The following is a 68,431-nucleotide window of genomic DNA, read 5'->3' as shown; positions in this document are numbered from 1 at the left end:
GTTGAATAATCGTTAAGACATCATTTTTAGCTCTACTGGTCAGAAACCATGCCAAATAATCGTTGTATATAATGCCAATGCGCTCTACTTGGGGGCCTTAGATCAGAATATGCCAACTGGTCCTTTTATTCGTCGTCGCGAGGTAAATGGATTTAATGGAGAAATTCGGGATAAATACATGTCTGCTTATTATTGGTTGGATTATGTGAGTTCTGTGTCGGGACAATACATCCAGCACAAATTGAACTCTGGTCGTGAAAAACGCATGGGTCCCTTCCCGGTGGATGGTTTTAATGCTGATACAAACACCATCTTTCGGATGTTACTTTCATCGACATGATTGTTAGCTTACTAAAGCATACAAAGAATAAAAAATGGCATGAAAAGAGAAAAACAGTATATGAAAAAACTTATCAGACAACAAGGTTCCTAGAAGATCTAGGGTTTAAAGTCGTCGAAATATGGGAATATGAATATATTGTGTTAAAACAACAAAGCAAACAATTCCGCTCTATCATCAACGACAAGGCTCCAAAATTTTACTAAGAGCATAAAGGAGGCGTGAGTGAACGTCAAATTCTAATTGCCGTCCTTGACGAAACCTTGTTTGGCATGGTTGAAGTGGACATTCGTACCCCAGAGAGTTTGCCAGACGGAGAAAATAATGTCATGCATGTCTCCCAATGAATTTTATTTCGAGGAAATGGCCCCAATGTTTTGTACAACTACATTCCGTTTGCTGCTATAGGAACCAATATGCAACAACACGCCCGCAAGAACAATTTGAGTGAAAAACCCAAGAGACTTTTAGTAGGAGGTATGCATGCTAAAAAGATTTTAATAGCCACCCCTTTACGCAAATGGTATCTTGAGCACGGAATGGAAGTGACCCGTATCTACCAAGTTGTGGAATACATCCCATCTACATGTTTAAGAGAATTTGTGAGTGAGGTAACAAACGCACGACGACACGGAGATTGGGATCCTTGCATGGCCGTCATTGCCGAAACGTGGAAATTAGTTGGAAATTGTGGTTTTGGGGGACTCATTATGGATCAATCCAGACACAGAGAGATCACATACGTTAAAGGCACAGAAGAGGCCAGCTCTAAAGTGAACGATCCCCCTTTTATTAATCTTACAGAACTTGAGCACCATGTGTTTGAAATGGAGAAATCTCGAAGTCATATAACATGTGACCTGTCGATTCAGCTTGGATACTATATTCTTCAATATGCAAAATAACGAATGCTACAATTCTATTACGATTGTGTGGACAAATAAATTTTTTACGCCGAAGTGATTTTGTTTATTGTGAAATGGACACTGATAGCGCTTACATGGCCATAACCGGATCAAGCTTCAGTAAGATTGTTAAACCAGAAATGAAGGCTTAATACATTTGATGCATTCACAATTTTAGCTCGGATATAAACATAGAAGCAGACAATCAATTTCACTTGTTTCCCCGTGAGTGCTGCGCTAAGCACAAACCACAAAAGATACCAGGACTTTTTAAGCTAGAATTTGTTGGAAAGGAAATGGTGAGCCTTTGTTCAAAAACGTATATTGGAAAACATACAAAAAACAAGAATTAAGAGCACAGTTAAAGGTTAGAGACATCCTGCGCATAGTTAAGAAAACAAAAATCAAACGTTCAGCTTTGCGTGTATGCATGCCACTGACAACCCGCAAGGTAAAATTTAGTTGCAAGGGAATATCAAAGCGTTTTGTAGACGTGCCAGTATCCACTTTAAAAAACGTGCTTAAATTCCAGAAACCTGCAAGTGGCAAAAACAAGGGTTTCCGCGCAAGGGACAATAAAATTTTCACTTACGAATAAGAAATATGTGGATTTTCATATTTCTACTGTAAGCACGAAGCCCTACCTAATGAAATCGACACCCGAGTGTTAGAAATTGAGCTGTGTCCCGAGAAATTTGGCACATGAGTAGACTACACTCTTTACACTAAGATACATAATTTAGTGCATCTGTGTTTGATTTTGCCATGGTTACTAAAAATAGAAATTTCTGTGAAATTCCTTTAAAAGGCTACTCCTCCTACAGTTTTGGTCTGATTTCAATATAATTTTGCACACAGAAGACTATATTAAAATACATAATTTAGTGCTTCTGTTTTTGATTTCGATCAGCGTTGTTACCATGGTTACTAAAAATAGAAAATTCTGTGAAATTCCTTTAAAATGCTGCTCCTCCTACAGTTTTCATCTGATTTTTATATTTAAAAAATGGTGACGTCTCCATATCAGTGAAATATTCTGGAGAGGGAAGTTAAACTGTATACAATCAATATATTTTAAAAAAATGTTTTCAGACAAATGGAGTGTCGCATAACTATCGCACAAGCTCTTCTGGTCTCTGATAGTGATTTGAAGTCTGAAGATGTTACGCAAAATTGAAGATGAACTATTAGACTTCATAGTAAATATTCAACAGTGAGTCAAGAATACTTGTCATATATGAAAAGACCCTCTGATTTTGAAAGGTAAGAAAAGACTTCACAAGATTTACATAGGAAGTTGTTATAAACTTGGTACTTAAACAGTTAGAAGCATTGAAGTTGGACGCAGCCAAACATCTTTTTCAAAGGATGTCGGAAAAATGCTCATCGCATTGATCTTTTCGGGTGTTGCTAAATCGCGGAACAGAAAATAAATGTCAAGCAAATAATCTTGATTCGATATAAATCAGACATAAAAAGCATTATTCATGATATAAAAGTCATACATAATGAAAAATTATCGTAAAATATGATATATTCATGCGCCCCTCGAAACTTGCACATGTACATGCGATGGTCAATGAAATACATATTGTGATGGACGTACTAACTAGATTTAAGTATCAATCTGTCAAACGTTTCGTTCAAATTATTTTTTTGATAATGCTCATTTATAAACAAAAAATCTTGTTCTGAAATAGATTGAAGGAAAAAAAGACTACTAGTAAGTATACATACATGTATCAGTAAAGAAAATGGAACTAGTTTTGACATTCAGATTATGCATGCATTGGCGAATCCAGAAATCTTAAAAAGGTTATTCAGTTATATGAATAACTGTCATATGTTTACATCTATGTATATTAATTATTTAAGTTTAGAAAGTGCTTTGTGTGATTGTGGTGGTGGGTGGAAATTGTATGCTATGGGTTTGTATTTATGTAAATGGAAAAAAAGATTCAAAACAAAAAAGAAAAAGAAATCTTGAAAAGGAGTGCAGCTAAGGTCGGAGTAGGTGCCCTCAGTCACTGGTCCCCTGTAAATTCATGAATGGCATGATATGCAAATTGAGATATTTATATATAAATTCATAGCTGAAATATAAGAAAACATTTCTTGCAAAGTAATTTAATAGGATGTTCATTTTTTCCTTTAATTGCAACTTTTCAGACTTGAGCGGAAAAACAAACTAAATGTTTTACGGTCGGGGTCATACCCCCCTTCCAAAAATTCACACTTTAACTTCATTGAATGTAAAGATGATACATTAGTTTTACTACAGTACAATTAAGATTTACAACTCCATCTCTCCAAGAATTTAATTGACAAGAAGCGATTCTATTGTATAAAATTTAACAACCAGTTTTACAATCGAAGAAGTGTTTATCCGGGCTTGCAGGAAAGGGTTGATCTGATAGTAATCTTAATACTTTTCTTAATTTTTTTTATTTTTCTTACCAATTGCCATTATTCATTTAGATATCAAATATTGCCCCCCCCCCCCCCCCTCAACTGTTTACAAAATATAACCTTTTTACTATAGAAATGTTCATTGAAACCCCCAACACTTTCTGTCTGTTAATTTATTGTAGTGAGTTGGTGTAAAAAAATAGTATTGAAAGAAATTGGAGTTGGAATTTATCCTCAATTGTCTCTTTTTTTTCGCTTGTCAAGTTCGACTTTTTTCTTTGCCCCCCCCCCCCCATTCAAAAGCGATGCTACGTCACTACTATGTCAGCGGCTTTCATATTAGAGACTTAACATGACTAAATCAACTTGTATTTAATAAGGAGTGATTAAATATGTATAACATACATTGTTTCTGAGAAAATCTATGTATTTTACATGATTTAATCGAAAATAATATTTTCCGTTCCGAACCATTTTCCGTTCCGCACCATTTTCCGTCCCGCGTTTAAGCAACACCCGATCTTCTCATGGGTCACCAAGTGCATCATCCCTAGGATCACAGATAGACAAAAAAGAATTAACGAAAACTACGTGACAACTCATTTCTGTGGAAATTTTCGAAGTGTAAAACATGCTCTGAAAACAGAAATTTTGAGTGACAAATGTATATCACAGGGTGAAAAAATCACATTCTTATAGAATCAAGAAATAGGACGAAAGACCTATACATTACCGTTGCTCGCAACGTATTCTATTCTAAGATGATTTTTCCTTTTAAAAATATCTTTACACTGCTTTAAGAGATGGAATGTTGAATACACAAATCTGTGCACATGATTAAATACAAGAGCTTATGAATAATTCAACAACGACCTATCGTTTGCTATTCGACTTATTTCGAGAAGTCGTACGATAAAAATTCGTTTCATAAAGATCGGTGGAAAATATTGTGTGTTGCAGGTGTACGTCCTCGCAGCACAGTTAAGGTTTAAATAATATATTCGATCAGTGCTTATTATCTTTTAAAGACATATTACTGAAGTCAAGTACGTTTCACACATATTGTTCCAACAAAAGTAGTTCCACCATGGTAAGTAGGTACATGTACAACATTACGAGTGGGGGACAGTTTGGTTCAAAAGACCATTCGGGCTGAGACATTTCGCCCCAAGACGGTTCGCGCCGACGAATCAATTAATTACATAATTATGTATATTTCATTTAATCAAATGTGTATACCTGCTTCAAAATCTGCAGTCATCATCTCAACGGCAACACCACCAGGCTTTAAAACCAGAAGTCTCTGTCGAGACTGTAGCTCTACTGGTTTGTACTTATCAAAAACCATTGCACTATTTTATGTATCTTTGTGTAGTCTACTTGTGTGCCAACCTATTTTGAAATCAAACTAGAACTGTAGAAGGAGTAGCGTTTTTAAGGAATTTCACAGAAAATTCTATTTTTAGTAACCATGGTAATACCGTTAATCGAAATCAGAAACAGATGCACTATTCTATGTATCTTAGTGTAGTCTACTTGTGTGCCAAGTTATATTGAAATCAGACCAGAACTGTAGAAGGAGTAGCGTTTTTAAAGAATTTCACAGAAAATTCTATTTTTAGTAACCATGGCAAAACCGTTCATCAAAATTAAAAACTGATGCACTATTCTATGTATCTTTGTGTAGTCTACTTGTGTGCCAAGTTATATTGAATTCAGACCAAAACTGTAGAAGGAGTAGTGTTTTTAAGGAATTTCACAGAAAATTCTATTTTTAGTAACCATGGCAACACCGTTCAACAAAATCAAAAACCGATGCACTATTCTATGTATCTTAGTGTAGTCTACTTGTGTGCCAAGTTATATTGAAATCAGACCAAAACAGTAGAAGGAGTAGCGTTTTAAAGGAATTTCACAGAAAATTCTATTTTTAGTAACCATGGCAACAAAGTTCATCGAAATCAAAAACCGATGCACTATTCTATGTATCTTAGTGTAGTCTACTTGTGTGCCAAGTTATATTGAAATCAGACCAAAACTGTAGAAGGAGTAGTGTTTTTAAAGAATTTCACAGAAAATTCTATTTTTAGTAACCATGCCTACACCGTTCATCAAAATTAGAAACCGATGCACTATTCTATGTTTCTTTGTGTAGTCTACTTGTGTGCCAAGTTATATTGAAATCAGACCAAAATTGTAGAAGGAGTAGCGTTTTCAAGGAATTTCACAGAAAATTCTATTTTTAGTAACCATGGCAACACCATTCATCGAAATCAAAAACTGATGCACTATGTATCTTAGTGTAGTCTACTTGTGTGCCAAGTTATATTGAAATCAGACCAAAACTGTAGAAGGAGTAGCGTTTTTAAGGAATTTCACAGAAAATTCTATTTTTAGTAACCATGGCAACACCGTTCATCGAAATCAAAAACTGATGCACTATTCTATGTATCGTAGTGTAGTCTACTTGTGTGCCAAGTTATATTGAAAACAGACCAAAACTGTAGAAGGAGTAGTGTTTTTAAGGAATTTCACAGAAAATTCTATTTTTAGTAACCATGGCAACACCGTTCATCGAAATCAAAAACCGATGCACTATTCTATGTATCTTAATGTAGTCTACTTGTGTGCCAAGTAATATTGAAATCAGACTAAAAATGTAGGAGGAGTAGCGTTTTGAAAAATTGTTTACAGACAGACGGACAGACAGACGGACAGACAGACAGACAGACAGACAGACGGACGGACGCCGGACGCATTACTATCACATAAGCTCTTCTGGTCTCTGACCAGTAGAGCTAAAAATAAACCAGAAGTCTCTGTCGAGACTGAAGCTCTACTGGTTTGTACTTATAGCAATACATGTACTTATAGTACTTAAGCAGTTGGGAATTGAAACTTTTCAAAAGCAATAAATAGAATAATGATCCTTGATTAGGTCTCTTTCTTAGTGTAGTCTACTTGCATGCCACATTATATTATAATCAGACTTAAACTGTATTTGGAGTAGCATTTTGAGAGTATTTAACAGAAATTTCTATTGTAGTAACCGTGGCAACACTGTTCATTGAAGTGAAAAACTGATAAACAGAATTATGTACCTTAGTGTAGTCTACTTGTGTGCCAAATTTTATTGAAATTAGACCCAAACTGTTGGAGGTGTATCATTTTGAAAGAATTTCACAGAAATTTCTATTTTATGTAACCACAGCAACATCTTTCACCAAAATCAAAAACCGATGTACAGAATTATGTATCTTAGTGTAGTCTACTTGTGTGCCAAGTTATACTGAAATCAGACCAAAACTGTAGGAGGATTAGCATTTTGAAACAATTTCACAGAAATTTCTATTTTTAGTAACCACGGCAACATCTTTCACCAAAATCAAAAACCGATACACAGAATTATGTATCTTAGTGTAATCTACTTGTGTGCCAAGTTATATTGAAATCAGACCAAAACTGTAGGAGGAGTAGCATTTTGAAAGAATTTCATAGAAATTTCTATTTTTAGTAACCACGGCAACACCGTTCATCGAAATCAAAAACCGATACACAGAATAATGTATCTTGGTGTAGTCTACTTGTGTGCCATGTTATATTGAAATCAGACCAAAACTGTAGGAGGAGTAGCATTTTGAAACAATTTCACAGAAATTTCTATTTTTAGTAAACACGGCAAAACCATTCATTGAAATCAAAAACCGATATACAGAATTATGTATCTTGGTGTAGTTTACTTGTGTGCCAAGTTATATTGAAATCAGACCAAAACTGTAGGAGGAGTAGCATTTTTAAAGTATTCCACTGAAGTTTCTATTTTTAGTAACCACAGCAACACCGTTCATCGAAATCAAAAACCGATACACAGAATTATGTATCTTGGTGTAGTCTAATTGTGTGCCAAGTTATATTGAAATCAGACCAAAACTGTAGGAGGAGTAGCATTTTGAAAAATTGTTTACAGAAAGACAGACGGACGCATTACTATCGCATAAGCTCTTCTGGTCTCTGACCAGTAGAGCTAAAAATCTTTTCAAGAATAGCAAAGGCATGGATGATCATATTTATATCGAAGCATCCTCGGGTAGTGTAGAGTCAAAGTTGTTCAAGTTATGACCCTTGGGGGTAAGGGGGGCTTCAATGGCCGATCAAAGTTTTACAATGAAATATATTGGAAAATTCTTTAAAAATCCTCTTCTCAAGAATAGCAAAGGCATGAATGATCACTACTGGATTGGAATTTTCCTATAGAAGAGAGCCGACACACAAGCAATCCAGGAAAGCTTGAAGAACCTGGCAACCGAATTAGTGATAAATAATGACATCAACGTTTCATGGACCCATTTTAAGAACCAAATCACAGACATGATACAGAGGCATGTACCAACCAAACTGAGTAGGAACAGGCATTCCCAGCCATGGATCAACTCTTCAGTCAAGCGCCTGATCCGAGGTAAACATAAGGCTTACCATAAGGCCAGATCCACCCAAAACCCAGAGGACTGGACTCGGTATCGGCACTTGAAGGCAATAGCACAGAGGGAATTTAGAAGGGCTCATGACAGCTATATTGATGAGATCTTCTGCAGCGACCTCCAGAGCAATCCAAAAAGATTCTGGTCTTACCTCAAGGGTAAAAGACAGGACTTGCAAGGTACTGCACCTCTCAGAAAGGCTGATGGTTTGCTATACAGCGACAAGGAATCTAAAGCGGAGATACTCAACAACCAATTCCATTCTGTGTATACCAATGAGAACACCAGCAGCAGGCCAGACAAGGGTCCTAGCCCCTACCCGGACATGCATCGTATAAGAGTGTCACAAAATGGAGTCTACAAGCTTCTTAAAAACATCAAAGACAACAAAGTCATTGGCCCTGATGAGATACCAGCTAAGTTTCTACATGACCATGCTGATCAACTTGCACCAATATTAACATCCATTTTCCAATCTTCTGTAGACACAGGAAGGATTCCAGATGACTGGCGACGGGAAAGTATTGTTCCAATTTTCAAGAAAGAGGACAAACATTTAGCTTCGAACTATCGACGTGTATCTTTAACATCTATCCCTTGTAAACTGCTGGAACAGATTATACACAGCCAAGTCATGGACCATCTAGATGAGAATTCCATCCTCTCAAACAGTCTACATGGATTCCGCTCTAAGCGTTCCTGTGAAACTCAGTTGGTGTCCACCATAAACAGTATAGCCCAGGACCTTGGAGAGAAGGCCAAGTAGACATCATCCTGCTTGACTTTTCTAAAGCCTTCGATAAGGTCCCCCACCAGCGGCTAGCTCATATGTTAAACTACTACGGAGTACGAGGCACCACTCTCCAATGGATTAGAGACTTCCTATCAGATAGGACACAGCAAGTACTTCTAGACGGCCATACTTCCTCAACTGCATCAGTGGTGTCAGGAGTGCCACAAGGGACAGTACTAGGACCCCTACTGTTCCTCCTCTACATTAACGACCTACCTGAAAGGACGCTGTCAAATGCTCGCCTTTTTGCAGATGACTGTCTCCTTTACAGACCCATCACAAATAAGGAAGATGCAGTCACCTTGCAAAAAGATCTCATCTCTCTGACCAGATGGGAAGAGGAGTGGTAGATGGCATTCCACCCAGAAAAATGTGTTGTTATTCAAGTTACCAGAAAGCGGAAACCCATCACCGCTTCTTATTCTATACATGGGCACTTCCTAGATGTGGTTGATTCCAGCAAATACTTTGGAGTCACCATTAGTAAAGACCTTCGATGGGTCAACCACATCAGTAACATCACATGAAAAGCCAACAAGACACTGGCTTCATCAGGAGAAATATGAGGGGATGTCGGACATCTGCAAGATCCGCAGCATAGCAGGGATTAGTACGACCGATTCTAGAATACGCCTGTGCAGCATGGGATCCCTGGAACTCCAAGCAAGTCCATCAACTGGAGAAAGTGCAAAGACGAGCAGCACGATTTGCCACCAAAAACTACCATGATAACCACCCTGGGAGTGTTACCCAGATGCTACAAGATCTACACTGGGAACCATTACAAACAAGAAGAATGAAGATAAGACTCGTCTTGTTACACAAGATTGAGCATGCTTTGGTGGCTATCCCTGCAGATATGTACCTGACACCTAGTGACAGAAGGACCAGAGGCAGCTACACGTACCGTCTACCACACACCCGGATCGTTGCAGATCGATATTCCTTCTTTCCGACGACAATTCTAGACTGGAATAACTTACCATCTGTAGTTGCCTCATGCAGCACCAACATTAGAGTCCTTCCGGACACAGCTGGACTCATACAAAAGGAGCCAGCTGCCCACCAACACCAACTAAGTGTGCCAGTTTTTAACTTTTTATTGTACATAGTGCCCTGGTCGGGTTTTTAGCCTTGTCCGTCGCGTGTGACAGTCCGAGTTCAACGCTCTAGTAAGAGTAAACTCGTATGGGAAGAAGAAGATCATGTTTATATGTAATCCTTAGGTAGTGGAGATTTAGGTTTGCTCAATGACCCCGGGGGTAGGGTAGGTCCACAATGGCTGATCAAAGTTTTTCACAGAAATATATAGAATTTTTAAAAAAAAAATCTTCTCAAGAATAACAAAGCCATGATAAGTCATATGTAATTATGTAAATGAGAGTATCCACAGGTAGTGTAGATACAAGTTTGTTCCTATCATGACCCTTGGGGTTAGGAAGGGGCCACAACATGGAATCCAATTTTACATAGAAACATATAGAAAAAAATCTTTTAAAATATTCTTTTCAAGAATGGGAAAGCCATGATTAGTCATATTCGTATGGAAGGATTCTCAGGTAGTGTATATTCAAGTTTGTTCAAGTGATGACACTTGGGGGAAGGGCGGGGCCACAACGTAAGTTCAAAAAAGCCTCAGGTTATGACTGATTTGTTTATGCACAAATATAGAATACTGAATGTCTTGCAATATCAGGGAATGGGATATATATATTATATCTCGCTCCGTTATTTTACTTCTTCACTCGGAAATTAAATTGATAAAAAATATTATAATTATCAAATTCTTCGCTCGCTCCAATTTTTGGGGATGAGTTGTCCTAAGAACAAGAAATTTTAGTGGTATTACTTAGTGAACTTTTGTTTTTGTCTGTTTCCAAACCCCGTATCCATCAGATGGGATATCTTTATGATGACCCAATTCTTGGTTTCAATAAAAACAAAGAATTTATGTTGACACCAAAGAGCACACGAGTAGCTAATTTCCTTTGGCAGTTCAGCATTTCTCTCAGTGTTTAATTGGTAAAAATACTTTCAAACGTACATCCCTTATAAATATGGGAAGTCTTATTATTAAGAAAGTAATCCCTGGTTTGTAATTCTTCTAATTCAAAAACTTCTAGTAGATTTCTTCTGTGTGAACCTGGGGTAAAAATATCTTCAGTCTCACTATCTGATGACGACTTGACTGGCGATGATCTTACAGTGGGTGTCCTCGGCATATCTTGCACAGACAGATATAGGGACTCTTTCTTCGTTCCATGTACTGTCTGTACTGCAGAGTTGGAGGAGAGAGGAGGTCTTTGTCATAATTCAGTATTCTTAAAGGATAGATAATCAAACATTGTCATTTCCTATTGAAGCATTTTTTTTCCAGAGCGGTAATTATCCTAGATAGCAGGAAAAAGTTATTGAAATGTTGTGAAAATGTTATGAAAACATTTTTATAATTTTAATGTGTATGTTTTTTTAAACGTTATCACAACATTTTTTAGGTCACCTGAGTAACTCAGGTGACCTATTGCTATCCGTTTTCGTCCGTCGTGTGTTAACATTTGAACATTTTCAGCTTCTTCTCTGAAACCACTGAACCAATTTCAACCAAATTTGGTATACAGCATCTATGGCTGAAGGGGAACAAAAATTGTGAATTTCATGGTCCCTGCCCCCCTGGGGCCTGAGGGGTTGGGCCAAAACCACCAAAATTATTGCAATCTTTAAAAATCTTCTTCTTTACTCCTGGATATCAAGCAGTCAAACTGTTGGCATGAATGTAATGAGCATTGAGTCCTCTACCAAAATTGTGAAATTCATGGCCCCAGGGTCAGGTATTCTTGTGCTAGGGCGGGGCTATATAGATTATATAGTGAAAATGCATTATTTCTTTGAAAATCTTCTTCTCTGCTCTTGGGTATTAAGTAAACTAACTAAGTACATAGTTATTTTAAGCAAGAGTGCCTCTTCCAAAATTGTGAATTTTATGGCCCCAGGTCAGGGGTTCTGAACAATCTTCTTCTCTGTTTCTGGGTATTAAATAAACTAACTAAGCACATAGTTATGACGAGCAAGAGTGCCACTTCCAAAATTGTGAATTTTATGGCCCAAGGGTCAGGGGTTCTGGTGTTAGGGCGGGGCTCTATTGATCATATAGTGAAAATGCATTAATTCTTTGAAAATCTTCTTCTCTGCTTCTGGGTATAAAATAAACTACCTGGTAAGTAAGTACATAGTTATGATGAGAAAGAGTGCCTCTTCCAAAATTGTGAATTTTATGGTCCCAGGGTCAGGGTTTCTGGTGTTAGGGCGGGGCTCTATTGATTATATAGTGAAAATACATTAATTCTTTGAAAATCTGTTCCTTTGCTCCTGGGTTTTATGATCCAAGTATATATTTATTTATGATGAAGAAAGGTGCATCTAGCAAAATAGTTATCTTTTATGCACCCCTGGGTCAGGGGAGTGGGGGGGGGGTTACATAGTTTGAAAATAAATTAATGCTTTGAAATCTGCTCTTTAGTATTAATCAACCATTTCATGATGAAATTTGCAAAATTTTGAAATATGTGGCCCCAGGGTCAGTGGTTCCTTTGGGGTGAGGTGCACAACTGGTTTTAAAGTGGAAGTGCATTTTTCTCTTTGTTACTCTGATCTACCTCTGGGTATTAAGTAAATAGAGTAAGCATGCTAAGTTTATAATTATGATAAGCAATGGTGCCTCTTTCAAAATTGTGAATTGTAAATTTCATGGCCTCTGGGGTAAAACACAAACCAATTTTAATTATTTGAAAGTTGTTACACGATACTTAGGTGACCTATAAGGCCCGTGGGCCCCTTGTTTTAATTGTAAACAGCAATGTTTTGACTTTTTTAATAAAAAAAAAAAGTTATAAAAGCAACTCGAAAGCATTTAAATAAATACATTTTAAATTCTTTTCTGCGTTTAAAATGATATCTTTTTATGTAATGTTCTGCACACAAATGCTAAAAGTTCAATTTTATAAGTTTACAATGATTTGCCAACAGTTTCATATATTTCAGAAAATTTTCCATAGAATCATTAAACTTATTTTTGAACACTTTAACTGTTTAAAAAGGTCTTTCTAAAGTAGGCAAAGTTTGAATTGAATGACGAATGAAACGATGTCCTCTTTATTCGGATTCTAAATGGAACTCGTCTAAACTCGGGCTCTTTGGCTTCTTTCCTTTCTTTAAAAAAAAATGCTTTCTTACTAATCTTTTTTCTTCTTAATAACAGACCCGTTTACCCATATCGTTGTCTCTCGGTATTTTTTTTGTAAATTTGTCCGTAAGATTTCGCATTTGCCAGTAAGATTTCCTTTTCCATCAATTTAACATATATTAGTAGAGAACAACTGCATTTCCGAATACAAAAACATGGTTTAACAACATGGACTTTGTCATTTTATAATATCATAGGGTTTTGGCAACCTGACATCGCTTATGTTTTTGAAATCTTTCTCTTTTTAGTATTTTAGACAGACAGATCATAACGAAAACTGTTAAACTGCAAGCTAAAGTATTTCCGATTTCCGTATTTTCATAATGGTAAAACGTGAGACGTATTTTAGACCAAAAAATCCGTACAAAATACGGCGAAATCGTAAGAGTAAACAGGTTTGTAATAACTTGACATCTGTATTTAGAATGATTTTTGTTTTTAAATGCAAGGAAGTATATGTTTTTTTAATACTATATGTCAAAGTATCAGGTTCTTTGTACTGTATATCTATATAATTAAACCTCACAAACACTTTAGCATTGTTGCTTCCACCTGGAAGGTAAAGTACAATCCTTAGAACATCCTACACCTCTCTTATGATTGTTTCAAATGAGATGGTTTTCTTTGATTTATCCCAGTGAATAGAGAACGCCGGTGACAGTATAAAAGATGTTAAAACATTGTTTCTGTCAATTAACTATGTGTCAATATCACATTGCTTTAAAAAATGCACATTTTTGTATTGACCAGACACTTGTTTGATATCGTCTTGCACTTTCACTGATTCTCTTTCTGCCGCAGCTCGCATGATTTTCTCAATATTGTTGTTGGAAATATTGTTTGTTTCCAATAATGTAACTACTTGATCTACAAGCTGATCATCCATGTTTTATCATGCTGCAAATTTTTTTTCTGCATAAATGACACAAGCTCTGCATAAATACACTGATCTGTTTGAGAGGTGGCCATTTTCGACGAGAGCGTCCACTACCGCAGATTTAAATTTCTTACTGGCAATTCTATAAACTCTGAATTCTGATTCATTTTCTGCAAACTGTTGGTGTTGTTTACAGCTGCAGACAGGCATTGTAATGCTTTAATAAAATTAACAGCGAACATAGTGCATATCAAGTAACAAATCCCCCTTTCATGTTCAAACTCCCATCAAATTAATAAATGTATCATGTAATACACGTACAAATTTACAAAATGTACTTCATTCTTTTGATCGAAACCCAAGAAATCATTTGAGCAGCTAATACAATGCATATAAATCATTTTTTTCTGTCTATACTGAAAGGAAAAAGAAACGCAGGGTAGCATAATTGTCGATAAAAATTTGACCACATGACCGAAAATTGGTCAGAAGGGAAATTTAGTTATAGTGCATCAAAATCAGTATTCAGAATTACTCAACCTTAAAATTTATGACGTCACGTAGGGAAAACGCTAAAGAGCCCAAAACACGTGCAATTTGATAACGACGCGTTTGTTCACAAATCTGATTGCATTATTTGATGCATATGTGGTATGCGCATCGTTTTTCAATATTAAGAAACATTATGAATTTATTGCAATCTTGGCACAGTTTACGGAAGTTTAATGGGATCTTGTTTTCGAATTGCCTAATTAATGAGAAAGGCAAGAACGGTTTACTAAGCATTTTTTTGTAAATTTTCCCCCATAAGACTTGTTACCCCTTGTCAGAGAGGGCCTTGAGTCGTTTTCAATCAACCGTGACGATGACGAGAACGCGAAACAGAGTCATGTTACAGCGGATTATTCGTCCTGCCATCTCTTAAATCGCCACCGTACTACCACAAAAGCAGCTATTTATAGAGTACACGATTATAATCATTACATTCATACGAAATTTGAAAGAAAACAATTCCGCAATTTGTTTTTTTTAGCCAGTAAACTTACTGTTGTAGTCCTCTCACTGGCGCATGCGCGCGCCGTTTGACTTTTTTTTTTTTGGCGTGGTTACCCATGCTAAATATAGCCACGGTTTGAAAGATAAACACTGATGAAATTCCATTCAAAGGAGAAATAAGAATCTGACAGATGCACGAGATAGACATTGAAGATAATGAGAGTTTTCCATTTTCCCTTGGGGGGGGGGGGGGGGGTATCGTCATTTGAGCTTCAATAACTCATGAATAATTAGACAAAATAAGATGAGAATTGGGTTATATCTTTTTGAAAGATGATTTTAAAAGTTAGATAGGAAAACTCTAAAGTATTTAAAGAAAAACAAATTAAATTCACCTCAAAAGTTTACCCTGCGTTTCTTTTTCCTTTCAGTATATTTTAAGTCAAAGTGAGCTTCCATATTACGTTGTGACTATACGGAAAAATTACAGTTAATGGAACATCCTCTGTAACAACGTACAATTTGTGACGGGGGTCCTCCCTGCCACTGGCGCTGATTAATAATTACGATTGTTTTTATTTACATATTTACAACACACGCAATATAATATATACTAATCCACAAAGTTCACAATTAAGACACTTCCACTCTCATTGGCTTCCAAACTTATTCTCTCTTCTCTCAGGGCATGGTCATACCGAATCTCTTATTCCCCAGTTTCTCACACAAATCAACTTAATGTTCATTTTCATCTCTTAGAACTTTATCATACACAATAAACAGAAGATAGCAGAAATGACAAACAAACCTATTATAAATCCATGCTTGCGCACTCTCTTTTTCTCTAACTAGCTAAAATGTCACTCTTGGGAAACAGGGCTACAACTCCTGCGCCGCGCACCTGCAACCTATCCGACCTTCTAACTCTCTCATTTACAATTAATTAACATGGGCGATTGCTCTGTGACATACCTCCGCTCCTAAGTGTGGTGTCCCGACACCAATATAATTTGAAGACAACTTGATACAAATGTTTACATAATTATCTGTCTATACAGGAATCACACATAGATAAAGAGACCCTACTACACACAGAAGTAACACAGTTTAACATGCATACCCATTTCATGTTTTACCTTTTTCCTTAGATTTTTGCATTTTATCTTTACATTTTTTAAAATAGGTGTTCATTTTAGAATTTGATATACATTATGTACACAAACTACGTATATACTCTTAAAGTAGTTATTTCACTGACTGAATGAAATCTTCTCATAATTACATATGCATCTTGCACACTCTCACTGTCTTTCTTGCATCAGGACTAAGTGAAATACATTCACAACATGGAATCATTTGCAACATCAATATAGCATGTACAGTATTTCAAAATATCCAAGCATAAAATACAATCATACGGGAAATCCCGAGCAACAAATGCATTGTACACAACATCAGTTTGTTCACCAATTCTTAACCTAAAGTCAAATCAACACAGTTGTCCGTTACTGACTGCCCGTTGCCGATTTGAGACTAACTGACACGGTTGCCCATCGCCGATGTGACACCTGTGTTGACCAACATCGCAGCACATTTTTCATTCACGTATCCTACAAATTTGGCGGTACAAAATTTAGGATTTAACTGACAAGAAATAATATTTTCACACACATTTTTCACATTTTCGACACTTTTTCACTACTTCCGGAAGAATTATCCTCTTCTATCTTACGCAACCGGCTGTCTCTTTGAGGGTATTTTAAATCCACTTACCTTTACCTCCACACAAAAGGGCGGACTGTAGTTTTACAAATTGGTGCTTCTTTGCTCGTTGCATCGGACCGCTTTGTGTCCTGCTCTCCTGCATTTGTTACAGATCGGTTTCCCGTTGGTAGTCCTGATTTCGGTCCGGTCTCGGGCGGAATCCAAATGCTCGGCCTCTTTCTCCTCGGCTTTGCTCCCGAGTCGGTGGAACAAATTGCTGCTTAGATGTGCATTGCTCGATCTCCGTAGCAATCACCGACACCTTAGCTGTGAATTAAACCTGCAAGGGACTTTTCCAGCTCATCTGTTCTGTAGATCCGTACGATATAGCTGTCACTGTTCCTCTGGGCATCCACCAGGAATTTGTTACACTCTTCCCTCTTTGCGTGCCAGAAAGCTTCTTCGGATGTTTTAGGATTGGAAAGTAAAACATACCTCTTGATTTCAGGCTTTAATCATTGAAAAAAAATGCTTCTTAGTGAGGGTTTCATTTTGCCGTTCAGACATGTCCATGTACGCACGTGTAGCGAGTTTCATTATGTTTCTATCATAATCCTCTACAGTTTGTGTCTCCTGTTTTTCCGCTTCATTTTCTTCACGAATTTGAGCAAGAGTTAATTTTCCGAAATATCTGTTGTCATACTCAAGTTATCCCACCGCTGGCCACCGTAATATGTGACGGGGGTCCTCCCTGTCACTGATTAATAGATACGATTGTTTTTATTTACATCGTTTATTTAAATATTTACAACACACGCAATATAATATATAATAATCCACAAAGTTCAAAATTAAAAGACACTGCCACTCCCATTGGCTTCCAAACTTATTCTCTCTTCTCTCACGTGTTCTCAGGGAATGGCCATACCGAATCTCATTCCCCAGTTTCTCACTCAAATCAACTTAATGCTCAATTTCATCTCTTTGAACTTTATCATGCACAATAAACAAACGATAGCAGAAATGACAAACGTATAAACCCATGCTTGCTCACTCTCCTTCTCTCTAACTAGCTAAGATGACACTTTTGGGAAACAGGGCTACAACGCCAACGCCGCGCACCTGTAACCTATCAGAACTTCTCTCTCATTTACAATTAATTTCCTTCGGTGATTGCTCTGTGACAAATTCTTTAGTTACTACCGGTGTTGCGGAAGAGGGAGGGAAAACAGGTTGGAAGACATTGGCAGGTAAAATTTATTAAAAATTCTGCAAGTTGTTGTATTTTGATCACCTCTCAAACATTTCCAAATAACAGAACAGTCTTTGGAATGACCAACGCCCTAGACGCAGCGCTTTTATATTGTGATTTTGTGTGTGAGTATTTTTAATGCACGGGTAAACATGTTGACAAGGACTCATAATGCGACCTTTTGTTTTCTATTTATTATTATTTTTTGAAAATTTTCACATCCAGTAAAGCTGTCTAGCTTGATAAAGCTATATAGCTTAATTACGATATTGTACTGGACCTGATGAGGATTTTAATCTCGGAAGGATGTTCCAATAATTGGTCCGTTATACAATTTTACGTGTATGTTTGGTGAGCTGAGCAATAAACAACGCAGTTCTTTACTTGTAGGAAAAAACAAAGAGATGGTGCAATTATGGTTAAAAATGAGTTTCCTATAAAATACCATAACATCAAACGGAATATTTTATGTCCGCTTAAACCTCGATGTAAATTAATTTTGATGAATAGCTCGTCCTTAACATTTATTTATTTTCATGCTTTATTTACCTCCTTTTAGTAACAACGACGAAGAATTTGTTTTCTTCATTTTCACAATTGAAACATGTCTACATACTCTAAAAATACTTACTGTCTTGAACCCTATGTTAATGCTGCATCAATCTGTTATGATAACAGTCATAACAAGAATAGATATGGGTTACCCCATATCGAAAGATATTCGACTTTTAGATTTAATATGTTTAACAGTGTTTAATGACTTTTATAAAAAAAAAAAATAAACTGCGTTGTCTAGTTATGGAACTGGTGTAAATTACATGAGTTCGTAGCATTACGGTCAACCGGTCTCATAACAAACAGTACACATACCTGTGTCTGCAAGACCAGTTAGCCTTGGTCTACTCACGTGCGATAGAGTTGTCAAACGCATCTAGCGAGCTCGGAGAAACACGTTTTGTTTTGCCGAGAAGTTACGATATGGCAGACAAAACTTTCTTTCTTAATTAAATCATATGAATACGAATTCTGATTAATAAAAATTATACAGTCCCTGCTGAACTACTCAATATATTTTGTTCTAACATTTGCATCTGCAACAAAGTGTGTTTAAAATGTGTTAGGAAAATCAAGGCCTGGCCGGGAAATTCTAAACTGAAAACCTTTTTTTTTTAAATTACTGAAATATACTAATGTATTCGTCACGGAACTTGCTTATATAATTCAAATTCTATATAAAATAATATGCTGAACTTCAACACGAACCCGGTTTTCAGTTTAGAAATTTCCTACACATTTTACTACTCTCCGTACAGTTTACCGAGTCTACACACGAGCAGAATGCGGCCAGGGATTGAAAATTCTGTCATTTAGTAATACACACACACACACAGAATGATTATTTTTTTTCCTCCAAGAGGAAACTATATGATATTAACGAACAATTAACATGAACTTAATACAATTGTTGATATATTGTAATCAATTCATCGGTGAAAAAATATCAATCGAAGAATGACCTAGATATTCTCTGTTATCAAACATGTTTTTAAAAAAAAGCTGAGGAGGGAGCGAGCGTAGGAAAATTTATATTTTTGTATTTGCATTTCGGGGGGAAATTGATCTTTGGAGAAAAAATTTACGTTAATTTTGATTTCATTTACGTATGACATACACAACATTATTCTTATCATGAACAATAATGTTGCATCTACTTATCATGGTGGAACTATTTTCGTCGGAACAATTTGTGCGAGTCGCCGCTGACTACAGTAATATATCTTGAATTGATAGTTACGCACTGATCAAATATATAAAAAATATTTTTCTGGAAGGCCATATTTATATATTCAATGCATTGTAAGCCTGCGGAGAGCCTTATCATCACTGTGTAGGTTTAAATCACCGTTAAAGCGTTGCACGCTGGTAAGGCTTGGGTGAGTACGGCTCACGCTGGTAAGGCGTGGGTGAGTACGGCTCAGAATTAGATTAAATTGTCAACCTGTTATAGGGGGTAGTTTAAACCCAGCTTCGTTTGTGAAGGGAATGATGTTTAATTGTTTGATTTAAAGAAATGTCCTATCTGTTTGAAACAAAGAGAAAATAGAAAAAAATCTTTTTAATTTGATTACTTGTATATGAAACATTTAATTATAAATATTATAGAAATTAGAAAACAAGTTAAAATATCCCTTTCCTTCGAGTGCATAATTTCTTACGGTTTTCTGTTGAAATAGCCAACCCCCCCCCCTCCTTCCCCGGCAATTGTAATGTTCAAAACGCTATTTTTGGCAGGCTATAATTGACAAACAAATAGATGAAAGACAGACAAAACACACGCACCCCCATGGGCTCGATCTTTCGATCCGTGGGAATGAAAAGTTGAATTTTTGTTTCAACCCTTTCCTAAGTGTTACACTTTTACTTGGGTCTATTTTCGCGGTTTTTCCGTTATTTCCTGGAAATAATGTCTGTTAGGAAAATTTTAATTCTATTAAAAATATTGGTGTTTGTCAAAATGTCGGACTACTGGTCCGTCGGATTATCGTCCCGTCGGACTACTGGGTTGACGGACTATTGGGCCATTGGAATACTAGGCTTGAACTTTCAAAAATTATGTAACAAAAGTATAACCCAGTTGTATATTAAAAACTACCGAGTCATATCTGCCTTTTAAATATCAGTATACCAACAGCAACACAGAGTATTGGGGATTGTTAGGGGAGCTAACTCAAAACTAAGCTACAGAAAAGACAACGCAAAGAAAAGGTTTACGTCACAATCATGTTGTAACCAATGTAATCGGGTTATGTTCTTGAAAATCAAAGGAGGGGTACCAAAGATTGACCTCATGTTCAACACCATATGTTATTTAAAAAGCATAAAGAAAATAAAATTAAAAATAATACACATAGAAAACCAGAATAAACTGATTAACTAGAACCAATCAAAACAAATATTACAACTGATGCTTAAACAATGCCATGAACATAAGCTGTAATTTAATAAACATACATAGTGTTTCATAATGTTCATGTAAACATGTACTGGTATATTATAGTATACTCGTATATTGTTACGTAGTTAATCCGAAAACTTGTAGTAGATCCTCGTTCCCACCGCCTCTTTTCGGATGATAAATTTTTCTTTCCGTTTCTTCAACAACAATGAAAAAATTCCTTCTCTTCCATTTGATATACATTTTTTTCTAATTTTTTGAGAAAACAAACCCAGTATCCAGTCGAATTCACAGATGGCTGAAGAATCTGAAAAAGAAGTTATACATCATAACCTCTTATAATCATCATGATCATGTTTTTCCTGAAATTATCAAGAAACTGCTAATCCACTTTGTGAACAGGCATAAATCAATAAACTGTTAACCTGCTTATTATCAAGGATAAAAGATAGAACTAATGTTGTTTTAGTCATAATATAAGAGCATCCCATGTTCACATGATTATATTAGCTAATATGTTGTATTTTTTTAAATGCCTTAATCTAAAAAAAATCATGAACATGATGAAGATGGCTAAATATGACATAAACATAAACTGTACATACATTGGCATTATCAAAAAATAAGCGTCATCGATTGGTATTGAATTGTCAGCATTTTCATGAATAAGCGCAATACACTTATGTGCTGTATTTCCCTAAACATGTTAAAGCTTTCAATTAAGATTTAGATGTAAACAAAAACTTTGCATACATAGAATTGTTAATGTATAGATGAGGAGGTACATTTCAAGCATGAAACCTTGGTACAATTTATAAATAATTTTTTGTTATATTTATAAATAATTTAAAAGTTACTACTAATAATTCCTATTGTTGTTAAATTTACTAATCACAATTTCTCTTTCCCTTGGACCAGTTTTCATTATGCTCTTGTTTACATGAATTATTTTGCTTATACCTGCTCGAACAGTGGCGTCTTGTACGTGTACTTGGCTGGTTCACCGTGTAGTAGGGCACATATGGGGTTTCGGTTAAGTAACATATATGGGGTTTCAACTCCGAAGCGGTGATTTTTTGCATTTGGAAAATATATTTGTAAAAATCTGTTGCTAATGAAGTCTTCGGGGCCAAATGACATGCGCACGGGTTGTAAGAATGTATTACCTTCCAATTTAGTGCAATAGGCTGGTTGAAAGCGTTACGGATTCTGCAAACACTTCTGGACAGTTCAGTCGACTGGGAAAAGTGGTGTCGCTGACTTTCTTTGCTCTATAATTTTCAAAAGCGGACCTTTAAAGCTCATTTTAAGGATGATAGATGAAGATTGATATAAAAACAATCCACGGAAACTTTTTTCACCTTTCGCAGTCTCTTTTTTCTGTAAGAAATATAAATTTTTGTGGCCAAATTCTAATGTGCCTAACGGGGTTTCAAGGTTTGTTAACATAGGGGGTTTCAACTCAAAGGTTTTTTCTATGTTTAAATCTTTGCTTTCTTTCAAGAATATGGATTTCGTCCATTTAATACGAAATAAAAACGAATAGTCCTATATTAGGCAAAAAGTTTGGTTGTCACCTATGTGCAAAGATGAACAGATGTGAAAGCTCACTCAAGAGACAGGTTGCGCGTCATACACAAGCCGGGAGCACTTCTTCCAAGCATAACATTTTACTGTTGAAATTCTTCATTGAAAACTCACACCTTTCTTGCGGTACCGCCAAATAATGGTATTGAAGAGTTGTGCATGAATAAAATTTGTTACTGAAAAGTGAAACCTACCCCCCTCCCCCCTCCTACACAAAATATTTAAAAAAATCTTTTTGTCTGTGCAGTTTTTTTGGTAGGAATTTTTCTCTGACCCCTATTAAATTAAAAAAAAAAAAAAAGGATGCTATGTCCCTGTATTCAATTGCCACGCAAAAATGCTTTGTTCCTCTTGTGCGTCTTGACCAGATTCAAAATAAACCTCCTTCCGACATTTTCCTAAAGGAAACCCAGTTCCGTGTTTATGAGAATGTGAAACTAATTTATTTGATTAAACGCCTTCTTTTATGTAAACGTATTCAATGGCGTTGTACATGCAGTAACATTGTATACAAATATACATGGAGAGCAATGATTAAAAATGTATGAGTTCCTTAAGAAGTGTTTTTTAAAGTTGTTTTTGAAAACATCAATAGATTTTGATTGATTAATATATGCAAAGGTAGTTCGCTCCATAATTTTAGATACATGTCCAATGTTATTAAATTTCCGGTCGCAGATCTTTTATCTTTCATTCAATAGGACTTATAACAGCCTTCGGAATTTTGGGAAAAACGCAATCGTTTATTTGAATTCTATTTTAACAATGTTTCGCCCACTGAAAAGTTACACATAAATATCAGAATTATAAATGACATCCTAGATAGATTTGATGTATAGGTTTCCGATAGAGATTAAAGTGAGTATTCATGTATGTATATTTTCCATTCAAATTATTTCTTTTTCTTTTAGAAATCCATCGGAATTTTTATATAATTCCATTCAATATCCTATCAAACACACCAAACATTATTACTGCGCAGTAGAATGCATAGTTGGAATTATATGCATTTTCAATACTCTTGCAAGGCTAAGATGTGTATTGTATTAACTCATATTAATTGAAATCAATGGAATAATTTAATCATCAAAATATAACATTTATTACCCCCCCCCCCCGCATTTAACATTCAATGTCACAGACGGCTTTTACGTACGTCAGGTCTGATATGCGCTTTTAAATCCAGTAGAAAGTACATGTATAATGAAATTTACAATTATGTAGAGATAAAACTAGAGAATGTAAATGTAAGCATTGGATTCTTATTTTTGGACTTTTGGCACTGTTACAGGACCGAAGATATCAAAAAATAAGAATTTGAGGTGCTTAAAAATCTTTGCACACCGTTGAAAAACAAATCTTTTGCCTTCCATTTGGCTATTCTCTTTTGCTTCGTGATGAATGAACAAGGAATCTAAATCCAAAGATTTAAACATAGAAAAAAACCTTTGAGTTGAAACCCTCTATGTTAACAAACCTTGAAACCCCATTAGGCACATTAGAATTTGGCCACAAAAGTTTATATTTCTTACAGAAAAAAGAGACTGCGAAAGGTGAAAAAAGTTTTCATGGATTGTTTTTATATCAATCTTCATCTACTATCCTTAAAATGAGCTTGAAAGGTCCGTTTTTGAAAATTATAGAGCAAAGAAAGTCAGCGACACCACTTTTCCCAGTCGACTGAACTGTCCTGAAGTGTTTGCAGAATCCGTAACGCTTTCAACCAGCCTATTGCACTAAATTGGAAGGTAATACATTCTTACAACCCGTGCGCATGTCATTTGGCCCCGAAGACTTCATTAGCAACGGATTTTTACAAATATATTTTCCAAATGCAAAAAATAACCGCTTCGGAGTTGAAACCCCAAATGTTACTTAACCGAAACCCCATATGTGCCCTACTACACGGTGTGGTTGGTCCAAGGGGTATACAGATCTAACAAACAAAACAAAACAGAACAAAACTCTTAATCGTTGGACTTGACCATTGACCTCCACATGATCTCTTCACTATGCCCTTCAAACTGAGTGATCTATGTCCCGGACATCCGTTTAAAATGATCCTTTGCATGTTTCCGTACACCCTCTATTTGATTGGTGTGCACCTCCTCCTCCTCTCCAGTTCTGGTGTTCAAGTAACTCTTTTTAAATGCATACGAGGGCCGTTCAAAAATTACGCGGACTTGTTGCACAGAAAAAATATTTGACGACATAATCGGACAAAATGTCACACATAATGTAAAAGAATCTTTACTTATATGGTCTACAAATTTTCATATCAAAATGTTATAAAGTGGTATCGATTTTGAGTGATTTATCAGGACATATCATTAAGTCACGGAGCAGCAAAATCTTCGACGTCACATGCATTATTAAAAAATGTGTGATTGAGCTTTCATTTTCTCAACATTTTCCCAAGAGTACCTGTACAGTTTTAGTTACCTTATCTACTCAACATCCAAACACCATTTCTTGTCAAGCTTAAAATCTATTAAACAAGTAAAGAAAATTCTTTTTTTTTGTTTTAAAACCAAAAATGCAGATATTTACGAGATATAGTACGTATGATATCGGTGACTCTCAATCACGTTCTTTACAGTTCGAATAAAGTTTTCGTCGATAATCATCTTCCCGTCCTCACGTATAGCCTCTTTACAGAGGTCTAACGGTCTAAAATTTCATTTTGCTATTTGTGGACGAATGTCACGAATACTCTAGTTTTACTACATTTTTAATTATGCATATATTGGATCTATGTTGGCGATATCTCGAGCATCACACGCAATTTAACAAAAGTGTGGTGCGCCGTCAATTCAGGAGACGTCATTTTCACAGTCGTTTTCACGGGAATCGCATCGGAGAAAAATCATTATATTTCTGTTAGAACTTCAAATATCATGTCAGAAATCTAAATACATAATAATATAACAATTAAAAGAAACATTTGAGAAAATTGTCGAAATATATCGCGAATTGTCGAAAAATAATGAGTTAAATTTTGGATTTCGCATACTAAGTTTCAAATTTTTTGTCGTGCTCCGTACCTCTTCATCAGCAATATCAATATACCGATAATTTTCGTAGAATTTTTTAAAAATACATAAATTTTGCCCAAAATTTAATGGAATCTTTAAGATACATATTTCTGTGAAATTTCATAACTTTATGACGTCTGTAAGAGTAAATAATAACACAATCCGCGTAATTTTTGAACGGCCCTCGTACTTGTGTAATACAGTAAAATGCTCATACCCCATATCGTTCAGTGAACAGTAAGCGGACCATCCATCGCTGTATATTGTACCACCACGTTCAATGTGTCTTTGTCGATGATTGGGAGAAGAGTGTTTTTCGTTCTGTCCCCCACTGGATACATGATGACTGTGTTGCTCTATTTCTCAACCATACCAAATATCCATATTTGCAGGAAAAATAATAAAGGTATTTATTAATATTGTTTAAATAGTATGCTAATTGTTAACCCTGTTAAAATTACTATTTTCTTCACTTACCAATGCACATTTTACATTTTTGTTCATATTGTTAATATTTTTAACTAACATTGCAATATTGTTGATGTTTTGTACTAATATTAGTAAGTTTTAAATATGTACGTAATTAACACTATAAATTGTGCATTATATTTATTACTTGTATATATGCTATTACCTTCTGTCCTTTGTTAGAATCTCCCCTATGATGTTTTACTCTCCTGCCAAAAAAGCGAATCATCAATCTCTACAGTGCCTGACAGTTTCCTCTTCTTGGTCGTTATCTCAAAATTACTCTTTGGAAAATTCCCTCATAAACGAGGTCCAGTTAACAGCTGTCGTCTTGTACGCAATTCTAGAGCACTTGCTCAGTAAACAACAGTCAAGATAGCTCTTGATAAATAATACTATGTCTTGAATCATTAAATTAGTTTGTTAAAGAATGAATTTGTTGTACTGGACCTAGTGTGTTGTCTGTTCTTCAAATATCTGTTGATCGCATCTCCAGGATTTCTCGCTGACGACTTTAAGACCATGGTTCCATCATAGGGCGTCACTGGACACGGAATGGTGGTAGCCAACAGCAGATGCATGCGGAACCATTCAAATAACATCTCCTGTGGTTGCGTGTGAAAGTTCAACGGATTGACAACATTTCCTGGACCCATCTGCAGTACGTTAGTGGTTTTTCTCTCCCTGAAATTCCCTCCGCTTCCTCTCGAATCATCCATGGCGGTTAATGCTTATATAGTTTTTGTAGACAGAAACCCCTACTTAAATACTACTCACCAGTCACATGATTTCAGTACAAGTCAACGATTGGAATATTCTTCCAATGCTAGAGTAGTTCTCAAAATTGTCCCCCCTGGGCACTTATTTTTTTAAAACATACAAGAAAAGATTTACCTAAAATTCCTAATTCCATTTCACAAATTGCCTTTACTTTCATTAATATTTTGAAGTGCGTAACATTACACAGGAATTTAAAAGAAAGTAAATCTGGGTATTTGTTTTATTTCTTAAATTCTTTATTTTCTCTTGCTCTTTTAGGTTTAATGTCTGACTTTCCTTTCCAGATACTGACACTGCTTTATGGACACGTTCCAACCATACAAATTGTAATTTTTGCCACTTTGGAATAATCTGTAAGTGTTAATTATTACTAACATTGTTTTAAATGCATTAATAGGCTGCGTAGTGTATGGAAAACGCACGCTTTAATTTTGTTTTTTTTAACGTTTGAAAGAATAACACTGACTAACCTAAATAATGCACGGATTTGATTTTCCGCTGCCCTGTCTTTGCACGAATGCATGAGCAACACCCATTCCACTAAAACAGAGGGATAAGGTTCATTTACGAAAGCAAATGTGGCTATCAATATACGTTGAAAATGGTTTAGGAATGGTGTCCAAAACAGCTTTCTTGTAGACAACGGCCAAACTTTTGCCGGACCAATAATGTCCTGAATCAACACCCACTGCTTGTAAATTTCTTTGTTCTTACTTTCCATTTTGCATGACAATCTACAAATAATGAAAGAAAATATTTCTGTTTCTTTTATGTCAGTACTTTCGTTCCGTTGTTGTTCCATTACTCCCAGAAATAAACAAAAATATGACGATTGAAAGAAAAAGTTATTTTTAAATGTGTGTTAACTTGTATTCTTCGGAAATAATAGGACCTTACATTTATGGCTTTATTCCGTTAATTACCTTTTTGAAATATATAAACGGAATGAACCACATTATGGGGTTGAAGTACGTAATTTAAATATTTTGGTTTATTCCGATTAAGACATTTCTACAAAATATCTCGCCATATTTAAAGCAATAAACGGAATAACGCCATAAAACTAAGGTGCAAGAAATTTCTATGCATACAAGTTTCTATATACCCCCCCCCCCTATTCAGATGGAAAGAAAAATTTAACATTATTACATCGTATACCCCCTCCACTCTCATGGGAAAAACATTGAACATTATTACATTCCAAAAACGGAATAAAGCAAATTGTAATGAAAGGTGAAATCCTTCATATAAATATCGATACTTAATGTAGGATTTTACCTGCAATCATAATTTGGTTAATTTCGTTTATGCATTTTTCCTAAATATATCTCGCCACATTCAAAGCAATAAAGGGAATAAAGTCATTCATAACAATAAGATGGAAGAAATTTTGAAGCTTCTATATAACCCCCACCTCCCGAAAAATAACATTTTACATCCCGCCGAAGAAAATACACTGCTTTTAAAATCTTCAACCGTTTGTAATTGTTTGAATTGTATCTCAATTAATACACTATATGATACTCCGAGCGATTACAGTATAACCGTAATATTTAAATACCCCTATATATGTACTCCTGTTTTTTGATTCGCGAATTAAAGGTACTTGGACACAGATTTGAAGTTAATATTTTCTGTTTTTTTCTCTATAATATTACGAAGTATATATTCTAATAGCATTTCACACAAAAATTACTTAAAACTCTTATTGCATTTAAAAATTATTAAAACTTTAATTTTTTTGGCGGGTTTGATTGACACATCCTTACACTTTCACAAATTTTAATTTTACTCTTAATACTTACGAAAAGTGGCAATCTTGTGTATGAATGCAAAATATTGATACTATAATTCAGAAAATTCAGAGTAGACGTGTTCGAAAGCAAAACAAACTCACAATATATTCTCAGTCTGTGCAGTTGTGGTAAGCAGACTGTGACGATTCAGAACGCACCCGGTGAAATCTAAACATAAATAAAAACAGAGCTCGTGCCTTGTTTACAAAAACTGTGTACATAACACGAGTGTGATCGATTTGAACACACGACTTAGCTCGGAATGACGATACTTGTGAAGGTGTTTTGTTTTCTAACATTTCTATTCTGAATAAAATTATTTTTCTGGATTAAAGTTTTAATATTTCTCATTAATACACAACAAGATTACCATTTTTCTGAAGGATTAAGAATAAAGTTAAACATGTGAAAGTGCCAGGATGTGTCAATCAAACCCGCCAAAAAATTTGAAGTTTTAATAACTTTTAAATGAAATAAGATTTTTAATTATTTTTTGTGTGAAATGCTATTAGAATATATAATTCGTGATATTATGGAGAAAATATTAACTTCAAATCTGTGTCCAAGTACCTTTAAATTAGTTCTGGGATTTACTTACATCGATATTTACTCCAGTAATTAGGGCCCCGCAAGGATTTGCGGGTGCCCTATAGTAATCACTCTGTCTGTCTGTCATTCTTCCGTCCACAAATTTTCTGTTTTTTCCTAATAACTTTTTTTATTGTAGTCCAATTTAGTTCAAATTTGGTATGTTAGTTCAGTAGGCAAAAAGACATATTTTGATGCTAAGTTTCTTTTTCTATGTCCTCTGGTTTGGAGCTGGGTGGTGGGGTAGATTCCTTAACTTTATATAAGAATGAATTGGCAAAGAGAGATAACTTCTGAAAATGTTCCCATTGTAAACTGAATACTGCAGTGAATGGGTCCCTTGGAATTAATTAGCTTTCCTCCTGAAGAAAATCCAAAGCATTATCTTTATCTGTCACATTGAGATTAATTACCACCTCTGTCTGCAAATGAAGTTTGTTTTCAAGTTAAGTCCATTTGGAATGCTATGAACACTCGGAAATGTGGATTGAAGTATAAATGTTTTTACTTTATTTTTGTTGAAATACCCTACTTTATTTATTTATTTATTTATTTATTTATTTATTTTTTTTTTTTGGCTTCATATATATTAATTAGAATATTATTAATTTTTAAGGCAGTAGGATAAAAACCTCATTCTATCATTACTGAAAAGTTCTTATCATAAATTAAGAATAAAATGATGAGAGAGAAGTACAATTATTCCCTTGGGATTTAGTCTGCTGCAGAAATCTTTATCTGTCACTTTAAGATTAATGAAAACCTTTGTCTGCAACTGCTGTTTGTTTTGAAGTTAATAAGGTCATGCCTTCATGATATTATATTTGCATTCATTGAAGGCTGGCATTTTATATAACACAAGCTCCATTATTGTTTAGATATACATTCGGTGTTGAGTTGTTCTTTACTGCCTTATATGTAAAATAAATACAAGGATATTATTTACAGGTTTTTGGATATTCAGGAATTATCTTAAAATTTTAAGAATACAGATGCTGTTCCTCATTCGTCATATATTTTTTAATCATTCCATAAGCTGCACCCTTATAATTCTACCACATGGCGGGGCCCTTGCTGACTGGTCAGTTTTCTAGTTTGATTCGCTTTTCAAAAAAAGAACAACAATAAAAAAACCAAGCCCCAGTTTTGTTAAATCTCTTCCCCAAAGAAAACGTTAACCCTTTTCCCGGGAAAATCGTCCCCTTTTTGGACCTTTAAGAATGATATATACGTCTCTCTATATATACCCCTGTTATCTAATTCGCTTCCAGTGAAATATAGTCTTTGGTACTGTTGTATCTCTATATATACTCCTGTTATTTGATTCGCGAATCAAATTAGTTCTGGTTTTTACTTTCGTCGCTCTGCTCCTCTTGGTTGTAGCTTTAGAGGTACTTGTTGAACTACTTTCAACAGCAAATTCGTATTGCTTTCCTGGCTGGTGAGAGTTCATTGCGTTTCTGTATTGACCACTTGGAAAATCTTCCATAGTTTTCGTCCTCTGGGTTGTACTAGTGAATAGCGAATATCTCACTCTATATTCATTGTATACCTCGAGGTAGACACATTCTTTACACATTGCAAGTTAAAACTGTGTTAAGAGTTAAAACGATGTTAAATATATAAATGCCGAAAATATTCTAAAACGACCAGTTTCGGAATTTCCCAACATAGTCGGCCTTACCTGTTTTTGCTTTTTGAGATTCATTATCTTTTATATTTCTTTATACGTTATTTATATATTTTGTGCATGCGTAATTAACAGGTCCTCATCCTTTTTGTTGATGTCCCAGACACGGTCACATCTAGAGTCTTTGGCGCAAGACGTATACCTTTGCCTTGTGTGTATGTGTTTGTAGGCCTCCACGACAGGACAGAAGGAAATACTTCCATACGAGTCCGGAGAGCAATTGTATCGGAATTAAGGACAACCGTCCTCGCCGAGCTGATCATTGACAGTTACCCAGTATATGTTGTATATTTTGGTTTATTAAATATAATGTTTCAAAATTTGAAAGAAATTTTGTTGTAAATAAATCAATTAAAAGAACAGTTGGTTCAACATCCTTAAAGCTTGATCATTAACATGAGAAAATTATGTATTTTGTCCCGTTTGGATAGTTCTAGTTTATGTCCAATGTGATGTGAGGTTTATGTCATTTAACTCATTTCCATATCAATATAAGAAAATGGACATTCTTAAAAGAATATGGAGTCATTAGGGTTAAAAGGGAACAACACGCTATTCAAAGAGATGAGAGACATACGTAGAGAGAATTTGAAAAGAAAAGACTCAATTGTGAGACTGAGAAAGAGAAAGTGTCATTAGAGTTAGAGAAGGTGAGATATTGGTATGAGATTGAGCAGATGAAAGTTTGAAACACAGGAAGTAAATACTAGCAAAGATGCAATCTTATTACAGTCAAGGTCGAGTAACACCTCCAAAGCTTCCTGTATTTCATAAACTTCACGATGAGATGGACAATTTCCTTCTCCGGTTCGAAAGGTATGCAGAAGCACACAAATGGCGTGAAGAGGATTTGGCTGTTAATTTAAGTGCACTTTTACAGGGTAAATCTCTAGATGTTTGCCCGTTAATGTTCAAAACTGATGTCTTAGACTATAAGAATTTGAAAAAAGCTCTACTGAGACGATTTGTACTGACAGATGACGCGTTCAAGAAGTTTAGATCTTGTAGACCTGATCAATTAGAAACTTTTGCTCAATTTTCAGTTCGCCTAAGTAGCTATAGTAGCTATTTTGAAAGATGAATGAAATGGCAAAAGCATCAAAAACATTTCACGGTTTTTACGATTTCATGTTGCGTGACCAGTTTGTACATATTTGCAGTCAAGATTTACGTTTATTTCTGAAAAAACGCATTCCAGAGAGTTTTTCAAAAATGGCAGATCTTGCAGACCAATTGAAAGATGCTAGAAACATGAGCTTAGTCCAGGCAGTAGATAAAAGGAAGGGCTTATTAAAGAAAAAACAAGAACCAATCAAGAAAACATGCACCAGTACTCAGAACAAAGACAATGTACAACAACAAAAACTGGTAAGTTTGTACCAAAGTCAGATAGAAGATGCTTTAAGTGTAACAGATTGGGGCATATTGCTTCAAAATGTAAAGCCAAAGCGGTTGTTGCTAGTGTATCTGAAGTGGGAACTGAAGGAGAATCATCCGCTGCATAAAGAGATGGAAAACCATTCTGTTTTTTAGGTACGTTACCATCAAATTCTATAGTAGATACGATGGTGAACATGTCGCCATCTACACCTACTTCTGCTTGTACTAAGTCTGCAAACTGTTCCATGCCTATCTCTGCGGGCTATATTAACAGGTATCCTGTGACAGTTTTTCGGGATACTGGTTGCAGTGGAATTGTTGTCCGGAAATCCAAAGTAAGTGAGGAAGATTTTGTAGACGGTAAGTAACAGGTGTGTCTTAGCTGACGGATCTAAAATTACAGTTCCTGTGGCGGAAGTGTTCATTGATACTCCCTATTTGAGTGGTTCTAACAAGGTATGGTGTACGAAAAATCAAGTGTATGGTTTGATAAGAGAAAATGTTCTGGTGCAAGACTTCCAGGCAAAGTACCCGAGAATTGGTAAGTCAACACAGTAGAAACGACACAGCAGAAACTGGACAGAGAGAAGCCTTATCCACGTCTGGAGGTACTCGACATAATCACAGACGTGATAGAACCACACTGGATCAGGGCTGCAGAAGAGGAGGATCCACCACTTATCAAGATTTGGGTTTATGCAGAACATAATACTGATTACCAATAGAAAAACGGTAAGATCAAATTGTATAAAAAGAATGGATTGCTTATCGAGAGTTTGTAGCGAATGACGACAACGTCAATAATGTATTTTCTCAGCTTATATTTCCAGAGAAGTTTTTGCTCATGAACCATTAAGTTATCACATGATTCTTTATTGGCAGGACATCTAAGTATTCAGCGGACAATAACTCCAGAGTATTCCTGTCAGTGTTCTTGAACTTGCACAAATGACTTTGGGTCAAAGTCATCACACACTCTCAGGTCATAAGCAATCTTTGTGTGAATGAGGAACCCTCCAAGTTTATCCATAAGAAAGATATGGACCGGGCACAAATTATGAACTTTCTTCTACCAGTGTCCATGAATTTGCACAAATAACCTGGGTTCAAGTACCTGGAACACCCTCAAGACAGAAGCAATCTTTCTGTAAAACAGGAGCTTACCAAGTTTTTTCCATAAGAAAGATATGTACCAAACATGAATCATGAACTTTTTGTTTCAATGACCCTGAACTTGCACAGATGATCTTGCATCGAAGTCATGACACACCCTAAGGTCAAGAGAAATCTGAAATAAGACTTACCCAGATTATCCATAAAAAAAGATATGGACCGGGCACAAATTATGAAATTATTCTCTCAGTGACTTTGAACTTGCCCAAATGACCTGGGTCAAGGTCATGACACACCCTTAGGTCATGAGCAATATTTGTGTGAAATGGAAACTTACCAAATTTATCAATTAGAAAGATATGGACCGGACACGAATTATGAAATTTTTCTTCCAATGACCTTGAACTTGCCCAAATGACAGTGGATCAAGGTCATAACACATTCTGAAATCATGGGCAATCTTAGTGTGAAATAGGAACTCACCAAGTTTATTCATAAGAAAGATATGGACCACACACAAATTATGCAATGTGTCTTCCAGTGTCCTTGTACTTCCTCATATGACCTTGGGTCAAGGTTTTGACACACCCTTAGGTCATGAGCAATCTATGTGTTAAGTAGTAGATTCTAATGTTTCTACGTAAGAAAGAAATGGACCAGACACGTTTGCACAGATAGACGGACGGACGGACAAGCTGATTCTTATAACCCCCCCCCCCCAACTTCGTTTGCGGGGGGTATAAAAAGAAGATGACTTGTTTATCGATGCTTTGGTGAATCATGTTTCATGTAATCTAATTTTAGCCGATAGACTATACAATGAAATAGAAAGTGAAAGGGATTGTGGACTAGAGATTCTAGGTGCAGATGGAACACCCATGGGTGGAATTTTTCACTTCGACTTGGTGATAGTGAATTTGAATGCCATGCTGTTATGAAATGAAATGCATTTACAAGGATATATTGAATGTTACTGTGTTAATAAACAAGAAACAATATCTAGACTTAAAAGAAGGGAAATCGCATGTTCAAGTCAGATGCACGTATCACATCTCAGGATGATAACAAAGAGGCGAAAGTTGAAGTCTAATCAGGGAAAAAATCAAAGCTATATTGGCCGCCTCGTATCAGTCCCACTGATAATTTGGTTTGTGGTTTGTCTGATTGTTACAAAGGAAAGTTCAAATGTGAGCAGTGTGCTCATACCTTTGGTAAAAAAGCTATGCTTACTAGACACTTGTACAGAACCCGTTATTTGAAAGAGCCAGAAGGAACCATACAGTCGGGGTCAATGGAAAAGTCTCAGAGGAAGTCCCCTGAGAATACAGTTGAGGAGAATAAGGTGGAGGATCCAGGATCCAGGAGACCTTATTTTCGAGGAGACAGATTTAGAGGTTGGAAGGACTCATACAGAGGACTGCTCCCTGTCTACCAGGAGTAAAAAGACGGACCATGGAAACAGTTCCTAGAGAGTTGCTTGAGGTTGAAACAGACGATGAAAAAAGGGGTACTATAATACTCAAGACTCTAAAAGCGTCCTCGGATATTCAGCACTGTCCTTTTTGTAAAGTAAAATGTTATACAACTGACGTCGAAACATAGAGATTAAGAGTCATGAGAAAAAATAATACGTCATCTGAAAAAGTATAAAAAGTATCAAAAGAACGGTGAATCAATAGAGAGACTAGAAGAAGAGATTTGGTTTGACTGAAAAATCTTTATGATGGGGATTCTATATAGTCACTTTTGTACCTAATTTTTTGTGTGATAAAAAAACGGTTTGATATGGAGTAGGTTCTTTAAAACAACGGTGTTCCCTGAATCCTAAAGAGGTTCAGAGTATGTAAAATAATAATTTAAATAAATTATGAAACAAAAATGTTTAGTTTTGAATCAACTCACATAAGGACGCATGATAATAGAGGCGTTGGTAAAGTAATGATTAAGGGGCGTGTAAATAAACGCACACAGACGACCTAAAATAGTGGATTGACCTGACTACCCTTGGAATAGACCAGTCCAAGGGTCTATATAAAGCAAAATATTGGGAAATCTGGCATTCAGAAGTTACCTGAAGAAGCCGACAGCTGAATCATAAGCTGAGAGAAAAGAATAAAGTAGTAGGGATAAGAATAGAATCACCAGTGGCATTATTTCTAGGAAATTGATGTTAAATTCTGGATATTGTAAATCTGAAAAAGATTGAGATACCCAGTTCTTATCAATCAATAAGAATCTAAGAGGAGAAACACGGTGCAAATAGACCGTCTCTAGATAAGAAAAATTTTAATACAGTGTGATTTTCCCTCAGAGCGGCCCTATAATTATAATTCAAAACATTAACTCAGACAGAGTAAGAGAAAAAGTTATATACTGTATATAATATCCCTGGTAAGAACCCAATCACACAAACTTCGCTATGTTGCGATACGGGGGCATCAGTGTTTCATAAACACATATTGTAACATAAAGCGATGTCAAAATTTCCGGTTGCAAAATTGCCATTTATTTTTCAATGACAGAGCTAAAAAACATTTATAAACTTCTGTTGTTCACATTTGAAATATACGTACTATTTACATGCTCTTAGAGATGCCAGAAAATGTTTCCTTATATAATTCTAAATATTTTACAGTACCGAGTTATTTCTTTAGAAATAAATACTTTATTTTAGTTAAACTGATCATAAAAGTTAAAATTACAGATCAAATCGCTTTACTTTTAACTGCAGTGTACAAATAATTATAAGACACAGATGAACAGCAGATATGAGTACTTCTCTGAGAAGAAGAAAATTTATTGATCAATTACATTTCATTTTATTTCTCCAAGGAGACCACCTTCCTGCAGTTTTGATCTAATTACCGGTATTACATTCTGGCTTAGAGGTACAATCTGCATATCCGTTTCTGCATCGACAAGTGTCACAGCTATTGTGGTGAGGAAATTCATCGCCATTCACGTACCAAACTCCAGCGAAGTAACAAACTAAAAAATAATAATAAAATTATTAGAAAAAAAATGTGCCGACATTATATCAATCTTTTCAAGGGATTACCCATCTACTTGAATACTATTGCAGAATTAAATGTCCCTACCTTTAGGTCCGATGATATATATATAAAATAAAACTTTAATCAAGAATCTTTGATATATAAACTAGACTTTTGTTTATATAAGTAGAATGAATAAAGCTATTTTTAAATAATGTTTGTTCGCCCACTCGGTCCCAGTGTAAAACTGTTGGGTCGGTAGGTAGGTTGTAAAATATCTTATCCAGAAAATTAACCATATTTGTTTACGGGATAAGAGAAATACAAAGAAAAAACATCCTGATCTTGAATGTAAATAGAAAGTTTTGAGTCAGGTCATTTTTAGTCAGTCGGTCGGGAGAGGGAAATTTCGCAGATAAAAGTACCCTATTTTGCAAAATGCCACCGGGCTCCTCCACCCAAATTTTTATCTTAATTTCAATTTGTTGCTTTCTGATAAAATTCCTTCAGGCACAAAGAGGCATCAAAAGATATTTTGAATCTTGTTTTATATCATAATTGACCCTTATTAAAAATGCTGCAACGAGCAAAAAAGAAAATGGGCGATTGGAAACAGGTGTACAACAGTCTACAAGTGCAAGAGCTTTAAATGTTACGCAAAGGGCTAGCACCATATCAAACCTATAAAAAAGATAAAGCATGAACATGGGACGCCAAATGATCGCACAAAATACGGAGACCACGTGTGACATCAGCAGAACAGGATCATTTTAGAGGATTGCCCAAATTTCATGAAAAGACGGCGAAATTTCCACTTTTCATAATGGCGCCTGTTCCGACGTTTTCCTGGCACGTAAAATATCAAAATCGTAAAAAAAGCCTTAAAAACGCAAGATATTTCGGACTAACAGTATTCAAAACCTTATTCATATCAAAAGAAGATTTATTGTACATCTCGTGATTGTAAAATATCAATATTGTTTATCATTTTATCTTTTTCATCGTTATTAACTTATAAATATTTCAAAACAATTTGCACCGTGACAGAAATATGTAAACAAAATATCAATCGCTCTGTGATTAGGTCGTGCTATGTCCTCTGACCCTAATTTATGGGCTTATTTACACTTTTTGTAACATAAACTTTAAGACTTCCTATATTATTTTTAAAGTATTTTGGGAATTATTTGAGATTATTTTCTAGTAGTTTACGACCGAAATAACAAAAATAAATTATTATTTATTCCTAACCCTAGGTTTAAATATGTAACCCTAGGGTCTGAAAAATGAAAAGTGTAAATTGTAACATAATTCATTTGGGCTTATTAACGAATGGGGTTATCGGGTTAAATATTGGGTTTAGGATTGTAGCTAAACCCCTCAATGGTTTGTTTCAAAACGTATTCTAACCCCATGTAAGAAAAAAAAACGGAATAAAAATCGAATAAAAATTTTCATATCTTGGGGTATACCCAACTCCACATTTTTCTCAATGTTTTGAAAATTCTTAACGTCTTATAGCATAACTTGCTTAAAAACCGTTTTAGATTTTTGGGTTTTCTTGGCTGTAGCTTACTTAAATTGGGCAAAAAAGGCGTTTCCTGAAAAGTATCCCTTACCCTAACCTTTTACCAAAACATTTATCTATGATACATTTTACACTTTTTTAATCTAACCCCCTGGGTAATTTTAAGTGCTACAGAAAAACTCTTTGTGGCCCTTAAAATTATTTAAAAACCTCAAAAACTGTGGCATAAATTTTTGTGGCTATAAAATAAGTAGGGTTTGAAAAGTGTAAAATGTTACATAATTTTGTATATCATGTAAAGAGAGAATTGGTTTGGTCTGGGTTAGCTCTATTTATAGAGAGAGCTCATAACCCTGATTAGAGGACATTGTCATTGTGACGAACACAAACTGTAGCGTTTTCTAAATGACCTTTAGGGGCTATTTACTGAGTATGGACAGAAAAAAAAGTGTAAAATGTAACATAATTTTTTGTGACTTTTCCTTTTTGGGTCCTATTTTCAATTTTAACTGGATATTTAAAAAAAAATTACTTTTATTTAAAAGAGATAAGTGAAGTGATATTTAAATTTCCCTTTATGGCAAATGTTTGCATATTGTTCAATTTATATTTGATATAAAAGAAAAAACAACCTTCATTTAATATGAATAACCTGAAATAAAAAGAAATATTTGACAGTTTCCCTCCAGATGACCTCTGCTCAGAGATAAGTAGCATTTTAGGTGAATTTTTCGAAGTCCCAACGAAAATACATTTTTCTAGTATTACTTGAAGATACAGAGAATTTAATTAGAAACAAGACTGTTTTTCCTTCGTCTAGGTAAACCGTACAATAATAAAGCAAACAAGCTAATTCAGAGAATTTGTGTCCCCCCGCTTAAGGAAAAAGTAAAACATGCGCAGTTCGGGGGAGGGAGAGGGAAGAGTTGGATCCCCCTCACTGAATTTGTAGAATTATTAAATGTATTACATGCATGTATACTGAAGCAAATAAAATACAGTGAAACTTCTCCAAACCGGCCCCTCTGGAAACCGGTTCTCCCTGAACATCGGCAAAATTTTTAAGTCACCGGCAAAATTCTTAACATTTCTTTACACATAAACTCTCATAAAACCGGCCACCCCTTAAAACCGGACACCGGCCACTTTTCCAAGAACAAAAGTTAAGAAACACAGGAAATTTCCCCTCATCATACCGGCCATTTTTTTATTGCAAGAAATTTAACTGTCATTGGCCAGAGGGGTAATAATGACCGGCCGGAGGTGTGAAAAATAGCCTCCCACGAGAAGTCAGAGGTGTGAAAAATTGAACATGGCCTCATAAGGTTTTCTATTGTTTATCCGTCGTGAAGGGGTAGTCATAGTGCCAGACTACGTAAATGGCCGGTCTAAGGTGTGCACATATGATAAACATTGATTAAACTTGAAGTAATAAAATATCAAGCAACTAATAAAATTAAATCACAGAATGAGTCAACAAATTATCACACGCCATATTGCATCATCCTTTTAAATACACATAAGCGGCCTTAAAATTGGGCACTGTTAAATAATGCTAAGAAAAAAAATTTATTAATTTGTTTACCAAAATATACATTTCATGATTAAAATAACAGAAGTTTTGCTCAGATATGCATGTCGAATTTATCATCACTAATAATAAGTTCCTTTTTTTAGACCTTAAAATAATATGTTGACAGATAATTATAACAGACACCAATTATATATTTTTCCTAGCATCTGTCACATAGTTCTGCATTTCTTCAGTATGTTAGATTCTCGGGAAACCGGCCACCCCTCCAGTCCGGCTATTTTATTCAGTCCGGCAGCTGGCCGGTTTAGAGAAGTTTTAAATACATAAAATACATGTATACCATTATGGATATAAAGATTTAATTGCTTATTCTTTATTATGTGTATAGATTCTTTTTTTATGGAATATTTATCACACTGTAATGATGATTTTATGAGTTTGTACAAGCCAGACCTCGTAATTTTTTCATTTCGCGTGCTGAACACTATTATTTAGTAAAAAAAAAAGTCAGTCCGGGACTTGAATTCGGGACCTCTCACATTGGAAACGAGAAACATACCACTAGACCACGGAATCGCTTTACATGGAGTCAAGTATACATGTATGCAGAAGTGAAGTCACATTCATGTATATATTCATGTTCGGTATTGTCAATATTTTACACAAACACGATTTATTTAGCCTTTATTAAACAGTTCTAATAGATGTAATAAGAACATAAAGTCCGCCGAGAACCTGTTTTATACGCAATAACTCTCCTCATGCCCCTGTGCTAAAAATAGCGACATGTAATACTATAAATACTAATAAAGCAAACGGGGCGGGGCACTTTGAGAGGGGTGAGAGAGGTCCTAGGGAGATTTGGTATAAAATTACATTGAATAAGCTCAAAATCGTCTTGAATTATCGCCCGGAAATGATAGTGTTACACACAGACAGAATGTGTAAATTTACGACCTTAAACTTTGACCTTTTGACCTCAAAATCAAGTTCTTCTTTAGACCATAGGGAGTTGCTATGCTAAATTTCATTGCAAAAGCTCAAAGGGTTCTCGAGATATCGTGTGGAAACGAAAGCGTTACTGACAGACAGAAAGACAGACGGACGGACGGACAAACCCAAATTAATATCCCCCACTTTTCAAGCGGGGGACAAAAATTTAAGATCGATGCATAATCGACAAAAATAAGGTCCAATCAGGAGTTGCGACATCTCGAAATCATTTAAGTGGCTCTTGTTTAGTCGCAACATGATTTTTCGACTAACCGAGTTTTGTGGTCAGTTACAATCATGTTAAATTTTGTAAATTCAACACATATTCTACTTTGCTGCAATTACATCAGTGCATAAGGTTCACAAAATGTTTATGTTACATTTTACACTTTCTAACCCCAGGGTTATGAATATACATTTTTTTGTATTTCTTGAAAATACAGGGAATTTAAGTGGAAATATGACTGTTTTTCTTTCATCTAGGTAAACCGTACAATAATAAGGCAAAAAAAATTTAAGGTTGATGCGCATTCGACAAAAATAAGGACCAATCAGGAGTTGCGACATCTTGAAATCACTCAAGTCGCCCTTATTTAGTCGTGACATGATTTTTAGCTCTACTGGTCAGAGACCAGAAGAGCTTATGCGATAGTAATGCGTCCGTCGTCCGTCTGTCTGTCTGTTTACCAATTTTTCAAAATGCTACTCCTCCTACAGTTTTGGTCTGATTTCAATATAACTTGGCACACAAGTAGACTACACTAAGATACATAATTCTGTGTATCGGTTTTTGATTTCGATGAACGGTATTGCCGTGGTCACTAAAAATATAAATTTCTGTGAAATTCTTTCAAATTGCTACTCCTCTTACAGTTTTGGTCTGATTTCAATATAACTTGGCACACAAGTAGACTACACTAAGATACATAATTCTGTATATCGGTTTTTGATTTTGATGAACGGTGTTGCCGTGGTTACTAAAAATAGACATTCTTTTAAAAACATTCAAAATGCTACTTCTCCTACAGTTTTGGTCTGATTTCAATATAACTTGGCACACAAGTAGACTACACTAAGATACATAATTCTGTATATCGTTTTTGATTTTGATGAACGGTGTTGCCATGGTTACTAAAAATAGAAATTTCTGTGAAATTCTTTCAAAATGCTACTCCTCCTACAGTTTTGGTCTGATTTCAATATAACTTGGCACACAAGTAGACTACACTAAGGTACATAGATTCTATATATCAGTTTTTCACTTCAATGAATGGTGTTGCCATGATTACTAAAAATAGAAATTTCTGTTAAATACTCTCAAAATGCTACTCCAAATACAGTTTTAGTCTGATTATAATATAATGTGGCATGAAAGTAGACTACACTAAGAACATAAAGAGACTTAATCAAGGATCATTAGGTCTTTCCACCTTTCTGTGGAAAGACCTATTGATTTCCTTCTGTTTCTTTTTTTCCTTTTTATTTTTTATTATTTTTCCGCCGTGTGATTTTGAGTTTCAAGATTTATCGAAAAGATTTTAAGTTCATAAGAATGTACTCCGTAAAAGATTTTTGCAGTTGACCCTGAGTATATGAACTATGACCTCTTTCGGAGTTATCCCCTTTCGGAAAAAAGCTTGTTATCACTACTCCTCCGAAACCATAAACTGTAGAGAAATGAAACCTTCACTAATGTCTTCAACTAATTTACTAGACACTTCATTGATCAATTGGAAAAGTATTTATTGACCCCTTCAATGAGTTATTGCCCCTGAAAGTTTTTGAATTTTACAAATAATTAAAAATTTTCAAAACAACAAGTCGTAGAGACATGGGAGCAACTGCATAAGATTCATTGACCTTTGGTCTTGAAATTTATTGAAAGGTCAAAGGTCAAGGTCATTCCAAAACTGAGAAATTTAGCTCTTTTTATATCTCTTTTGTCTTTTAACATATACTTAATGTCTATGCTCCATTAATATGTACTCTTAAAACTGTTTCAAAGATTTCATTCTTGTCCCCTAAGATTAATTCCTTTAAAAGGTATTGCCCCTTGTGCAAAAAACCTTGTTATCGCTACTCCTCTGAAACCGTAGACCGTTTCGACATCAAACCTTCACTAATGTCTTAAGGGTCTTTAGGCCTAACTTCATTGTATAAGTGCAAAAGGATCTGATGACCCCTCATATGAGTTATTGCCCTCTAACTTCTTTGTACTTACTATTAAACCTTATAACTTGAAAACTATAAGTGGTAGAAGCATAGGGTCAATTGCATTGTGACCCTTGACCTTTGACCTTGAATATTTTATCAAGGTCAAAGGTCAAGGTCATTTCATTTTTTTTTTATTTTTAATTTTTGCTATCCTTTAAGACAATTTTGGTTTCTTATTCATGGAATTTAATTTAAAAAAAAAATTGAAATTCAAAGAAGGTGGAAAGACCTCTTATTGTTCTTTGAACAATAAGTCTCCTAGTTATTCTATTAATTGCTGTTGAAAAGTTTCAATTTCCAACTGCCTAAGTACTTTTCTCGTCCTTTGCTATAAGTACAAACCAGTAGAGCTTCAGTCTCGACAGAGACTTCTGGTTTGACTAACCAAGTATTGTAGACACTTACAATCTTGTTATATTTTGTAAATTGAACACATATCCTACTTTCTGGTAATTTTAAAGGTTACTGTACCGTCCTTATAAATAATGGGCAGAGGGTGGGCGCCTTAGTTAACATTGAAATAAGGCACATCAAGAAAAAAGATAAAAGCCATGTGGCAGTTGTGAGTTTTTTCGTCCTTCATTTTCTTTTTTACTGAATGGGAAGTTAGGGAGTGGGAATTTCTAAGGTAGAATGTTATTTCTAATAAGAAAGAATCAGGATCTTTTAACAATATTTTTTCAGATTGCACATCACAAGACTGGCCATATAGCACCCATTACCCTCGTTTTTTCCGAGGAACTATGGAGGTTCATGGATATCTATTTGTCCAAGATCAGATCGAGGTTGCCCGGCTTCAACAGTGAGCATGAGGAGGAGAAGAGTCGGCGGTTTTCCTGACGTACCCATCAAAGACAGCCAGCCCCTCTGCTTTGAACCAATCCTCGGTGAATAAAGCCATCAAATCAATTTAGAAGGCTGCAGAGCAAAAATAGGCCATTTCGGAAACTCAGCTGAGGAAGGCCACGGCTACTTCAGTAAGTTAGCTATAAGATAGATAGATAGATAGATAGATAGATAGATAGATAGATAGATAGATAGATAGATAGATAGATAGATATCATATAAGCATACCTTCTCCTTATAGGTTAGATCTAAGTACCCACTGGCCCGTGACATTTTGGCCCAACAAATGAGCCACCGCCCGTCAACGCAAGACACATATTATATGTTAACTCAGAAGAAAACTGATGCAGTCAAGATAGTTAGAGTAATAGAGAGTGTTATGAGAAATGTGGATGAAGAGGTGTGTTTTCAATGCTTTTTGTAAATCAATTCATGATACAAATATCTTTGACAATTTAGAAAGATTTGCATTTAGGTACAGTTTTTTATGATGTGTTTTATGGTGTATTTTTCTTTCATTAGGTCAGGGAAATTGATGGAAGTGAGGGTCCAATTATCCAGGAGGTGGATTACATGGAAAAAGAAAACGTACTTCCACTGGTATGCTTTTAAATGATCTATGTCTCCTAACTATAACATTAGGCAATTATTACACAACAAGAATATTAAAAAAAATACTTCTTATATCCTGAGGGATGCATGCCAGCACAGCACAGAAGATTGTTTACTACACAGGAAGCTCAAATAATCCTCAGCACATGAAGAGAACTGATTGATGGTGAGAAGCAGTGTTCTACAAATACAATTGGTTTTGAATGGATTATAAAACAAATTAAGTTCATTGCTTTAAAATCTTGAATTATTTTTTCAACTTTACTATCAATATAAATAGGCATTGTGCAGCACACAAGTCACTTATGAAGTTTACACGTGCCGAGTTACCTACATTTATCGATGTTGAATCCTGGTTATCCATTTCATTTACTAAATAATTCTATCCTTATGATTCGGAAGATTCTCTTTAAAAGTTTAAAATTGGTATAGCCATGGTAAAAGTCTGTGATGAAAAAAAAATGTGTTTCGGAAAATTTGTGTTGAAAACGGGTTTATTTGTGTGTGAAAAGCGCAAAGCTTGTGCATTTAAATCAATTGTGGTTGAAGTAAAGAAATCACAGATCGCTAGCCTTTATGCAATGAATCGTCAAAATAAAAAGCAAAATTACACATGGAGCTAAGGAACATTTAACTGATTAATTGAAAACTGATTAATGTACATGTAAAATGTATGCCCCAGCCTTTTGTACTTAAGTCAAACCTTTTAAGATATTTTTGAAAGATTCGATTTACTTAAAGAAAAAAATATTCAATTAGATTTAACACGTCGACCATGGGGTGTAAATTAATGTCAACATGCGATGGAAGAAATGGTTGTCAGCGTAATTGTAAACAAACACAAAACTTTGTTAGCTGTTTTAGATAAATATGTATCACGATCATATTTAAAACAAAGATAAGCCAACATATATATTAATCTAAAATATTTGACAATAATAATTTTCCAATGTTTTAATTGTTGTGAAAAGGTTTTAATATATCAATTATTTTGCCTATGACTGCGGGGTCAATGGTTCACCGCGGAGTGTCGCTTTAGATTAAGTGTTAGTTGATATAAAAAGAATCACAAAATTACAATGAAAAGTTACTTTGTTTTTTCGAAATCGGTGCTATTTTTAGAAGTTGGAAAAACCCTTGTAGTGTGTATATGGAGATAACATCGTTTTAACTGCAAATTTGCCAAACCAAAGTATAGTAAGATGTTTTCTATTTAATATCATATTAATTCTTTCCTTTGATTAGCTATAATCCGTTCCTTTGGTGTATGTTTTATGATAGCGTCCTAGGCCGTCTTAACGACGCGCCATTTTTGTTTACGAAGATAGATGTTCCGAGAACTGCCGATGTCGAACACCTCGGCATTTTAACCGGAAGTGGCATATTACACATCTAAATCCTTAACTATTGTGTGAAGGAAACCATGGAGAAACTTTAATTTTATACCACATGTAGCTTACATTGACTTCACTATACATACCGAGTTTAGGGGAAATCTACTGTCTAGGTACTCTGAAGGAACCCTCTCAAAATGCAGATACACTGACAAGTTTTACTTAGTAAATTCACTTGGAAGGCTAGTAAATTTACTGTCCATATAATACTACCTCAAAAATGGTTTAACAAGGTATTGGGTAGATTTACTAGATAACATTAGTAAATTAAGACATTATAAGTAAATTTTACTTGGTGAGTATTTATGCGATCCCCGCTCCACGAGACACCTTCTACTCACTATCATAGCTAGTAAACAGAATATTTACTAATCACAACGAACGCTTTAGGAGGCATTATAGTTAAATTAACTAGGTATTTCTTTCAGTTGATACAATTACTAAAGCATTTTATAGGAAATAATATGGATCAGAACCTTTTTTATGCGAAACGGTTTATTTTTATTTGCCCCTTCCCCCTCCTGAAATGATTTTTTTTTATCCACTCAAACGGAAATTAATTACTACATACAGACCTCTTTTGCAAAAAATATTGGTCACGTGGCGCTTTCATTTAAAAAATATTTCAATATGAATTATTTCACCCTAATTTATTTTAGAATAAAGAAGACAAAACTATTTTAAGTATATTCTGATTTCATAATTATGTCTAGACGCCGGCACAAGAGGAAGTAAGTGTTGAAGGAAAACAAAACTGCGGGCAGAAAATTGAGGAACAATCACTTGCATGCGTGAACAACGAGGTTTTATTGTTTGAATAAATATGTAATGGAAACAATTTTAATATAAATTGCGCACTTTTTTATGCGCAATAAATATAGTTTTTTTCAATGGGTGGCACTGTAGCTCTCCGGTCTATCAAAATATTCGGAGAGCTACCTATCTGCAGCTAGATTTCAGTAAGGTTTGGCCTACAAAAACATTTCCTGAAAAAAAAAAAGAAAAGTGGAAATTGTAAATGACATCAATTTCAAGGAAGCGAATAATGTGATTCTTGCTGTGTGTTCAAAATAAAAAAGGAACTGTGGTTCACAAAGGTCCCATAACAAGATCGGACCTTCAATATGCTGTATTTCTCAGCAAGCACTGACGATGAAGGCAGAAGATTTGTATTCATTGCAAAACGCTATGGAAGCTCGGCACATAATGTGTATTTCTAGCCACCAGTCAGAAAGCAGCATTAGAAGCTACGCCGCCCATGTAGATGACAGAAAAAAAAACTAGACATGGCCATGTCAATCTCCTAGACAATAACAGGAGACTCTGTTCATGGTATGTAAAGAAAAATATTATCTTTTAAAATAAAATATAAAAATACGAAGTTCACAAATAAGTATTGTATTGATAACTTTCTTATATTAAATTTTACAGTTGAGAAGAAGGCGCCTGCTAGAAAATCTCCCTCTCCTCCGTCACCTCTACATGACGATCAGTTATGCTTTGAAGGTTAATAACCGAATCGTAGTTTTCTTCCCTTTAAATTAGACTTTATACTATGGTAACAATATCAATGATTATATCTCTACAGATATGGATTTTCTTGATATTACAAACTCACAGGAACGAAGACTTCTTGAAACATTTTTTACAGAAGAAACAAAGACAGTAAACTTGAACATTTTTCAGGGAAAAGAAAACAGTGTTCACAAATTTAAGCCGGCGTTAATGTTCATTACCATTATTATTGAAACTAACATTACTAACTTCACTTACTTAACAATATTAACAATGCATTTTTACATATATGTACATGTGTACATACATGTAGTGTTTAATAATTCCAATCTGAATTTATTGATTCCCTGTGTTTTGATTGGACGAGAACAAATTCAAGAAAAAGTTTACACATCGATGAATTTTTCAATCAGAACTCTTTTTTGACTGTTGTAAAAACAATGAAAACAGATACTAGTACTTGAAGTCCGTTTTAGCTAAATTATGATTAGAAGACACTTGAAATAAAAAATGAATGAATGAATGAATGAAAAGGAGATAAACAGGAATGACAGACGGGAATGTTATGTTTATGTCACTGTCGGATCACGAGTGTGGATTTTAAAAAATCGCCGATCATGCTGTCATTTTCTCGACGTTCCATATCAGCTCAGTTGGTGTCGTTGTGATAGGGAAAAGAAACGTACCTCGGACTCTTGCCTTTTCAGCATCAAATTTATATATTTACATCCTACAGATCCCATATTCTCCCTAAATCTTTGAACGAACCAGAGCAAATCGAGGACGTCGTCGGTCTGCAACTTTCGCTATGACGTTGTCGTTAATGTCAACATGGCCATGGTTCAGGATGGTTAAGGACAAATTATTCTGGAGAATACGCGTATTTACGATATTTGTTGACTTAAACAACATTCAATGATTTTTATAAGTTTATTTATTGATTGTTTTGACAATTTAAGTTGGATTTTATCGATATTCATCTTGTATACGTTTCTTTTCGGCATAAAGTATTCCTACGCCGTACAAAATAACGGATTGTATGGCGGCCTCAAAGAGAAATAATTTTAATAGTTTAAAAAATTCGTAATTGGAATTATAAGAATTAAACGTTCTTTTTTCAGAAGTTATCGATGTGTAAACTCGGCCTTTTTACTCACAAACTTTACATAAAAGTGCTTCGTACTTTTATTCAGTTTGTGAGTAAAAAGGCAGAGTTTACACATCGATAAATTCTGAAAAAAGAACGTTTAATCCTATAATAAATATGTTCGAATCGATGATCGATCTGGGTTTAATTTTTAAAAATGTTAAATACCATATATTACATGGCGTAATATCTCGGGCAGAAATACCAGAATTATTGCCCCAAGGGGGCAAATATTCTGGTATGCTGCCCTCGAGGCAATGTAATATATGTATAATGTAGAGGGACAATCTCTAAAATTTGAAAAAAAACGGAAAGATATAAAATATCGAAGTATTGGAATGACAGACAAGGAATACATGATATGTATAGTTTGTTTAGTTTAATTCTCAGTAGGTGGGAAGGGGCACAGTGAACCAATCGTCAGGTGCTTGAGATCTTCTTGAAAACTGTTACAAGAATCCAAAAAACCTTTCCCTCCAAACAGCATTGCGGCTATAAATATTTAAACTGACAAATAAAAAAAAAATGCAATTTAAATTTTGAAATAAAACAAGGAAATTTCTGAGACATTTTTATAATTAATGCACCTGTAGCCTAAACTTGTCTATGTAAAATGTCGCTTATATTTACAGCGTTTTTGTTTATTAGGCTCAAAACCATCTCTTTTTTATATTTAATGTCCAAAGTTTCCTCAATTACAGGTGCATAAGGATTTAAATAAATACTCATGTCTTGTTCTGATTTATTGGTACAGTGAAAAGCCGATATGGCAACATCTCGCGAACGATAATGTTCCAAAACGACAATATAATATGTACTTCCTATTTCACTCTTTCTTATGACGTCACGCAACAAGGGCGATAAGCGATATATAGTTAATGATCCACATGTCACACAGGTAAGTTTAAACGACGATTAGTAATGGAAATTGGTGACAACAAATTAAATCACAAAATTTTATCATTAAGTCACAGAACTTAAACCTTGTCCATAACTTTTGATTCAGTACAGCTATGACTCATATTTCACATGTGTATCTCTTGTGAAATGCCTTTTTTGGGCTTTGACCCTTTGACCTTGGAGTTTAACTTACTTTTAAAAAACTAACCTTGACCATAACTTTTAAAGGGTTAAAGCGAAGGTTTTCATGTTTCACATATTTAATCCTTGTGACAGGAACTTTCATTGGATTTCTAGAATGACCCTGACCTTGGAGTTTGACCTTCTTTTAATAAAAAATCTTTGGGTAATAATATTTTTAATTTGCATTTCAGAAAAATTTAATCTTCACTATGTTGCCATAAGGAGTCCTCAGTGTTTCAGAAACACATCCTGTTCCGTATGGTAAATTATGAATAAACATTTTTTTCTTTTCTTAAAATTACTAGATCTTGATGTGGTATCTGATCGATTAGAAAAATTACTACCTCCTGAACCCCCGAAGGATCCAATATTCATTGATTGTATTGATGGAAAAGTAGTCATTCCAAAAGTATTATTCCGAAATGATGAAACACCGGATAATAGTGAAAGTAGCTCATCTTCTCAAGCCAGCACCTCAGATCTTGTTCTTCCGCGTGATCAAGCCAGCACCTCAGATCTTGTCCCTCCGCGTGAAACAGAATTTCCAATGCACAAAAATGACAGTAGTGATTTCGAAGAGTCAGGATCAAAAATCAAGATCAGGATCAAAATCAAGATATGAATGGAAACTGACAACAGCCCGAAAACTCCTAAATATATTAAAATAAAAGAAAAAAGTTGCACCAGATTCCTTTTCCATAAACAACAAAATATGGGCGGGGCTATCAAAAGAGTTGTCCAAAAGTGAAGCAAATTCCCCATCTGCCAGATTATGTCGTGAGAAGTTCTACACATTAAAAAGAGGCTACAAAAAATTATGTCCGAATGCAAGAAAACTAGAAATAAAACCCCTAAACAAATTAAATATGAAACTGAAATGCAGATTATACTTGACGGGGATCCATCGTTCAAACCATTATTTCTTTGTAGCTCTTTTTGTTTGAGAAAAATAAAGATGATGCAAGACCTACCCCTGTTTCTACAGCTACATGCAAGACATGCAAAGAAAAGAAAAATTCAGAGCTGTTTACTCTTACGATTTCGCCGTATTTTTTACGGATTTTCAATCTAAAATACGTCTCACTTTTTGCTATTATTAGAATATGGAAGTACGTTCGTTTGGAATTTAGCAGTTAGTTTTCATTTTGATCTGCTGAAATATGGCTGAAAGAATGCCGACTCGGCTTAACAATTACTCGTACGTATCTGGTGGCGCAGTGATTAGAGCTTCTGCTCTAAGAGTTGCACAGCTAAGGCTTGCTCCTTACGTCGAGGGTTCGAATCCCACAAGTGCGACTTTGAGACCTGCAATTCAGATCGTATAAACCGAATTCCTGTGACGCAGTAGGTGCTGGCACGAAACGGACCCCTCCCTGCTCGATGGCCTTGAATGCTGAGTAGAGGACAAAATTTGCAGCTCTCCACGGGAAGGTGGTGGCGTCTTAATGAATAAAAAATTCTTGAGAGAGGCATTAAAACAATCAATCAATCATCGTTATGATCTGTCTCAGTTCCACGCCCTTCAATCACTATAAAAGCAAAAAAAAAGATTTCAAGCACATCGGTGATTCCCAAGAACATGTTATTAAACCATGTTTTAGTTTTCAAAAAGCAATTGTTTTCTAATAACATGTATATACGTAAAATTAATGGAAAGCGAAATCTTACTGGCAAATGTTAAATCTCACGGGCAAATCGGATCGATAATACTGAGAGACGACGTTAAGGGTAAACAGGTCTGAAAATTGATGAGATTAGAGAATATTTCGATGTGATTGAAACTAACCAATCCAAAATTCCAGGAATTTTTAATGACTTCTGTGTTAATGTGGCGAAAAACATAGGAATTCAAATATAAGCACTGATGATAATCACCCAAGTGTTAAAGGGAAAACTTACCACAACTCTTGTTGTAAAATGATGCATGAAGCAAGAATTATTTTATCTTCGTTGGACATTTTCTTTTAAATAATAAGCCAGTGGTAACCAATGGTACCATTGTTAACATTGGTGAGTTTCCTACCAATTGTACCCAAAAAAACCATTCCGAGTACATATTGGCTCAATGGTACAAATTATTTCCATTGGCAAACAGGTGATAGTGCCACTGGAAATACGCTGAAGGCACCCATAGGTTGCGTTCAGAGTTCTACCAATGGTAAATATATAGTTTGGATCAATGGTTGATATTGGTACCATTTTTTGACAGTGGTACAGTTTGTAGCCTTAGTACTGTGAACAGAGTTTTGTTAGCCATTGGTTAGGAAATCAACATTGCTGACCAATGGTGACCAGTGGATGTCAACTGCAACCATTAGGTACTTGTATAAACTATTTAAGGGGGATGTACAAGCCATATTGGATCTAGTCTGGTGTAAAATAAGAAATACCAAGAATGCGCTTAATACACCACTAAACTAGCCCAAAGTTACTCAAAGTGCTAATGCACTAATTATCTACTGTTAGAGACCAAAATTAGTAAACAAATAAGTTTATTTTGTTTTAATTAGGAGGAAATTAATCATGTTAGAACTGCGCAGCTACAGCATTCACGAGATGAAAAAGGCATTGAAAATGGTGTTAGTTTGATTCATTGATAATATGGCTACAACCATTTGTTTCGCTTTTTTCTTGTCATTATCCATAATTCTTGAAAATTTGATTTTTCATATGGGTGTCTTCCTGAGGCCATGTGTTTATTTCGTCCGCCATTCCTCTGTCACACAGAGTTCGAATAACATTGATTTTAGAATAATTGCGACCATAATAACATCAAGACAAGAAATTGCTAAGTAATAATCATTATGTTATATTACTTACTACTTTTATTTGTTGCATCGCATCGTCTAATTAATGAAAAAACGCGATTTTAACCCCACTCCAACAAATCGGAAAAAAATGTTCTGTTTACAGCTCGAATTTCCTTGTTAATATTATTCCACTGAGCACGTGGTTGGCATGTGCATATATCTGCTGTGGATAGATGCGTTTATTACCATGATTATATTTAATTTTTCATAGAACAAGTCTTGATCATTTGTTGGTTTCTTTAAAACTCAAAAAAAAAGATAAAAAAATGTCCTAAACATATGTGTTTACGTCGGGTCTTTTTTCTGTAGCGATAGAAGTTATTTTCAAATGGGGCACTGCAAGGAGAATGCTTAGCATTTAGTTTGAAAAAGTTAAACAATATGCAGTGCATGAAAAACAAATTGTAATTACATGTCTTACATTCGAAAAGTTGGTACATATGTCTATTTTGTTTAGCAGTTAGATAGAAAAAATTGGCAGTTATAAGATTTCCTTCAGGCACCTCACATAAATAGCTAGATTGTTTGCAATGACCCACACATTGTATGGAGTAATGTTTGGACATAAAAAAGCATCATGTCTCATGACGAAGCTGTTTCTTTGAAATTTAGAAGCAAGCACAATGTTTGCAAAGAAAGGTCCATTGCATATGCTATGTCTATCATCGCAAAAAAAAAAAAAAAAAAAAAAAAGAAAAAACAGTGAGAGGCTATAGCCCCCGCCCCCGCCCCCCCCCCCATTATTCATTAAATCTTCTAGCCCACGCTGAATGATTTCATTCCTTTTCCAATGCTGCTCCGCTGTAATGAAATTGTATACGAGGGGTGATCAAAAAGTAAACGATATTTTAGGTATTTGATAGTTGTATTATTGTTGAAATATTCAAGTATTTTTCAAAGTGTGAATTGGAGGTCTTTGATAGCATATTGCTTAATTAAAAACACATCCCTTTTCAAACTTGCTTTCACCGGGCAAACATAACAAGTATCATATTAACCATCTGCCTTCCTTCACTAAAACGATCTATCCAATCATTGAATTTATAGGAAGTCATTTGTCTTAATATACTGTGAACAAATTCTTATACGCTACTTCAAAGGCATTTTTAAGATATACCATAAATATTTTAGTCGTTTGTTGAACGAGTTCTACTGAGACAACCATTTTTCGTCACAAGTACCTGCATAATAATGTCATTTTCACATTGTGAGCAAAACTTTATTCAGCATATGCTATTTACAGAACTTGTGTTTTGCTATGTGTGCACCAAATTTGTTTCTAATCTGAATTTTTTTTTTAATAGATACACATGTATCGAGATAGTTCGCGAACTTTTTGATCACCCTTCGTACTAGTAGGTACTAAAACAAGGTCATTCATATCGATTTTATGTGTTTAATTTCTTTGTGTTTCAATGGTGATAATTAAACTTCTGATAGATATTATAAGTTATCTGTGGCAAACTTACAAACTCCTAATTTTTAACTTTGATGGTGCTCATTTTTCCTTACCTGGAATCAAAGAGTTTAAGATTTTTTTTTATATCAATACGTACACTATTTAACAACGGTTCGATAATAATACTAAATAAATCACTTCAAGAAACACTATAACACATTTCCTCTTTTAAAAGTGTTCATATTATTTGAAATATTTTGCAACTGTAATTCTCTTCTACATTTAAAGATTGTTATGTCCCTCTATATTAAGAAGAGGTCTGGAAAACAAAATTCTGTACTAAAAATAGACCACGTGCTGCTATCCATGAACTACTTTCATGGTTCTTTACACTCTTTTTGAAGACAACGATACATTGTTTTGAACTTGAAATTATCATTTAAAAGTGCAAAATTTAGACATTTTCTCAACAAATGGTTGTAGAGAGAACATTAATGCACAGTTTGCGTATTTTTGTGGATTTTTTAAGGCTTTGCTGAATTCTGTAGCTGCGCAGTTCTAAGGAGCATATCAAAAGCATTTTTCTGCAAAAGTATAGATTATAAATGCACAACATGCATTCAGTTATGCATATTTATTGTATCTTTATCATAAAGACTTAAAATTTGATCAAAATATAATGTATTTTAGCCATTAGAAGAAATGTTTACATTTCGTTCTCACTGCACTAAAGGTGGCCGTACATCCCCCTTAAACATGGCTAGAAAACAGTTGATGCTTGCTTTGATTATGCAAAAGCATAATAATGCACAGACATTTTTACTATTTAACCAAATGTCCTGAAATGATTTCCTTTATAATGCAAGATCTGTTAGGTGTCAGTAGGTACCATGGGTTCATCGATTTTTTTTAAAAAAGACTGTCCCCTTGTGTTCTATGGATGACTTTCAGTCACATTTTCACTTGTCCAGAGGAACATATCAAACATCTTTGCGGTTAGAAGTCCTATCTAAATACAATCCAACTATTGGACCAACCCCTAATGTGGAAAAAGACCGACTTGATATGTTTTTGTGGTTATAGGCAAGTTAATTTAATTTAATTAAAAAAAAAAAAACAAAAACATCTAATTAGTGAATTCAAAGAACATGGTAGTATTTTTTTACTTTTGTTTTTTTTATAAGAAAAATCATAATCGATTACTTTTGTTGATAAACAAACAACAAATAAACAAGATATAAACAGATATAAACAAACAACAAATAAACAAGATAACAATAACAAAAAAGAAGAAAAAATGCTTCATAACGAAATTGTGTATGCACATCTGCATCGCCTACTAGGCTAGACCCAAAAAAAAGTGTCTAGAAAGAATTTCTTCTCAATTTTCCCAATTTTTCAATAAGTTTTTCCATGAGTGTGTTAGTTGTATCCTGCATGCTTTGGACACTTTTTGTTTTGTCTCCTAATTATTCTCAAGTAATCTTTTTTCTGATTTCGATACAATTCCCTTTGAAAGTGAGTATTGCTTTAAGATATGTCCTACATTTGCAGGTGTCTCTCCATGCATACTTATGTTAAGTTTCTTGGAAAGTCTTGTACAATTAATTGACTTTGATTTTGGAAATTTTCAAATCTCATACATGTAAACAACTTCTCCATGGTTAATGTTGTAAAATTTGAAAGGGCCATGATGTGTCTTAGGTTTTATCTTGTTCTTTTTCGATTCTTTCTTGAACTGCTTCGGCACATTGCAGGCACGTAGCAACAGGGGGCCAGTGGAAATGAAAATGTCCACTGAAAGGTTGGTCCCCCCCCCCCCACCCCCCACACTTCTTACCACAGTGTAAAGATATCAAGGAAATGTAATTTTGTATGCAAAAAATTGAAAGTAAGGAAAAGGAAGTAGGCCTTGAAAAAAAGGTCACCCTCCCTCCCATGGCCACGAAATAGGATTTTTCGAGTTGGACAATTTCCCTTTTTTTTCCTTGTCAACTTTTTCAGGTAAGTGAATTTTTTTTTCTCTGGTTGCCCCCCTCCCACTTTCAAAAACGGTGCTACGTGCGTGCAATTTTGCGATTTTCATTTAGAGTATATTTTCTGATAATGGCGTCACGTGACCTATTGATCATGTAACTAGGTATTAACGTGCAAAGGTGAAAGACTGAGGTTCGTCAACAACTTAAACAACTTGTTTCATGAATAAATCTAGTCTTTAACACTGTAAACCAAATTTTATTCGCGACAACTTTTTTTCGCGATTTACAAGGGATAAACTAGTTTGCGACGATTAATTTTCGCGAACAAGCCTTTTTGTATCTGTTTTTAATAGACAAATATACTATAAGAACCGGTTCGCGGCGAGAAAAATTCGCGAAAATTTCAAGCACGCGAATAAAAGTTGGTTTACAGTAATTGGTAATATATAAACAAGTCTGTTTGCTAGTTTAATTGCCCCCGGTCGGGGAAGGGTGGGCTTTAATTATGCTGCGCGGGCGATTCTTGCTATCCACTGAAGAAATGGTTGCTGACATCGATTGTCCAGCTTTCCAACTACCAGCAGCGTTACAGCTTTGCCTTTCTCACTGCCGCAATACTGTCGAGAGAGATTTGGCATTCTCAGGAGCGGATTTAAGCATCTTCCATAACAATTAAACAATTTCTTAACAAAAATAGATTAGGGCAGTATCGTGAAAGAAATTGAAGAACCATACCTGTAAAAACTACAACACTGGATATATATTTACTCAAGCATTTTTTTTCCATACAGATGTCTGCACGAAAAATGTGGTAGCCTGCAATTCAGGATAGAAAAATGCATCAAACTCATTGAATGGTGCTTTATACTTAAAAACAAGGCTATTAACGTGAGAATGTGCCTCTTCAACCAGGGAATAACGCTGTTCCCATGTACCATAGCCAATTCTTTACACTGAATGGGAATCACAGTGTTCAAGTACAGATGCTTGAATATGACGCAACAGGATGGCAGGAATTAATCAAGTACGTGGGAGTGTTTAAGTTTTATAAACACTCTAAGATAAAAGATTTTCCCCGTGGAATAGCCATTATTCAGAAATAACATACATATATTACAATGATGAGTTTATATAAGGAGGAGGAAAATATCAGAGAAGTACTGCAGCAAAATGATAACATCAATATAAATCAGACATAATACTTTATTATAAACATTAGAACAGAATACTGATATATAAATTTAAAAAATGTGATGCATTAAAAGACACTGTCACCATTTTAATGGGAATAACTCATATTACTGTGCATATCAGGAACCTCAAACGTCACATAACTCATCTGAAACTAGTGACATGGCTACCACACATGCACGAAAACAATGGCCATTAACAAAGAATAAAGCTGTAACTTCGTTCGATTGATTGTTGTTTAACGTTCCTCTCAAGAATTTTTCACTCATATGGAGATACCGCCACTTGCTGGTGGAGAGCTACAAATTTTGTCCTATACTCGGCAATCGGGGCCATTGAGCAGTGAGGGATCTTTTTCGTGCCAGCACCTACTGCGACACTGGACCTCGGTTTATACGGTCTCATCCGAAAGATCGGTCTCCACGTCCTACAGTGGGATTCGAACCCGCGACGTAAGGATTGACTCCTTACTTCGCGACTCTCGAGCAAACGCTCTAACCACTGCGCCACGCGAGCAACTACTTCGTTCGATTGATTGATTGATTGTATACTGTTTAACGTCCCTCTCCAGAATATTTCACTGATATGGAGACGTCACCACTGCCAGTCAAGAGCTGCAAAAATTTAGGCCTATGCTCGGCACTTACGGCCTTTGAGCGGGGAGGGATCTTTATCGTGCCATACCTGCTGTGACACGGGACCTCGATTTATACGGTCTCATCCGCAGGACCGCCCCATTTAGTCGCCTTTTACGACAAGTAAGGGGGTACTGAGGACCTATTCTAACCCGGACCCCCACGGGGCTACTTCGTTCGAAGCTTGGCGCCAAAATCTCCAATATACACTTTCACTAGATACGAATTTTGCACCGTTCCTCGTCAATGGGTTCACTTGGTTTAAAAAGACACCTGGAACTCCTTTACGAGGATTTGGAAACGACGGTGAAAACATAGCTTAGAATGCCAGACGCACAGCAGCACAAAAGTTGCTCACTTCGAACTGATGCTGGGTCAGATAGATAACTTTGCCCTGTGGTATCAGGAAACACTATTGTGAAAAACTCCACTTCTGTCAATGCAATATGGCAATCAATCAGACAACATTATGGATTCAAATCAACCGGAAGTCACTTTTTGGACTTCGACAACATTCATTTGGAGGCAGGGGAGACCAGAGGATCTATATCACGAGTTTTATAGAAGACAATCTACTAACTCCTAATGGAAACATCAGCCACCATGGTGACATACCTGAAGGAGATGGGGAAATTTCTCCAACACTTGAGAATTTTATAATACTCACCTGGTTGAAACTTATACACAAAGATCTCCCTGCTTTAGTCAAACAACGATATGGTGCGGAGCTACGGTCCAAAACTTTGGCTTCCAATAAACCAGAACTTTCAAGAGCTCTTGGTAGCTTACTTGATGAAATTCATGCATCTCATGACTCCAAAGTCCTACGTTCTGCCTTTATCAAACAGACAAAAACTTCAAATAAGTCCCTCACTGCAACAGTAAAACGAGAGTGTCCATTTTGTAAACAGGCAGGACGGGTCAGATTTGACCTCTTTCTCAGTACATTTCTGCCAGACGGAGATAAACGGTTTATGACCAAGTCAAGACGAGTAGTGGAAGCAAATGACTCGGACAACAAAGAGGCCCCAGGTGACATTCATGAGAATCTCATTCGACGATGGTGATTAATCATTTACACTCTCAACTCGCCGTGTCAGCACTACGAAATCAGCTCAAATCAAGTTATTTTTTTGATCATCATCCTGTGTATTTGACTATTGACTCTGTTGAAGAAATAAGCATGATGCCCTGATTGCCAACGTATTAGATTTGGACATTTTGGCAGGGATGCCATTCACTAAGTGCGATAACATTGGCATACGCCCCTCAAAAATCCAAGTAAAAATTAGTGATTTTACTATTATTCATTACCTACCTGATTCCGATAGGAATAATCATAGACAACAGAAAAAAGAGAGATGATTCATTTGTTGTTTTAAATTTTATTGATATTTTCTTCCATCATACTCAATGCACATTGTCACATATAAATAATGCATATAATATGTAATGAATAGTTATTAGACATAAAAAATACATACAATACCTATAAATACAACACATTAGATCACTTCACATTTAAATTCCACATTATATGATTCATGTCACATGTCCCAATTTCTAAGTCCTTGGAAACAGACAATCAATGATCGGCACAGACAGAGGAAGTGTCCAGGACTCATATATAAATAATACATATAAATAAAGCACAGTCACTACACATAGTAAAATTTCACTTCAAATCATTTAAATCATGTCATAATTGTCCCATTGCCTTCTATTTCGATTAGTCCTTGGACACGGGTGCATACATAGAGCCACACATACGGAGGAAATGTCCAGCACTAACTTCTAGAACCACGTCGTATTTGTCCCATGCCTTGGTCAGCTTCTTCTGCACAGTCGTGGTGGTTTTCCGAATGTTCCGGCACAGGTTGTCGCTGTGCACCTTGGCCTTCACCAGACGTGCCATTTGAAGAATGAGAGGGCATAGGACATACATCCCACATCCTCGGTGTCTGGCCTTCCTATTTATCCGATGATACCAGCCTAAATATACAAATAAGACAATATAATTGATAGTTCTGTGTATGTAGCTTAATTCTTATGATAAAAATAAAGCAATGAAATGTTAAAAAAATTTCTTGTTATCTTCAACATCATTGTTGGTTCGGACTGGCATACGGTACACGGACCAGGCAGATGGAGGGAAGAGGGGATTCCTCATCCAATGCCTCTCCATGTAGGCCACCATACTCTGCAGCTCCTCAGTGCTGGCCTGGCCAGTGAGTGTCTGGAAGGCTGTCACGGTGTCCTCTCGTGGTAAGAATGGGAGGGCTATCAACTGCTGTAAGTAACGGTGCGTTGCTTAGATTCTCATGTAGGTGAGTGCCATGCCAAGGTCTTGGATGGGTTTTTGAATTCATGTACATGAGTAGAGACTCATTTGTTTAAAATTTTGTTAATTTTTTTCCTCCCGCCCTCGTAGGTTTTGAAGTATGTAGGAGACGTTTAACTTAGAATTAATTTCGGCCACCCTTTTCATCAAAGCTAGAATGCAATGGATGCTTATTCCATTTCATAATTTTATTTCCTTTAAAAAGAGGGGCCTGCAAGTTAACAAGAACAACACAATCCTGAAACATTTTAGTTGACAAGTGTCGGTATTGGGATAGAATATGATCAATTCTATTGTAATTCTTGATCCTTTCATTCGCATGTTCAACATGTATTCTGCTCCTTCCAATCTTATAGTATAGCTCTGTCTACTCTGTAATTGTTAGTCCATTATTTATACACTGAATAAACGACGGATTTTTTCCGTTATTTCCTGATCATGACAAGGAGCACACGGCGGGTGTGACCTGTCGACAGGGGATGCTCACTCCTCCATGGTACGTGATCCCACCTCTGATGTTTCGGGAGTCCGTGTTTGCTCTGTTCTTATTTTGTATTGTTTTTATGGACTTTGAGATTGAATACTGTTCGTTATCTCTCCATATCCTTCTTGATAAAAAAGGTGGTATGTTATTAGTTACACAGTCAGTTAGTGACCTAATACGGATTCATACAGGGTGTGAAATGGAAATCCGTATTGGGCGAGGCGAAGCCGAGTCCCAATACGGATTTCCATTTCACACCCTGTATGAATCCGTATTAGGTCACTAACTGACTGTGTTGCGAATTTATCCCGCTGAAGACCTTTATCGATATGAAAAAATATTTGTGCATATTATGAAAATATTAAGTTTTAATTTAATAACAATCAACATAAAATATCGTTACAGTAACAAGAAATTTAACTAAACTACCTACGTTAACCGTTTCTCCGCCGCCATTTTTATTTACAATAACAACGCTTGAAACGGAATCGCGTGCCCGATTTTCATATTACGCCTTGACGGAGACGTAATACGGATAATTTCAGGGCATCATGTGATCAGCTTTTATCCAATCAGCAATCTACAAATTTGTCGGAAGCGGGATACTAAAAGTTACACCTGCTAGAAGTTTGTCAAATACATTAAACCCCTTGTCTGCTAGAATCATAATATCAGGTTGAAGCATATCCAGAACCTTAAAATGGTCAACTAAAGCTGCATTTGAAATTGATCCTGGGTAGAGATCAGAGTGGTAAACTAAAGCGGCATTTGGGGCTACATTAGTAACTACCTATACTGTGTGGCGACTCTTGTTATTACTAAAAGATAGTGACTGACTGTTAGGGTCTGATGGAACATGAAGGGTGACCTCTGTTGCATACAAAATGCGTGCACCTGAAAAATCTTCAAACGATCTGGACATCGATCCTTGACATTTTACCTGACTTCGAATGCCATCTGCTTTTATTTCTCCTTGAAACAATGATGGTCACATACATACGTATTAATGATGTTGGAAACTGTTGCTCTGCTCGTACCAAACGTTCTGGAAGATCAGGATCTCTACAGTTTCGTCTTAATTTCATCAGAATTATAAGAAGTTTCCTTTAACACTCCATCCCGCATAGTATTTAAAAGGACTCATTCTTTCCATAAGCTTAGCTAAAATGTTGAACCCCTCATGGAATTATCCCCGTCGGTTAGTCCGGAAGTCAATTCCCCGTGATTCGTAATCTTCTATTATTTTTTTACTTTTGTATCGGTATAATAAAACAGTTAAAAGTATATCATTGAGGGAGTTTGCAAGATTCTAGTTCCCCTCGACAGTGACTATTTCCCAAGGCGCAGCCGGACTAATGAACGGGGTTATGTCCATTGACATATTAGACCGATGCAAAAGTAAAATCTAGAAGATTAAGGATAACCGGGTAATTAGCTTCTGCGGCAGGGATGAACTTATTTCAGGGGAATTATTCACATTTTTATGCCTAACTTTTATATAGGGAAAGATCAATAAAAGTACAATATAAAATGTATAATAATCTACCTTACTAATTTCTTCATTCAATTTCATTGAATTTATTCATTAAATGACAAAGTATCTTTACATTAAACTGCTTATCATCCTAGTATGTCTTGAATATCTATCATAATCATTATAAATTCATTCCAATTAGTACTTTTTACAGTATACTTAATTAAAACTGTTTCAGGCTTAAAATCATGTAATAATGTACTGATTTATACCTTTTTGGTGCAACTATTTCTGAAAAGTATCCTACGTTCTTACTGTAGGAAAAATATTGTTGGCCGCAGTTCCTTTCTCCCGTCCTGGAAATGACAGCTACGAATTCTATAATTTGAACTGTACTCTCGATAGGCTTGGCTAGAAATATTAATACACTGAATGTAAATCCGACGATCTCATCTTAAATTTAGGGTCTCTGTAATCATGAAAACGTTGATTCAAGGTGACATAAGTTTTCCTAGTATTTGACTTAGTTATCATTAACCACAACTGGACTGCACTTACTGACATCTTTCGATCCATTTTCTTTCTTTTTCATCTGTCGGACATCTTGATGGGTACATCCAAAACAGTACACCATGATGACTTATGACCCGGAAGTAATAATACGAAAGTGAAAGCAAATGTACACCTAATCATCTCCATGTTGTCTTCTTTAATGTCACCATTTTCAATATTCTTGTGCAAATACCGCAACACTGGAGTCTTTTTTTATACCTCCCGCTTGAAAAGTGGGAGGGTATATAGTAATCGGGATTTCCATCCGTCTGTACGTCTGTCCGTCTGTCTGTTACGCTTTATCTCTTATCCGCAACTCCTCATACTACCGAGTGAAATTTAATGAAACTTTGACAGAATCTTTATTACATATTGCCATTGTGCACCTCCTATTTTACTTTTTTTTATTAGATACGTATTTTAGGTTTCCCATAGCAAAACATGGATATTGCCATTATACGTTTACCTATGACGTCACATATAGAAGCTTCTGGACAACATATGATAGGACGAGTTATTCATCTTTACACATTACCGTAAAACAATATATAGCAACACATGGACATTATGGGAGACGGTGTGTATCATTTAGTGAGCTCATTGCTCAAAGTACCTCTAGTTTCTAGTTGCATGATCGTAGTTTTTTTTTAAACAAAACAAATCGTTAAAGGCAAAAATGTCAAGGCGGGGGTATATTTTCATTTCTGATTGTTTATTCATTTTTCGCTTTTTACTTTATATGAATACGTGTTCATGTAACTATATGGATGAAAATCATTTGAAAATATTATTATCCCCCACCTTTGACCCCTTTTTCATTCCTGCGTGACTAACATAATCTGGAAAATTAACTTATAATTTACCTCACCTTGCTTTATACATCCTTCACAGATGTAAGTTCCTTTTCAGCTAAGTTCCTCCTCTTCATTTAATTTTTCAATAATTCTACTTCTCACTTTTTTCCCATGAACTCTGAAAAATGTTCCTTTTTCAGAGTCGGCGCAAATTTGTGCATGCTTCTTAATACTGCATGTTTTGGAAATTGCATATCTAAACAAATTATACAGCAATCGAGAATATTTGTTAAAATTCTTTTAGTAAAATATCTCTTGATATATTATGATGCCCAAGATAAAAAATATAAATTTCTGTGTACGAGGGGTGTTAGAAAAGTTCGCGGACAAGTTCTATTGTGAGCGCGCTATTTCCACGAAACCAGTCAAACTTTCCAGATAAAATTTTAACCTTTTTTCCAATAAATATACAAGAATCTGGTGCTCTCCAGTGATTATTGAAAAATATACAGCTTTTTTATTTTGATAAAACTTGCTACACGGCGCATGCTACATTTTGGCAAGTTTACATTACAAAGACTCTTTATTAAAATTAAAAATTGCACAATTTTAGCGCAAAGAGATTTATGATATTTTACACTGTACCCTCCAATTTAGTTCAAACTTTCTCCCAATGACGCTTCCTGCATGCTTTAGCGGCAGGTACATGTATATGACTGTTTTATAGCCGTTTATATATGATAAACGCGTAAAAACAAAGACAAAAATTGGAACGTCATTGAGCGTCATGGAGCACTGCATTACGTAAAACTTATGAGTGCAGACGGGAAAATGTCTAAAAAGAGATTAAAATGTTCAAGATACTGCCGGGAATTTCCTTCACATACAAAGAACAAGTTTTCAAATGGTTGTAGCTTAGTAAGAATGGAAGGATTAATATTTTGAATGATTAACTCCATCGATATTTCAATACCCCCATATGGCATGGACGTTGCGTTGCGCCTATATGGTTTTGCATAGTTTCCATACCTGATCTAATATTTGCGTAGACTTTTTTAAATATTTTTTTTAAGTTCTCAATAATGTCCAAATCAATACAACAGACATTATAGTAGAAAAGTAACATGTCTTGATATCGATATTCAATTTTAAAGTAGAAAAAAATAAGAAAAATCTGAAGAAATGAAAGATTTATAAAACTGAGACAAAGCTTTACGGGTTGAAATCTGGTTGTCACGTCGCTTACGTCAAGTGATTGCTCCGTGAATCCCATGATCCCATAGTAAAAATAGTTGTAAAATTTCAAGATTTTATTATATGGACCTGATTTTTAGCTCTACTGGTCAGAGACCAGAAGAGCTTATGCGATAGTAATGCGTCCGGCGTCCGTCCGTCTGTCTGTCTGTCTGTCTGTAAACAATTTTTCAAAATGCTACTCCTCCTACAGTTTTGGTCTAATTTCAATATAACTTTGCACACAAGTAGACTACACTAAGATACATAATTCTGTATATCGGTTTTTGATTTTGATAAACGGTGTTGCCGTGGTTGCTAAAAATAGAAATTTCTGTGAAATTCTTTCAAAATGCTACTCCTCCTACAGTTTTGGTCTGATTTCAATAGAACTTGGCACACAAGTAGACTACACTAAGATACATAATTCTGTGTATCTGTTTTTAATTTTGATAAACGGTGTTGCCGTGGTTACTAAAAATAGAAATTTCTGTGAATTTGTTTCGAAATGCTACTCCTCCTACAGTGTTGGTCTGATTTCAATATAACTTGGCACACAAGTAGTAAACACTTAAGAACATAAGAAGACCTTATCAATGATCATTATTCTATTTATTGCTGTTGTAAAGTTTCAATTCCCAACTGCTTAAGTACTTTTCTCTTCCTTTGCTACAAGTACAAACCAGTAGAGCTTCAGTCTCGACAGAGACTTCTGGTTTACATACCAATACACAAAATGTAGGAATTTATTCAGACATAGGTCATACTTCACAGTACACAATAGATTTTCCGTAATTCAATTTGTCCGCGAACTTTTCTAACAATCCTTGTATTTTGTACTTTAACGATTTTCCGTACAAACGTTTCGCTGCTGCAATTAATTATAACGGGACTTTTGGGTGCTAGTCACTGCGCCGCAAAACCAGAACGCCACACGCACGAACGCCCCATGGATTTTTACCGGCGCTCATGGACAAATATGAGCGCCCCAAACCTATTTCACAGCGCCCCAAACTTATTTCAGTAGTAGTACTATGGATTATTAGCCGTATAATATTTAGTGGGGTTTCCACCAATTTAATTCGTGTCAGATAGCTATACACGCCTACACTGTCTATTTCTGGTATATAGAAGATATAGAATCCTAATAAACACAAGAAATAAGTTACGATGTGTATATTTCAAAACACATATGAATAGAAACAACACAAGTCCTTGTGTCTCAACACTATTAGTCGTGCAGGGTGGGAACACTTATTCTCGCACAGTTCACATGTAAAGCAGTCCACATCAAATCTCAACTATAGTCGACTTTTACCACACACTCGGGAGAGGTACACAAGCAACCTGTCAGAAATCAAGCCTCATACTGCTCCCACAGGTCTTCGTACAGTCACTGACAACTCTGCGCTGCAGTCTGTGGAGACTTTACTCTTCTACCATCTGCTGCTGAAGGGGTAGCTTCTCTGTCTCATTATGCAATATTGGGATGAGAACACATGGAGGGCGTGGATTCGCTGGCAGTGTTGTTCAGTCTCATATGCCACCCCTCGCAATCGTTGTTTGTCGATCCTCGTCTCTTTTCTGTATACGTTCGAAGACGGGATGGGAAATACGTTGCTTTCCACCCGATTCCTGCTGACGTATGACAAAAGGGCAAGACGGCGGTCATAATCACGAGCTTCGTCCTGATTGTACTGAAAGGCGTCCTTTACCTCGGCTACTGGCAGGAAGGGCAATGACAAAAACACCTCACACATATAATTAAAAGTTGATAATTTAAAAGAATATTACATTGGTGCTCTTTGAAGAATGGAAGTCAAAAGAAATTTAATTGTATTTTGTACATTTGTATGAAACTACAATGTTAACATTAATCAATTCAACATATATTTGAAAATGAAATGTTTAAAAAATAAATTGAACTTTGATTTCCTTCTGCATAAAATAACCACATAACGAGCACTTTTGTACCTGTTTTAGATAAGACAATATTATTTGGGCCACCCGAGATGCTAATTTGGGACGTTCGTACTTGAATCTGGGGCGCTCGTGATTTAATTTTGGGGCGCTCATATTTGTCAATGAGCGCCGGTAAAAAAAACCGTTCGTGCATGGGGCGCTCTGGTTATGGGGCGAAACGACAGTAACCAGGACTTTTCATTGCTTCTGAATGATCATGGTCAAGAAGGAGCTTTGGTTTGTAAAGTATGAGAGATGTAGATTGAGCCCACATGAAATTTTCAACATTTAAGAGGTATTTTTAAATTATGTAGCAAAAAAAACAGCACTGCTTACTTCTATATACTATTCCACCCTCCGCTTTGGAAATTGCCACATGAAATGTACGGCGAATCGCCTTACATAGTATGAGGGTGAGTTAGAGATCATCGCCTGATTCTCGATCATGCAAATCCGCGTTTCTGATTTTTTTTAACGCAATATAGACGCAAAGAAAGAAAGACCACCATTTGGTCATTTATGTATTCATACATTTATAGACCACCAAGTGGGAGTGGATCAACCAAATAGAGGCGTGTACCCGACCTGGTATACTGTATGTAGCAATTTCATGTACGGGATATCTGTATTTAATTTTTAATCTCACAAAGATTAACATTCCTTATTTTCGTGTATACATGTATCTGTACTGCAGTTGCATACAAACTTTTCTAATCGATCATTAAATTTTACAATTACAGTACTATACCTTATTTGTAAATGAATCTATCGGTCATAAACTATAGATCTAAGCAGTAACACGTACAACAGGCAGATGTACAGCTAGTCTTACACTGTACATGTATGTTCACTCATTTTGATCCTTCTTTGCAATTATAGTATCAGTCGAGCGAAAAACAATTCACGCAGTAGAAATGGAGAGAGAATTTTATTTTTTTTTTTTTTTGAATTTGCATTTCTTATAATTTATGATAACGCTGTGCTTAAATCTTGTAAGCTTGTGTACTTGTAGCTCAGCGTTTTTTTCCTTACATAACTGGTACCGATAAACGGCACCATTCCCAATGCCAAAAAACGTTGTTTTTTCCCAATTTTGAGACTAAAAATTCCCAATATATTTGTTGAAAAAAAAGAAACTCGGATATCGCTACGAACTTTGTTTAAAAGTTCAAACGTTGTACGAGTTATCTAAAATTTCCACTTCCTGTTATAAATCGAAAGTAGACAGCACGGCGGCGGTTTGTGTTGTAGAGGACCAATCTAGGACCCCCGATGTCTCACAATAGTAAATACTATAGAAAAAAACTAAAGAAAGACCACTCCAGCCGGAAAATTGACACGCTATTTCGGAAGCTGTCCCAGTATGAGAATACATGTAGGTTTATATGTTTATACGGAATATTAAACTTAACAACATAAGAGACAGATACTCACACTGATTAACATTCAGCATTAATCATTTCCCTTTCCTTTTATAACTATAATATAATGATTACAACAATACAGAAAGATGAATTGAAAAATGTTAAAAGATTATTTAGAGATTTAGTTTTATTTGCTTTTAATAAACTTATTGCAAGTCATTGACGTTAGTCAGTCTGGCCCTACTGTCGGTTCAGTCCTAGAATCAGATGTCAGCTCACCTACAGCCTGTCAAGATGTTACAGTTGAATTAAGTAAAGCTACTCACTGGTCCGCTCAGAGTATCAAATTTTGATTCTAGTGTGGAACAAAACATTTCAGTTACCCTTTCTGGTTCTGATGTGACACAAAGCAGTGACTTTCACAAACAACAAACTAAAGTAAGTCCTACATGTAGTACTCAACAATCGGAGGAGGAATTTAAGGACAGATGATACAAACATTTTTTTCTTTGAAAAACATTAAAAATCAAGTCATAAGTTTAGAAAAAGTGGATTGTTCTTAGATTTTGCTCTCCTAAGAACTGGAATTTGAAAAACACTTGGAAAATATTACTAATATTTCAATGAAAAAACAAATATAGACAAATCACATTCAGTAAAGGTTTACAGGTGAAAAAAATTCAAAATATGTTATCTTGGTGCTAAAAATGTAATATAAACTGAAGAAAAATATACCAAACCAGGTGAATTTTATTAGGAAAAGCTACATTGTAAAAATCAGCCTATGTGATATTGCTAATTTTTTGGTCATTTTGTTACTCGGGAGCTATAGTTGAAGACAGATACAATAGAATAGAATTTATTAAAATTCATATATAAACAAGATAATAAATCATTCTGACACATTTCCCGATTTATATAAGATTTAATTACATACATCTAAAAGATTGTTTTAATACAAGGCGTT

At 35.4% G+C, this 68,431-nt stretch overlaps 1 long non-coding RNA gene and 1 pseudogene across 1 annotated transcript; one reads left to right on the top strand and one right to left on the bottom strand.

The window, feature by feature from the left end:
- Window positions 1–24,504: 24,504 nt before the first annotated feature.
- Window positions 24,505–26,759, bottom strand: LOC134259632 (uncharacterized; annotated as a pseudogene).
- A 16,390-nt stretch (window positions 26,760–43,149) lies between these two features.
- Window positions 43,150–44,095, top strand: LOC134259636 (uncharacterized). The gene is made up of 4 exons (XR_009990391.1): window positions 43,150–43,211; window positions 43,334–43,626; window positions 43,737–43,895; window positions 44,018–44,095. It is a non-coding gene; the product is annotated as an uncharacterized LOC134259636 (long non-coding RNA).
- The last annotated feature ends 24,336 nt before the right edge of the window (window positions 44,096–68,431 follow it).

This window comes from Saccostrea cucullata, unplaced genomic scaffold, assembly GCF_032062105.1.
Source record: "Saccostrea cucullata isolate Sc308-1 unplaced genomic scaffold, CSIRO_AGI_Scuc_v1 ctg2099, whole genome shotgun sequence".
NCBI lineage: Eukaryota > Metazoa > Mollusca > Bivalvia > Ostreida > Ostreidae > Saccostrea > Saccostrea cuccullata.
The sequence above is the reverse complement of the archived record's forward strand: the minus strand, read 5'-3'. Positions and strand labels throughout refer to the sequence as shown.